This window comes from Zalophus californianus, chromosome 16 (genome assembly GCF_009762305.2).
Source record: "Zalophus californianus isolate mZalCal1 chromosome 16, mZalCal1.pri.v2, whole genome shotgun sequence".
NCBI classification, from domain to species: Eukaryota; Metazoa; Chordata; class Mammalia; order Carnivora; family Otariidae; genus Zalophus; species Zalophus californianus.
The window spans coordinates 36774487-36843170 of record NC_045610.1 but is presented as its reverse complement, the minus strand read 5'-3'; the positions used below and the strand labels follow the sequence as shown (position 1 = coordinate 36843170).

The following is a 68684-nucleotide window of genomic DNA, read 5'->3' as shown; positions in this document are numbered from 1 at the left end:
GGAAAATAGTGAAGACCTTTTGGGGTGTCTTCTTCATTAGGCCTCTTCACTTACCCTTTTCCAGATACAGCCCCTCAATACTTGGTATGACTCCAAATCATATTTGAAAGGGTTTTTTTTAATGTCTAAATGCATAGATTTTAATGTCTTGACTTCTTATTTAATTGCATTGTGGTCTGAGAATGTGGTCTGTGTGACATTGATTCTTTGGTATTTATTGAAGCTTATTTTGTGGCTTAGTAAGTGGTCAATTTTTATAAGTGTTCCATGTGTGCTTGAAAAGAATGCATACTCTCTAATGACTGAATGCAGAGTTCTATGTAAATTCAATAAATGAAGGTAGCTCATTATGCCGTTCAAATCTTCTATACCCTAGTTAATTACTGGTCTGCTAGATCTGTCTATTACAGAGATGTGTTAAATCTCCCACCCTGCTGATGAATTTCTGAATTTCTCCTTATAATTCTGTCAGCATTCACATTACATGCGTATTTTTAGATGTGTACAGTTTAGAACTATTATAGTCTCTTTATGAATTGAACCCTTTATTAATATGTATATGATCCTCTGGTCTATAGTAGTGTTTTTTGCTTTACAGGATACTGTGCCTGATGTTAATATAGTCATCTAAGGCCAGCTCCTCGATCCCAGGACCCTGAGATCATGACCTGAGCTGAAAGCAGATGCTTAACTGACTGAGCCATCCAGGTGCCCCCAAATAACTATGTTCTCAAACTCACTCCAGTCACTTTTCACACCCGGGGATCCACAAAATTTCTCTTATGAAGTTCGCCAATGACCTCTAGGCTTCTACATTCAGAGGTCAAGTCTAGACCTCATCTAGTTAATCACTCCCTCCTTTCTTTTCTTTTTATTTTTTAAGATTTTATCTATTTGAGAGAGAGAAAGAGCGAGAGAGAGAGAGCACAAGCAGGGGGAGCGGCAGAGGGTGAGGGAAAAGCAGACTCCCTGATGAGCAGGGAGCCCAGTATGAGACTTGACCCCAGGACTTCCGGATCATGACCTGAGCCAGAGGCAGACGCTTAACCAACTGAGCCACCCAGGTGCCCTGATCACTCCCTCCTTAAAACACTCTCTCATTTGACTTTCAAGACATCACTCTGCCTCAATTATCCTCCTAATTCACTAACCGTTCCTTCTCAGCCTCCTTTGCTAGTTCTCTTTTCCCTGACCTCTCAATATTGGGGTGCCCAAAGCTCCCTCCTTGAACTTCTCTATCTACACTCATTCTTTTTTTTAACCTTGAAGCAAAAAGTATGTTTCTTTCTGAATCTGTATGCCATTTATTTATTTATTTATTTAATTATTTAATTTTCTTAAAGATTTTATTTACTTATTTGACGCAGAGAGAGTGTGAGCACAAGCAGGGGGAGTGGGAGAGGGAAAAGCAGGCTCCACACTGAGCAGGGAGCCCTACACGGGGTCCTCAACCCTAGGACCCTGGGATCATGGCCTGAGCCAAAGGCAGACACTTAACCAACTGAGCTGCCCAGGCGCCCCTATAAATTTAATTTTTGTTATTTGAGTATAATTGACACACAATGTTACACTAATTTCAGGTGTACAACATAGTGATTCAACATCTCTATACATTATGCTATGTTCACCCAAAAGTTACGTTTCTATCACTAACTTATATATTTGATTTTTCAAAGTAAATGTGTAATATATATTATTCTGTACAACTTAGAAATGCAAAAAAGTAAAAAATAGATTAATTAAAGCATCTGTTACTTTATAACCTAAAAACCCACAGGAAATCATTGTTTTTTTAAAAAGATTTTTATCTATTTATTTATTTATTTGAGAGAGAGAAAGAACATGAGGAGGGGGTGGGCAGAGGGAGAGGGAGAAGCAGACTCCCCACTGAGAAGGGAGTCTGATGTGGGACTCGATCCCAGGACCCTGAGACCACGACCTGAGCCAAAGGCAGATGCTTAATCGACTGAGACACCCAAGCGCCCCAGGAAACCATTGTTAATAGATGTATCTTTCAGATTTTTGTTTTTCTCTCTCTCTGTCTAGGAGTTGTGACATGCCATTAAAAAGTATTTACATATCACTTGGATATATTTTCCTCCATATTGTAGTGTGTGTGTGTTTGTATGTATGTTGGATATACATGTATATATTTTTAATTGTAGTAAAATATACATAACAAATTTACCATTTTAACCATTTTTAAGTGTACAAATTAGTGGAATTAAGTACATTTACATGGTTGTGCGACTTAAAAATATATTTTTAAATCTCTAAAAGTTTTCATAATTCACATAACATATAATTCACCCATTTGAAATTTACAGTTCAAGGGTTTTTAGTATATTCACGGAGTTGTGAAATCAGCACCACAGTCAAGTTTAGAACATTTCATCACTTTAAACAGAAACCCCAGGGATGCCTGGGTGGCTCAGTCAGTTAAGTGTCTCCCTTCGGCTCTGGTCTTGATCCCGGGGTCCTGGGATCAAGCCCCGCATCGGGCTCCCTGCTCGGCAGGAAGCCTGCTTCTCCCTTTCCCACTCCCCCTGCTTGTGTTCCCTCTCTCACTGTCTCTCTCTCTGTCAAATAAATAAATAAAATCTTAAAAAAAAAACAAAAACAGAAACACCAAACCCCTTAGCAGTCACTCCCCCTTCCCCCTCAGCCCCTGGTAACTGCTAATCTCTTTCTGTTTCTATAGATTTGCCTATTCTGGACAAATTCCATGTAAATGGAATCACACAATATGTGACTTTGTATCAGGCTCCTCTCACTAAGCATAATGTTTTCAAGATTCCTCTGGGTTGTAAAATTTATTAGTACTTCATTCTTTTTTATGACCAAACACTATTCCATGGTTTGGATATGCCACATTTTGTTTATTCATTTATCGGTTGATGGAAATTTGTGTTATTTCCATTTTATGGCTATTATAAATACAGCTGTTATGAACATTTGTGTATAAATTTTTCCATAGACAAACACTTTCATTTCTGGGTATATACCTAAAATGGAATTGCTAAGTTATATAGTGATTCTATGTTTAACATTTGCAGATACTGCCAAACTATTTTCCAAAGTGGCTGCACTCTTTTATATTCCTACCAGCAGTGCACGAGTGTTCTGATTTCTCCATGTTTTCACCAACACTGGTTATTATTTGTCCTTTTTTTTTTTTTAAGATTTTATTGATTTGACAGGGAGAGAGAACGCAAGAGAGGGAACACAAGCAGGGGGAGTGGGAGAGGGAGAAGCAGGCTTCCCGCAGAGCAGGGAGCCCAATGTGGGGCTCGATCCCAGGACCCTGGGATCATGACCTGACCCGAAGGCAGATGCCCAATGACTGAGGTACCCGGGTGCCCCATTATTTGTCTTTTTTGAGTATAGCCATCCTAGTGGGTGTGAAGTGGTATCTCATTGCAGGTTTTCTTATTCATTGCAGTTTTTATTTGAATTTCCCCAATTGCTAATAACTGATCATCTTTTCATGTGCTTATTGACCACTTGTATATCTATATTTTTAAAGATTTTTTTAAAGATTTTATTTATTTATTTGAGAGAGAGAATGAGATAGAGAGAGAGAGTATGGGGGGGGGGGGAGAGTCAGAGGGAGAAACAGACTCCCAGCTGAGCAGGGAGCCTGATGCGGGACTCGATCCGGGGACTCCAGGATCATGACCTGAGCTGAAGGCAGTCGCTTAACCAACTGAGCCACCCAGGCGCCCCTGTTTTTAAAGATTTTATTTATTTATTTACTTGAGAGAGAGTGAGAGAGCACAAGTGGAGGGAGGGGCAGAGGCAAAGGGAGAGGGAGAAGCAGACTCCCCGATGAGCAGGGAGCCTGATGTGGGGCTTGATCCCAAGACCCTGAGATCATGACCTGAGCTGAAGGCAGATGCTTAACTGACTGAGCCACCAGGCGCCCCTGGCCATTTGTATGTTTTTGAAAGGGAAATGTCTCTTCAGACGTTTTGCCTATTTTTAAATTGGGTTTGTTTTTGTTTTGTTTTGTTTTGTTTTGTTTTTTTACTGAGTTATAAGAGTTCTTCATATATTTTAGACTTAAGTCCCTTACTATATATATGATTTACAATTCTCTTGTGGGTTGTCTTCTCACTATCTTGATGGGATCCTTTGAAACACAAAAGGGTTTAATTAGGTCCAATTTATCTCTTTTTTTCTTTTGTCACCTGTGCTTTTGGTGTCATACCTAAGGAAATATAGCCTAATCCAAGGTCAGGAGGATTTATACCTGTTTTTCTTCTAAGAGTATTATAGTTTTAGCTCTTATGTTTAGGTCTGTCATGCATCTTAAAGTAGTTTTTGTACCTGATGTGAGGTAGGGATCCAGCTTTATCCTTCTGCGTGTGGATATCCAGTTTCCCCAGCACCATTTGTTGACATTAGTATTCTTTCTTCCATTGAGCTGTCTTAGGACCCCTGTTGCAAATGAGTTGACTATAAACGTAAGGATTCATTTCTGGACTCTTCCTTCTTTTACATTGATCTGTCATCTCTCCTTATGTTAGTACCACACTGTCCTGAGTACTATAGTTTGCAGTAAGTTTTGAAATTGGAAGGTATGAGTTCTCCAACTTTGTCTTTCTTTTTCAAGATGGTTTTTGCTGTTATGGGTGCCTTGAATTTTCATTTGAATTTTAGCATCAGCTCTTCAATTTCTTTTCTTTTTTTAAGATTTTTATTTGAGAGAGAGTGCAGAGCGAGAATGAGAGAGAGAGAGCATGAGCAGGGGGGAGGAGCAGAGGGAGAGGGAGAAGCAGACTCCCCACTGAGCAGGGAGCCCAACACAGGGCTTGATCCCAGGACCGTGGGATCACCACCTGAGCCAAAGGCAGCTGCTTAACTGAATGAGCCACTCAGGTGCCCCATAGCTCTTCAATTTCTGCAAAGAAGCCAGCTGGGATTTTGATAGGGATTGTATTGAATCCTTACTGCAAAAATTCCCTTCTATTCCTGGTTTTTTGAGTGTTTTTATCATGAAAGTATGTGGCATTTTGTCAATGCTTTTTCTGTATTTATGGAGATGGTCGTGGGATTTTTGCTTTTTATTATATTAATATGCTATATTGTATTAATTGTTTTTGTATGTTAAACCAACCTTGCATTCCTGGGATAAATCCCATTCAGTAATGGCATATAATCCTTTTTATATGCTGCTGGATTTGGTTTGCTTGTATTTTGCGTAGGGCCCTTGCATCCATATTCATAAAAGATATTTGGCCTGTAGTTTTCTTGTGATCTTATTATCTGGCTTTGGTAGCAGTGTACTACAGGTTGAATAGAATGAGTTGAGAAGTGCTGTCTCCTATGCTCTTCTATTTTTTTAAGAGTTTGTAAAGAACTGATGTTAGTTCTTCATTAAGTGTTTGGTAGAATTCATGGGTGAAGCCATCTGGACCTGGGCTTTTCTTTTGGGGAGTTTTTTCTATTACTGATTCAGTCTCTTTAGTTTTTTATACATCTGTTGAGATTTTCTATTTCTTCTTTTTTAAAGTTTCTTTTTATTTATTTAAGTAATCTCTACATCCAGTGTGGGACTTGAACTCACAACCCCAAGATCATGAGTCCCATGCTCTTCCAACTGAGCCAGCCAGATGCCCCAAGATTTTCTATTTCTTCTTAAGTCAGTTTCAACAGTTTTTGTCTTTCTAGGAATTTGTCCATGTCATCTAAGTTATCTAATTTGTTGGAATGTAATTGTTCATAGTATTCCCTTATAATCCATTTTATTTCTATAAGGTCCGTTGTAATATTTCCTCTTTCACTCTTAATTTTAGTAATTTGAGTCTTCTGGTTTTCTTGGTTACTCTACCTAACGGTTTGTCAATATAGTTAATCTTGGGGAGGCCTGGGTGGCTCGGTCGGTTAAGCATCTGCTTTTGGCTCAGGTCATGATCCCAGGGTCCTGGGATTGAGTCCCACTTTGGGCTCCTTGCTCAGCAGGGAGCCTGTTCCTCCCTCTGCCTGCTGCTCCCCCTGCTTGTGCCCCCCCAACAAATAAATAAAATCTTTAAAAAAAAACAAAATAAATAAAAAACATAGTTAATCTTGTCAAAGAATCAACTTTTAGTTTTGTTGATTTTCTCTACCATCTATTTTCTATTTCATTTATTTTCATGTTATCTTTATTATTTCCTTCCTTCTGCTTGTTCTGGGTTTAGTTTTCTCCTCTTTTTTCTAGTATATTTTTTAAAGATTTTATTTATTTATTTGACACATAGAGACACAGCGAGAGAGGGGACACAAGCAGGGTGAGTGGGAGAGGGAGAAGCAGGCTCCCCACCGAGCAGGGAGCCCTATGTGAGGCTCAATCCCAGGACCCTGGGATCATGACCTGAGCCAAAGGCAGACGCTTAACGACTGAGCCACCCGGGCGCCCCTTTTTTTCTAGTTTCTTAAGGTAGAAGAGTGGGTTATTCATTTGAGATCATCCCTCTTTTTTAATATAGGTGCTATAAATTTACCCCTAAGCACAACTTTAGCTGCATCTTATAAAGCTTTGTACGTATGTTTTCATTTTCATTTATCTTAAAATATTTTCTAATTTCCCTCATGATTCTCCTTTGACCCATTGGCTATCTAGGAGCATATCATTTAATTTCCACATACTTGTGAATTTTTTCTTTTGTGTCAAATAGATATTTCTAGTATGTCATTTTAATTCCCTTTTTTCTTTTTCTGTATTTTTTTGAGTTATTACTTAATGGCTGCGGTGGGGATTTCAATTAGCAGCTTAACTTAAAACACTCTACTTCAAATTAATGCTAACTTAATTTCTTTCTTTTTTTTAAGATTTTATTTATTCATTCGAGACACAGAGATACAGAGAGAGAGAGAGCATGAGCAGGGGGAGAGGCAGAGAGAGAAGCAGGCTCCCCACTGAGCCAGGAGCCAGATGTGGGGCTCGATCCCAGGACGCTGGGATCATGACCGGAGCTGAAGGCAGATGCTTAACCATCTGAGCCACCCAGGCACCCCTAACTTAATTTCAATAGTATACAAAAACTTTACTCCAATATAGCCTAATTCCCCCACTCTCCTTTGTACTATTATTGTCATACAAATTATGTCTTTAGATATTATAAACCCCATTAACACAGCTTTATAATTATCTCTTTATGTAATTGTCTTTTAAATCAGATAGAAGAAGGGGCACCTGGATGGCTTCTTCATGTGGATTTGTTACTGTCTAGTGTCCTGTCATTTCAGCCTGAAGGACTCCCTTTAATATTTCTTTTAGCTCAGTTCGGCTAGTGATTAATTTCTACTATAGTTTTTGAAGGATAGTTTTGCTAGACATAGATTTCTTGACTAACAGTCCTTTTCTTTCAGCACTTTGAATTTGTCATCCCACTGTTTTCTGGCCTCCATAGTTTCTGGTGAGAAATTCGCTATAAATCTTATTGAGGAGTGCTTGCCCATGATGAGTTGCTTTTCTCTTGCTGCTTTCAAGATTCTCTCTCTGTCTAGGTCTTTTCACAGTTTGGCTATGATGTGTCTATGTGTGATATACTCTTTCTTTGATGATCTCATCCAGTCTCAGAATGTTATATGCCAACTATTTACGGATGACTCCCAGATATATATTTCAAACCCAGACTTCTCCAGGACCCAGACTCATTTATTCAAAAGCCTACTTGTCATTCTCACTTGAACGTCTAACAGTTACTGCAAAGTTAATATGGCAAATTGAAATCCTAATCCCACTTTCAAAATACAAAAACAAAACAAAAAACAATCTGCTCTCGTCACAGTTAAGACTCATCCCATTTTTTTTAAAGATTTTATCTATTTATTTGACAGAGAGAGACACAATGAGAGAGGGAACACAAACAGGGAGAGTGGGAGAGGGAGAAGCAAGCTTCCCGCCGAGCAGGGAGCCTGATGTGGGGCTCAATCCCAGGACCCTGGGATCATGACCTGAGCCGGAGGCAGAGGCTTAATGACTGAGCCCCTCAGGCACCCTAAGACTCATCCCATTTGATGGCAAATCCATCATCCCAGCTATTCAGGTTAGAAGTCACAGAATCTTTAACTTCTCTCATTCTCTCATCCTCATCATCCATTAACAGTTACTACACATTGACTCTACCTTTATTTTTTTTTAATATTTATTTATTTATTTATCTATTTATTTATTTATTTATATTTATTTATCAGAGGGAGAGAGAGCACAAGCAGGGGGAGCGGCAGGGAGAGGGAGAAGCAGGGTCCCCACTGAGCCAACAGAGCTACCAGAAACCCTGTAAACTTGTTCAATTTTAAATAATAGCAAATGTGGGGTGCCTGGGTGGCTCAATCGATTAAGTGTCTGCCTTCAGCTCAGGTCATGATCCCAGGATCCTGGGATGGAGCCCCACATCAGGCTCTCTGCTCAGTGGGGAGCCTGCTTCTTCTTCTCCCTCTGCCACTCCATCTGCTTGTGTTCTCTCACTCTCACTGTCAAATAAATAAAATCTTTAAAAATAATACATAATAACAAATGCATCAGTGACACTACGTGCCAAGCACTGTTCTATATTAATTCATTTAATTTTCATAACAGCCTTGTATAAGGAAATGGAGCACAGAGAAGCTAATCAACTTACCCAAGATCACCTGAATAGTAAGTAGAGCATTTGAACTAGAATCCAGGCAGTGTGACTTTAGAACTTATTTGAACCACTGTACCTTACTGCCTCTTTTATAGTTGAATTGTCATCTGAAAAATTGTGTTATCTGAAATCTTGCTGTTCTCTGTGTTTGCTCATCTTTGCTCATTGTGGATTATTTCTTTATGAAGATCACTTTTTCAGTTATTGTGGGAATCCTGAATGGGTCCAGAGGAGGAGTTTTACGCTGTTTCAGCTCAAGGGCATCCCTAATCCAGAACCACTTTTAATGCCAATTCCTTATCTTGGACATTCCTGAACAACAGGGTATAGATTTTTTTTCTATAATGTGGTTTTATTTATTTATTTATTTATTTATTTATTTATTTATTTATTTATTTATTTATTTATTTAAGTAATCCCTACACCCAATATGTGGCTTGAATTCTCCACCCTGAGGTTAAGAGTTGCATGCTCTACCAACTGAGCCAGCCAGGTGCCCAACAGGGTCTAGATTTGGATTCAGAATCAACATAAAATATTGTCCTGTAGTTACAAATTCTTAGGAAAGTTTTGTGTTTGTGATTTTTTTCACCCAGAGCCAGGAATAGGTAGATAAACTTCTTTGTTGCCTCCCTGTGGATGGATTTTTTTTTTAAGTCCACCCTTCAAAGGGTGTAGCCTTTTGAGGATCTTAGCTTTATTTGGAAATTTCAATTCCAACTACCTTTCTCACACAGGCCCCAAACCCTTCTGTCCTCATGGAGGATTAAAACTCAAGCCACTTAATTCCTGCAACAGATACTTCTTTCTCTATCCCACCATATTCCCAGCCATGGCTGCTTCAGTTTAATATTACATGTTTACTGCTCTGGTTTTATGTTCTTTCTTTGTTTTGGGTCCCTAAGGACTTTCCTTACTTTCTTGTGAGCCCAGCTATGCATTTAAAAGCTAGCATTTATCACCATGAGTCATCTCTCCCCTTCTCCCCCCACCAAAAAAAAAAAAAAAAAAAAAAATCCCTCCTTTTATATTTGTTACTATTGTTGTCCCAGAATATATCATCACCAGCTGGGTCATTTAGTAGAGGAGGTGTTTTTTCGGACTGTGCAAAATTGGTAATTTAATATAATAGAGAACACATTTTATTTTAGTTGTCAAAAACAAGGCCATGCATTTAAAAATATATTTGTTATATTTTATCTTTAGGTAGCATCTTTAGGTGTTGTGGCAGGAGGACTTTCAGAATATTTAATTTAGCCATATTGCCAGAAATGGAAGTCAACAGTCACATTTGTGCTGTGTCCTGGCCATGGCTGACTGGTCTAAGATTGGATATACCACCTCTCCTGTGTTTTTATACATGTTGTTCACTCCGCCTGGAATAGCCTCATCCATTCTCACCCTCTCCCCTGACATATCTAGCTAACTTATATTTATCCTCAAAACTCAGCCCAGAATTTTTTTTTTCAAAAAGAACTTCCTTGGTTCTCTCCAAATGAAGTTAGTCTCTCCCTTCTTTGTATTTTGTAGGCAGTTTTCTTGTGGTGCCCATTAAGATTATTAGTTTTAATGGTTTGTTTGCATAATTATTTTCCTGCCAGTTTTGAGTTTGTCTGGGGTGGAAACTGGTATTATTCATCTATGCTCAAAAATATTTGTTGAATTGAATTTCTAGTGAGGAACTGGGCTTAAAGGAAGAAAGAGAAGATCTTGCGATAAGACTCTAGATGGGAAAGGAGGATTTTGAAGATTCAGAAGAAATGCCTTTGGAAAGAGGGCCCTCCTGGCTTATTATCCACAAGTTTCCTCTTTGCCACCTTCGTCAATAGCATTTCTGCCTACACAGCAATTATCTGAGTTCCCACAGTTTTTTGGCCTCCTCCAAGATAGTTTAGTCTAACCTAAGATGCCAGGTCCAGATTTGAGGTTTCCCAACTACCTTTGACTTCACACCCACTCCTGGTTTACTAGTACTTTTTATTTCAATAATTAAAGACCACCTCCACATACACTATCTCATTTATTCCTTATAACAATCCTGTTGTAAAAGGAATATCTCCCTTTTATAGATGAAGACTGAGTCTTGAAGAGATTAAGAACCTTGCCCAAATCACATACTAGTAAGTGGTAGTGCCAGGATTTGAAACCTGCTAGTTTGACTCCAAAATTCACATTGAACAGCCTGAATTCCAGTAGGTCACAGGATAAACTTGACAACTTCGAGTGTATGCTAGGAGGAGAGCCATATGACAAATCTGTATGTGAAAAAAAATTAATACATGTAGACAAAGAGATAATCCACATGAAAATATAACTTTTTTTTTTAAGATTTTATTTATTTATTTGACAGAGAGATAGAGAGAGCACAAGCAGGGACAGAAGCAGGCAAATGAAGAAGCAGACTTCCCGCTAAGCTGGGAGTCGGTTGTGGGGCTCGATCCCAGGACCCTGGGATCATAACCTGAGCCCAGGGCAGACACTTAACCGACTGAGCCACCCAGGCGTCCCGAAAATATAACTTTTCTTAGAGTAGGAATAGAAAGAGAACATTCACCAACCACCGACCTATGCCTCACATTTATTTTATTTCATATTTTTATAAGGCAAGTAGTATTAACACTGTTTTACATGTTCCTCAGTTTTAGGAGGCCCAAGAACCTCCATAGCCATTAGGTTAAGAGCTTCTGCTTTGGACCCACACACACTTGGGTTCAAATACTGACTTTACCTCTTAACCAAATGTCAAACTGGAGAAAGACGTTCTGTGAAATGAGGTAATCTGTAAAATGGGGATAATAATACCTACTTAAAGGGTTGTTCTAAGATTAAATCATATAAGAGTTGAAGGAACTTAATACAGTGCTTGCCATATGATGAGGCCTCAACCAATGGTAGCTTATAACACTAAATCCAAGAGAGATTTGGTAATCTCAGAGATATGCATATCCAGTTACATGGCAGAGCCAAGATAGGAACTCAAGTCTGTGTTATCTCAAAACTCCACACTCCTTCCATTATACCAGGCTGGCAAGCTATCTTACATCTCCATCTTAAAATATTTTTTCTAAGAGTCCAGAGGTCTAACCTTCCAGATTAGTATAATTTTTAATCTTTTCTACTATTTTAGACCCATAAAAATATAAATCAACCTTACTACACTACCCAGAATTAACTATTAATATTCTATTTTCTTCCAATCCACATTGCTTTCTGGAAAGGTTTCCTAACGCATACTTTCACCAGCAATAGTATAGGATAGTGTCTGGCTAATACTAATAAAAAATATTCTGATCACTTTTAGGCCTTTTAGCTAAGATCAAGTGTAGTATCTGTTTAGTTTAACATCTGATATGTCCTCTATCCGAGGACAATATATTAAATGGATTTTTGGAACTAGGAGATAGAATAGGACCTTGCTCCATCCACTTCACGCATAGACCTGGTATTGCAATACTTCCAGGAACAGTGCACCCCCTCAGTGGAATAGAGGTTGCCCAAAAGGGGGGGAAATGGAAAGGAAAAAAAAAAAAAGAACTCTGCTCTTTTGATAAATGCCAAATGATACAATTAAATTTCTATTCTTTGATCAGCGAAGTTAAATATTATTTCCTTTAATTTCTATTTCTTCTTTAGCGGACTGCCTGTTCCTATCCTTTGCTCGTTATTCTACAGAAGTATTAAGTGTTTTATCCTTAGAATTTGTTTTCTACAATTCAAAAAAAACAAAAATCTGGCTGGTAGTCCAGGGCTGCTGAACTCCGGTTAAGGCCCACAAAGCCGCGCTCGCCCACTGGTTAACTTTTAAGGCTAGCGAGCGGCCTTTATTCGCCAAGGCGGAAGGAAGGCTTTCACGAATCACGAGGGCGCGAATTGCTGCAAAGGCGTTGGCTCTCCCGGCCTCGGGTGGAACGTCTCGCGGGATCTCAGCCGTCCTTGGGGGGGGGGGGGGGGCCTTCGACTCGACTACAAATCCCGACATACAACGCACCTGAAGGCCCAAGCGCCCGAATGAAGGCGCAGGTCCAGGGTCATGTGTCTGTCTGCGTAAGGCGTACGGTCGTCTCTCCTACGCCTTTTTCTGCGGCTTCCACCTTGGCCGCCATTTTGTGCGGGAGGTTCTGGAACCTCTGAGCCCCGCCGACTCTATGGTTGAGCATTTCAGGGATCGACCAATCGGAAGCCAGATCTCCGAGGAAAACCCCGCCTTCACCCGCATGGAGGCGGGAACTGCCACGAAGCTCCTGTGGAGAGAGAGGAAGAAGCTGCGGAAAGCCAATAAGAAAGGAGGACTTGAGGACGTTAGCCAATGAGGGTGCGAGGGGATTGCGGCCAATGAGAGTGGGGTGATCCCGGGACACGTGGGTGGGGGAGCGGAGCGCTGAGACCTAGAGCTAAAGCCGGGAGGTGAGTCAGTCACCTTGAGCGGGGCAAGCGCTGTGGTCCGAGTAGGGGCAGCGGGGCAGTGGGAGTGCAGGTGACTCGGGGCCGGAAGCCAGCAATGGGCAGGGGTGTAGGCTGGGCTGTGTGGAGGGGCGTTTGTCCTCCGGGCCGGGAGAAGCGATGGGTGCCTATATCCTTAACAATTAATGTTAATTACCAACGGTAATGAACGATTAACTGTCCCCACGGAGGCGGGCCGGGGACAGCTGTGTAAAATGGTTAGGACTCTGGCCGGCACTGACCCAGTATCTACCTCCAAAAGTCTTCCCTGGAGACCATACTCTTCAGCAACATTTCCTTCCTAGGGTTTTGGCCTCCTTCCTCTACTGAAGATCTCCGTGACCTTCCTTTGCAGACCCTTTTCGCGCTGTGCCTCTGACCTCTAATGCCCTCCTCAGCTGGGGCACGGTGCAAGGAAGAACGTGGTCCAGGGAGGGCGGGCGGGGTGAAGGGGACGACCGAAGGTCGCCACTATAAGCAAACGACTAGGCTGTGAGTGAATCTTTTTTTTCCTCTGCAGACTGAGAAAATGCAGACCACCGGGGCACTACTCATTTCTCCGGCTCTGGTAAGCTGCGGCTCCGGGGTGATCCGTAGTGCCAGATGTGGGAGCTGTCAATGTTTAATGAATGAACTCAGAGGAGCTTGGCATCCAGATGCTGTTGGCTCTTTGGGGAGGCTGTAGTGATGCAGTTACCCCCTGTTTATTTAGACCTGTAAACCAAGCTTTCTTGGCTTGGAATGTGGTCAGAGTCGGGATAGGATCTTGTTACACGAGTCTGGCTTGGCCGTAGCCAGACAGCCCACTGAAGTAGTCATTCTCAAGCTTGGCTGGAACTCTCCAGGTGATTCCAATGTTCAGCCATGTTTGAGAATCACTGCATTATGTTGACATGTTTCAAGAAAGCCAGGTTACAGGGGGCTCTGCTTAGATGGTTGTTCGAGGAGCCTCACCAGGCTTACTGGCCCAGTCCATTCGGGGTGTGTACCAGTGAGTACATGCTAACAAAAGATTTACCTCTTCTGATTCTTTGGGTGATCTGGGTACAAACCCCTCCTGTACCCGGTTTGATGTTAGTGTGGGTTCTTCCATTCTGGGATACTGATAAGGGCTGTGCCCGTAGAAATGAACTTTGGTACGTGGGTTTAAATGGGAAAGTTGCCACTGCTAACTACGTCTGGGTCTTGGACGGCTGTCTCTTGTGCAGGCCTGTCTGGTAGAAACAGGAATGCATTAATTGACCTTGAAACACGTGGGCTTTTTTTGTTTATAATCTTGTCATTTTTGACAGAAGTTCAGCATCTAGGTTTTCCTGTCCCTTGCTTGATTTGGAGGAATGTATCTTTCTGATTTGACAGATTCGCTGTTGTACCAGGGATCTGATCAGGCCTGTGTCTGCCTCCCTCTTGAGTAGGCCAGAGATCCCAGCTAAACAGGTAAAGGAATGTGGGCCCTCCTATACATTTCCCCAGGGACACCTGGCTGGCTCAGTCCGTAGAGCATGCAACTCTTGATCACGGAGTTGTAAGCTTGAGCCCCACATCAGGTGTAGATTTATTACTTAAAAGTAAAAATCTTAAAAATTAATTAATTCATTTCCCCAGGGAGGGGTTCTTCAAATAGTGACCTGTAGGCCAGAGTGGGAGGACAGTTAGAGAATCTATTATGCTTTAATAGCTCTAAGTACCCCAAGGTGAACATTGTAGGTGAGAAGTCTGCAAAAGTGAGGTTTCCCTAACCCACAAAATTTCCCTGGCCCTGTCAGAAAATGGGCCCGAGGACTAATTCCCAGCCTTCTCTGCAATCTGAGCATTCTCTACCTGCCAGGCAATTTGCCAGTGGTTTGGGAGCCCAGGTGGGTTGGGTGAGGGGATGGGAGTCAGCCACCTGTCCTTATGCCTCACTACCTCCCCATCCCTACTTGCCTTTCCAGCCATCCTACAGCAGCTCCCCGCTCCAGGTGGCCCGGCGGGAGTTCCAGACCAGTGTCGTCTCCCGGGACATTGACACAGCAGCCAAGTTTATTGGCGCTGGGGCTGCCACGGTTGGTGTGGCTGGTTCAGGGGCTGGCATTGGAACAGTGTTTGGCAGCTTGATCATTGGCTATGCCAGGTAAGTTTGGGGGTGGCCTAGAGTATCTCCTACCATAAATTCCACCCCATTTGGGAGAAGCCTCAGCAGGAGGTCCCACTAGCTTGGGGTTGATTTCATCGACCTCTTGATTTCTCCCGTGATCCCTGAATCATTATTTAAGTGTGTTTTCAACCTGGCTCACTTAAACTTAACCATGTTGGTACTCTGCTTACCTGTCGAAATCCCCAGGATATACGTAGGTTAGGCCCTCTCCCAGTTTCAGCACCCCCTCATACCCCCCACTGACAACCTACCTGTGTCCTCCACCACCCATTTCCTCACCCCTTCCTTTCCCCCGGCTGGCATCAATCTCTGTCCCTGGCAGGAACCCGTCTCTCAAGCAGCAGCTCTTCTCCTATGCCATTCTGGGCTTTGCCCTGTCTGAGGCCATGGGGCTCTTCTGTTTGATGGTCGCCTTCCTCATCCTGTTCGCCATGTGAGGTTCCATGAGGGTCACCTACCCGTCCCTGCTGCTTCGACTTCAGGCCATGCCTGGTGCTGGAGTGTGCTAAGCTTTACCATTAAACACAACGTTTCTCTAAACCCATATGCCTGTGCCTCTGTCCTTTGCCCCTGCGGAGGGCCTTGGTGGAAAGGTGGGACAAGGCAAGTGGGAATGGGTCAGCCATGGTTTGGAACTCCTCGGGGCTGGGAAGTAGCACTGAGAACGTGGAGGGCTCCCTTTATTTCCCAGAGGGAGCATGGATTTGTCTAAGTAATGATAATTGGTGCTTTTTTCCCCTTCGAATTTAATATAATAATAATGTGCCATTCTTAAGGGGCTTATATTTCAACAACCTTATGAACTAGGAATACAATGGTTTATACCCATTTTGCAAATGAGGAGACCAAGGCTTAGGGCAGCAAAATAACTTGCCCACCATCACAGAGCTGGGAAGTGGAAGAATTGGGGATTCCACCTCAGGCCAGCCTAACCCGTTAACTGCTGTGATGGCCCCACAAGTAGGGTGGCACAGATAGGGAAACAGTCTCAAAGAAGTGATGTAGCCGGTTGGAAATGGAGGTGGGCTTCCCATCTGCCTGCATTTAGCCCCACTTGTAAGTTTCATTTTCATTCTTAGATGAAGGAATGAAAGGCACTTTTTTAGAGTGTCTAAATGTTCCTGAATAAAGCAGATGAGGTACAGTTCCTGCTCTTGGAGAATTTACAATCTTAGCCTTGCTAGGGATAAAAAGGGTGAGTGTTTTTTGGTTGAACCAACTAGTGAGCTGCGTAGAGAGCCTTGCACAACATCTTCCTTGTGGTCTCGGTCTGTGCCCAGCAGGCTTCCCCAACTTGGCTATCGTGCGACTGGTAACCCAGGGAAGAGAGTGCTAGGCAGATACATCCACAGCCGCTGCCTCTCTAAGCCCTAGCACCAGTAAACCATGACAAAATGAACACAGAGGTGCTGGTTAACACGATCTGTCTCAAATTGGATGGTTTCAAAAGGAGTAAAAGTGGGACCCATTTTGTGAAATCCTTATACCTTGTGAAACTAAGAATATTCCTATCCAGCTGAAGGGCAGCTAGCAAAGAGGGTTAAAACACCAAAAACTGTGAGTTAATAAGAATGGATTGAATTGACATGCAACATAAGGGCAGTCTGCAAGTATTTAGGTGCTAAGAATCCTCCTAGTAGTCTTGGGGAAGGCAAAGAAATCTAGGATCCTGCCCTTAAGGAGTTTGGGGCATTAAGGGAGCGGAAACCTTGAACAGTGTCACAAATTGAATATGTGGGTACAAAAACTATGTGCTGTAGGTGAGGAGAAGCAAGTCAGTGTGGTGATAGCCTCAGCTAACACTTGAGCACTTGTGGGTCAGACACAGTGCTAAGCATTTTCTGTGAATAGCTTCCAACATCCCTATGAAGTAAGTCATTTTATAGTCAAGGAAAAAGAGACTCAGAGAGGTGAGGCAACCTATGAAGGTCACACAGCTGATGAGTAAAGCTGGAATTCAAACTCCAGAACCTGTGTTCTTATCACTGCTGACTCACGTAAGCTTCACACAAGTTCACTGACGTGCCCGATAGCACACAGCAGGCCAACAATTCCAGTCCCCAAGTCCATCTAACATTCATTCAACAATCATGGTCTTGTACCACAGGACTTTTCAACCTTGGCACATCTGGAGCTAGATAGTCCATTGTGGTGGGTTGTCCTGTGCATTGTATGGTGTTAGGCAGCATCCCTGGGCAGCATCTATACTAGATGCCGGTAGCCACCTCCCCACCCCCAAGTTGTGACAACCAATTTCCAAACACCAGATGTCTCCTGGCTGGGGGAAAAAAAAAAATCACTTCCAGTTTAGAACTACTGGTCTACCATAATCTGCTGCTTGTCCTCTTTACCCTAAGTAATTCTCAAAGTTGTCCACAGTAAGGCAGTGGTAGAACCTGAAGCAGAGCCCAGGAACCTTAGGGCCAAAGAGAAAAGAATGGAACTTGGAACTGAGGTATCTCCAAGGGAGCAATGGATTAACAGTAAAGTTATGAAAACGGAATGTGGTACCCTTTGGGATGTCAGGCTGGCATCCTTGCTGGGTCACTCCCCTCTAATGGTAAATCAAGGAGCAGCCTCCAGGGAAGGTGATTCCCTTTATTTCCTGTGAAGCTCCAGGAGCCTAGTTTTTGCCAAGGGGCTGGGAAGAATTTCCCTTGATCATGAGCGCCAAACAGCCTTGGAATTGCTGGACTTAAAATCCAAATCAGCAAGGTTGGGAATGTGGTTGGGCCTAGGGAACCCTAGAGAGTAGGGGAGAATGCTGCCCCACCCCCAACAGGGCTAGGTAGTCCATTACCATTGAGATTCTTTAGGGTCTACAGTAGAGGGTAGAACCATCTTGCTAGTGCAAAATACTTATGACTGGATACAGAGTGTATTATTCTTGGGCGAGGATCCATTGTTTTCATTATATTCTCAGAGGTAGTGACCAAAAAGAATTTGGTAACCACTCCTTAGGAGTTCAGCATGGTAGCAAGGAGCACAGAGGGGAATGTAAACGCCATCCCTGCCACTTAACTACCTGGGTAATTCTCTCCCCTGAGACTCGAGTTTCTCATCTCTAAAATGGGGATAAAAACAAAAGTGGTTGGGACAACAAAATGCCATGATAGGTAAATATATGCAAATAATGATAATACATGTCGTATATGCACTGTGGTATTAATGAGATACATGCAACGTTAGAATGTATTCAGAGAGATGTAATAACACGTATGTTACTAAAATTTTTAAGGGAGTACCTGGCTGGCTCAGTTGGAAGAGCATGCAACTTGAATCTTGGGTTGTGAGTTTGAGCCCCACGTTGGGTGTGGAGATTAAAGAAATTCAATCTTTTTAAAAATTTTCTTTAATATAGCTATTATTACTTGCAATCAGAAGCCGCAAAACCCCAGTCCAAGTTCTGATTTTTCCCTTCAGTCCAGGAGTTATGACCTGGATGGGAACTCTTCATCTATCCCTGGCATTGAGCCCAGGACAAAAGGCTGGGCCTTGTAGGGGAAGGACTGCTCCTGAGGGACACAGAACTTTGGGGAAGGGGGAAAAAGATCTTCGTGATTTCTCTTTTTAGAGTTGAGGCACAGCAGTGACCTGAACTCTAGGACACTTGCTGGCCTCTGTCCTTGGGGGAGGACACTTGCCTAGTTGCCATGAGCAAGGTGCTACCAAACTTGGTTGCACTAAGAGATGGCTCAATGCAGGGCAGTCCAGTGCTGTGGAGGAGAGAGAGGCTTGGATCCAAATTCCTGTAGGAAGACTGCCTAGTTGTGTCATCCATCCCCAGAGGACATGGGAGAGGCTCCAGAAGGCACACTCTTGCCCTCTAGCCAAGCGGCCAGAAAAGCAGCCAGGTGTTGCCTTGAAAAAGTCAGTAAACACTGGACTAAGTAATGCCAGCTTATAACACTCCGCTGCTAGCCTCTCCTTGGCCCTTCCTCTTTCCGGCTTAGAGGCTTCCTGGAGCTCCCTTGGAAGGTGGTGAGCTGGTCCTTTCAGCAGCTGCCGTGCTCTACGGCCCTTCGGGCCTTGACTTGCAGATTCCTTGTGCAAGCCTGGCCCAGCCCTTTGGAAAGAAAAACAGGCATATCTGAGGAGGAGGAGGAGCTGAAATTCTAGAGATCCATGGCCAGGGGAAGGACAACTGGCTACCACGTCCTCATTTCCGCTCTGTTCACCATGTCTGCAGCACTCACTGAATGTCAGTTCCTAGAGATACAAGATTGGTGCTCCAGGTTTTCTGCCCTAGAGTATATCGCACGTAGTAGCTAGACAGATGAGTAACCAAACCAGTAAAATAAAAAGTAGTATGTGCTACAATAAAGGTATGAATTATTCGAGGATGGAGTAAATTAAATGACTAATTAATAGTAATAATAATACACCTGGAGGTGCTACGACTTGGCAGAGAAGGTAGTATTTCAGCCTGCCTTGAAGATGAGTAGGAATAATAAGAGTTAATAATTATTGAACATTTACTCTGACCAGGTATTGTACACATTCATTATCACATTATCTCTCTTTTTAAAAAAGATTCATTTATTTAGATCTCTCTTTAGAGAGAGCACGTGAGTTGGGGGGAGGGGCAGAGGGAAAGGGAGGAAGAATGCCGAAGAAGACTTCCTGCTGAGTGTGGAGCCCAACGTGGGGCTCGATCCAGGACCCCAAGAGCATGACCTGAGCCGAAATCAAGAGCTGGCCGCTTAACCGACAGCCACCCAGGCGCCCCACGTTAGCTCTTCTTTATAGCTACTTTTGTTTTACCAATATTACTGATGAGGAATAGAGGCTCAGAGTTTCGGTAATTAGGATTTCCCCTGGTAGAGTAGAGGGAAAGAGTATTCCAGGTAGAGAAAGAGCAAAGGCCTGGAGGAGAGACAGTACATGGGCAAGTGGGATGCCAATTATTTGGACAGTGCTTGCCACTCTACAAAGCACTTGTGGAATTGTCACACTTAATCCTCAGAAAAACCCTAAGAGGTAAGAATTAGCACCATTCTAGGGTGCCTGGGTGGCTCAGTTGGTTAAGCAACTGCCTTCGGCTCAGGTCATGATCCCGGAGTCCCGGGATCGAGTCCCACATCGGGCTCCCTGCTCAGCGGGGAGTCTGCTTCTCCCTCTGACCCTCTTCCCTCTCATGCTCTCTGTCTCTCATTCTCTCTCTCAAATAAATAAATAAATAAAATCTTTAAAAAAAAAAAAAAAGAATTAGCACCATTCTATGGATGCAGAAATAGGCTCAAAGAGGCTATTTGTAGAGTGGTCCAGATCAAAAGCTGGAAACTCTTCTGGATCCAAGGTAAGTGTTTTATGTCCACTGAAAACAATAGCCCAGTAGTAAGGGGAGGACCACACGGAGAATTCCTCTCCCCCATGGGCCATCTTTGGGCCTCTGCAGACTAGAGCCGTGGAGGAGCAATGGAACAGTGTTCTTTGTGTGAGGTTATCAGTGAATTGACTTTTGACCACCTTACTAAATAAATAATACCCAAACAAAATTCCAGAATCCTTTAAAAATGAATAAAACCTAGTCTGAATAGGCAATAGATGCACAGTACAATATTAAAAAGGTACACATACATACACACCCTTTGGCCCACCTTGTCAGCGATCAAACCATCCAGAGGCAACCACTATTACCAGTTTTTTGTGTATCCTTTCATAGATATTCTGGTGTCCTTATTATAGAGTAGTAGAACGCTATACCAACAAAACATGAAATCTATATAAAACATTGTGTTGATTCATTTTACTTCATGTTAAGCACCTCAACTGTACCAGGCCCTCTGCTGGATTCACAGACAGTACATGCTCAAGAGCCCCAACAGTGTGTGTGTGTGTCTGTGTGTCTGTGTGTTGTGGGATAGGGGTTGGGAGCAACAGGTAACGAAGGACTACATGAAGTAAAATTCAGTAAGTATGGGCGAGCTCCAGGCTGCGACAGTATCACACAGTGGTCAGAACTTTTTCTCTGGAGTCAAGACAGATTTGGCTTACAGCCCCAAATCTGTTGCTTGCTCTCAGTGTGACCCGGGTTAAGTGACATAACCTCTGTAAGCTTCTGTTTTTCCATCTGTCAGAATGGACTAATAATAGTACTTACTTCATAGTGTCATTGAAAGGAATAAATAAGACAAAGTATACAAAGTGGCACATATTAAGCACTCAATAAATGACAGCTAAAGAAACAAATTTTTAGCCTCAATAAGTGTTGGCTATTACCCATTCAAGTCCACGGTCCCTTATTGAAAAATTCAGGAAGCAGTGTAAACTGGACTTTTCTTCTAAAAACCAGTTTGGGCAGCAAAATATAACACAGAGTGAGGTTATTTGTTTGATGTGGTTTGAATATTCATAAATGTACCCAAATTAACATGAATATTCATACACTTTGCTGTCGAAATATCAATGTTGGGTTACTGGGAGCTGCCCCAGACCTTATTGGGAGTGTTACTCTCAATTCTGAAATGCATCTGGTCAAGAGTTTCCGGACAAGATTATGAGCCTGTGTTCTTGCTAGAAAGAAAAGAGAAAGCCTTTTTTAGAGGAGGCTTCTGTTTTTCTTAGTCCATAGTATGCTATATCACCTTACAAATCCCAGGAAAGCCCTGAGGAATCCTCCCAGGATTTAAAACTCACAGCCCCTTGATTCCTGTATATTCAAGGACTTGTGGGAAGAAAAAACTGAGGTTGGAGTCAGGAGGCCTGATTTTCTTCCTTTTACTAAGCTTCCCTAGGTCTGTTTCATTATCCCTATGGCAACGCCTAGCAACAGTGCCTGGCATTTAGTAGCCCCTTCATAAATGTGTATTGAATAAACTCTAAAATGAGGTCGTTTTTCACTCGCGGGTTCTGATTCCTTCCTCTTGGTCCTGTTGCAGGCAGGGGGCAATGGCAGCCTGCCCTCCGTGGGTGACGGTGCGGGGAACAAAAATAAATTACAGAGGTTTTCAGACAGGAAAGAGTCCTGAGCAAGTCGACTCATCTATCGGAACCTCCCCCAAGTGGGAAGCTCGATCCCCAATCCTATCCCTTGGACATGACTGAAGAGGGTCTCTCTCGTTAAGGGTGGGGATATAATCCTTCCTTCCTCTCCTTGCCACACTTGAAAATAAAATATTGCACGGCTCTGGGCTCTCAGCCGCACCTCGGCTAGCCGGCACGCTTCAGAGCCTCCTCCGGCAAAGCGGGGGCCAACGCGGGCCCAGGGCCCTGGCTCCGCCGGCTAGTTCCCGCCCCCTCTCGCCCTGGAGGACCGTGGGTGGACGCTCTTGCAAGAACGCCTCTCGCTGGTCGGGCGGGGGTGGGCGGAGCCAGCGCCGCCCGGGCTGTGGAAGCCGAGGGTGGGGACACTCTGGCCCGGCTCTCGGTGGTGCGGGAGCAGGAGGGAGCAGCGGCCGCTCTGGTCGGCGGACGTGCTGCCGAGCAGTCCCGGAAGCGAAGCAGCGATGGCGGAGAGTCCAACTGAGGAGGCGGCGACGGCGACGGCGGGCGCCGGGGCGGCGGGCCCCGGGGCGAGCGGTGTCACCGGTGTTGTTGGCGTTAGCGGCAGCGGGTTCGGGCCGCCTTTCCTGCCGGATGTGTGGGCGGCGGCGGCGGCGGCGGGCGGGGCCGGGGGGCCGGGGAGCGGCCTGGCTCCGCTGCCCGGGCTCCCGCCCTCGGCCGCTGCCCACGGGGCCGCGCTGCTTAGCCACTGGGACCCCACACTCAGCTCCGACTGGGACGGCGAACGAACCGCGCCGCAGTGTCTACTTCGGATCAAGCGGTGAGCCGGGGTTTTTCCTCCCCCAGCCCCGAGCTCCAGGGCTCGACCTTCCCCGCCCCCCCTTTCCCACTACACCCCCTCCCGCCCGCTGCCTCCGCGCTTCCCTCGCGGAGGCCCAGCTCCAAGGCCCACGTCTTGCCAGCCCGAAGCGTCGCGATCCGAGTCCCCTGTTCCCCACCCCCCCCCCCCGCCCGCAGCTCCACACGCACCAAAGCCCTCCTCGCGTGCCCAGGTCCGACCCCGCCCCTCGGCTACCTCCCTTGAGCCCTCCGTCTCGGTGCCCGACACCCTCCCCCATACCTCCCGCCCGAAACCCGACCCTTTCGCGCTTCAGCAACACCCCCTCCCGCCTTCCGCGCCGCCTCTCTTCCCCCCTTCCCCACCCCAGCCTTGCGAGATGCTGCCCGGAGGCCCCACCCATCGCCCCCCCCCCCGCGTCGTCTCCTCCAGGGCCCCGTTTGTAACACACATAGAGCTTGCTTTTCGTCGCTTCAGAGTCGAGGCCAACCTTTCTTTTTATTCCCCATATCCTCAAGCCTTCTCCCCAAGTCTAGATCGCTTCCCTCACATACCCGCAATCTCCCCTTGAACCACTTCTTCAGAACCCTAAAGCTCTCCACTCTCACACCTGTTCCAGGAATGCAGGCTTTCTCCCCCCAGTCTCACTCTGGTTTGTATTATCCCACTCAACACTTTTGTATTCTTTTCTCTCGGTCATTTGGTTTAGTTTTCTGAAGTAAATATACCTAATTCAAATATAGGAACAAAGGCCCAAGTCCTTTCTGTGCTTATTTCTTGGGCGACTGATCTTAGATCCTATCATTTAATAGATAATGTTTCTGCAAAAATGCTTAGCGCAGTACCTATTGCATAGGAAGAGTAATGCTTTTTAGCTGCTATTAATCCTGAAAACGGTTTCCTGATGACCAGTCTCTGCCTCTCCCTATGTCCCTCTGCTGCAGCCACCCTCATCTAGGTAATCTCACCCTCCCCCCCACCCAGACTCCAAGTCCCTTCACGTGTCTCTACCTACCTTTCAAGATTGTAGTAGCAATTAAACCGCTCATTGAATTAAACAGCTCATTGTATGTAAATTACGCGGCCCAGTGCCTGACACAGACACCAGCTCCATTAGGGTCCATCAGGGTCGCCACCTCTAACTTCAGTACCTCAGCGCTCCCCTCTACTCCTGTCCTCCATCCCCTTCAGTCTGTCAATCCTGGCTTTTACCTTTGAGTTCTGCCAATCACTTGTTTGCACTTTACATCTCTGTGTACCCTACCAGGTCTTTTTCTACCTAGAATGTTCTTTAGACCCTCGTTCACAATGGATGCATTCTAGATTGTGCGATACAACCTACAAATCCTTTCATTTGTAGTAGCCGCTGCATGTCATCTTTCAAATGTGAGACTCTTCAGCAATGTCAGAGGGTACCCTCTCCAATCTGAAGAGATCTCTATCCTGTTGGTGCCATGGGCAGGAAGACCCTGATTGCTCCTTGCTAGCTCACTTGCTTCATAGAATCCCCTTGCCAACAACGGTCCACTGTTTATGGGATTCGCTTTTTTAGTGGAGGCGATTATGTCTTCCCAGTTACTGAACAGTCTTCATTTAGCATTCAGTCGTAGTACCTGGGAATCTCGGAGGTGGGGAGTGAATGAATTGCCCTGTGGGAGGAAGAGAGAGTAAATGGGATGTGGCTTTTCCAGGGTGACATCTGATGCCATTGGGATCTCTGATTTTTTCCCCCTCCCCCTGAGGAAACAATGCCCTTTTGATAATAATTTGCTCTCTGCTTGCCTGACAAGTACTCAGCTGAGATTTCTCAGCCAACAAGATAGTGAAGACATTTGTGGTACCAAGCACCACTTTCTCAAACCCTGGCCTCACTGAGGTGATAACAACTGTCCTGCTCAAGGGATTTCCCTTTTTTCTCCTCTCCCTCACTCCCTTCCCCACCTCCTCTTGGTGTTATACAGGGATATCATGTCCATTTATAAGGAGCCTCCTCCAGGAATGTTCGTTGTACCTGATACTGTTGACATGACTAAGGTATGTAACTTGGAGTGGGGTGGGGGCTATTGGGAGATTGGGCCCAGAAAGTTGGAAGATCCTAAAAGATTATCCAGCTCACATCTCTGATAATATAAATGGATAAATCAAGATCCCAAGAGAATAAGTGGCTTGCCCAAGGTCACACGGTGAGGTGGAGCAGAGCGTTGAACAGGTGTCTTTTATTCTGGTGCCAGTAGGTCTGGTTGACTTGGAAAATCCCCGTTTATGCGTCTTGTCCCAGCTTAACTAGTACCAGGCCACTCTTTCACTCTTAAAACTGTTCCAGTTAGGCCGATAAATGATAGTCATCCTATTCACTTTACTACCCAATTCTTCCCTCATCCTGTCACTCTGGACTCTTAAGTATGGTGCTGTAAATCAAATGCAGCGAAGATTGGGGATGGGGCAGACCTGAATGAACAGAGTTTATACTCAAAGGGCCTTGTTCAGGCTCCTGTCTTTACTGGTTGCTTTTGAATATCCTTTCCACCCCCAAAACCATTCCTGTCTTGTCCTCCACACACAAACACAGAGAAGTTGAAATTCCCCTGGCTTAGATACCTAGGCTTCTCTGTCATTGAGTGCTCTACCCATGGAAGTGAATTTTCACTTAAACTGATGTTGGGAAGAAATCAGATTTCCTAAATCTAATATTGTTTAAATGAAAACTCTCCATAGTTTAAAGTTTCTTACAGTAAAAGTTCAGACATTGTATTGTTGGTATATCTATTTTGCTTCAAATAAGTTTCCCTGTAAATTGATTTTTTTTCTTTTTATGTGGTTGGAAATGTTTTTCCTGGGACATTTTGTCCTCAATCAAGCATCAGTGTTAATATGCTAGTTCCGAGGGTCCCAGAATTGATGTCCTGTGATGCCATTTGAGCTTGCTGTTCCAGAAGACTGAGGGCTAAAAGATAGTCCGGGGTGCCACCAGGGCAAAGTAGGGACTGAGGCATTGGATTGAAGGTCCTTTTTCGTCTTGCTGTTTAAATTCTGAGCAGACTGGAGTGCCTCGCAGCCTTTGTAGGAGAAGAAATACAACAGTTCAGGTTTTCCTCCTTTCAGGAAGGGAAAGCTTGCTCAGTAATTAATCGTGGCTGGAGGAAAAGAGTTTAGCGTTCTGTTTTCAATGCTGCCGTTTTTTGTTTTGTTTTTTTTTTAAGTTAACCAACAGTGTTGGGGAAATTTCTGAGGATGGTTTAAGGGCCTCAAATGGACCCTGAGTTTTCCCGTTTTTCTTTATATCTTTGATACAGCAGTAGGTTTGATCCTCTGCGGAGGCAGCAGACACCCAGGGCCTCCATCAGGCCCCTCAGCTCTGCACTTTTCCTGGCACTGCTGGGGTGGCCTCCAATCCCTTTGCTCTTTTCCGTTCATCTTAGTTCCCCTTTGTGCCACATACACATCATAGGCGTGTGTGACCTAGGTACATCCAAACAGACGTGCTCAGTAAAAATATGTATTCGTTTCTTCAAATTAAACATGCTAGGATAATATTTTACAGGTGCATATTTTAATTTGCGCAGTGGTGTTCCATGTAGATTTGTTATGTGTGTGTGTGTGTGTGTGTGTGTGTGTGTATGTATGTATATATGTATATATATATATATATAAAACATGGATGAGGGAAATCTAAAGAAAAAACCATGGATGAGGGAAATCTAAAGAAAAAAACATGCTGTCGGGGAGTTTTAAGGGACACTCAAGGGTGATTTTTGATTAGATTCAATTTTCACCTTGGGCTCTAACTTTAGAATGTAACCCCCAAGTAAGATGCCACTCCACCGTAATGGGATTTCTTAAAATTCCAAGCATATGTATCAGTATGAGTGCGTGCAGGCTTTTTATCCTGCATGGTGAAGATCTGGACTATGAATGCCGGCTGAAAGTCCTGCTTCTGGTGTGGGTAACCCGTGGAAGCCAGGAGGGGTTGGGATGGGACATCACCTCACAATTTTGAGATGGGGTTTTATTTTGCAGATTCATGCATTGATCACAGGCCCATTTGACACTCCTTATGAAGGGGGTTTCTTCCTGTTCGTGTTTCGGTGTCCGCCCGACTATCCCATCCACCCACCTCGGGTCAAACTGATGACAACGGGCAATAACACAGTGAGGTTTAACCCCAACTTCTACCGCAATGGGAAAGTCTGCTTGAGTATTCTAGGGTAAGAGGAGACTCTTCTAAGGGGCCACGTTGGTTGTTAGCAAATACCTCTGCTCCAGGCCAGCCTTTGTCAACCAGCGTTCATCATCAGAAGCACAGAAAACGGTCGGGGTGACTGTTTCCTCAGTTCTCCCCAGGGTGGTACGCGACTGGTACCATTCTAGGTGCAGAAGAGAGAAGTTCATTTATGACCTACAATGGATGCCTTAGTGAAGTGATTCTTTCTCCCTGAGCAGCAGCAGCAGCCAGGAGCTTGTAGCCCTGCAGATTCTGGGGTTCCACCCTAGACTTCCTGTATCAGAAACTCTAGGGGTAGGCCCCAGCAATCTGTGTCTTACAAACCCTCCAGGTGCTGCTGGCGCACACTCCAGCTTGAGAACCCCTTCCTCAGGGCATCAGGGCTTAATTCTCTCCCGAACAGGTTGAGAAAGGCTGCGGATCTGTGCCATTTAAGATTGTGGGTGTCTTGTTTCTGTGTCTCTCAATGAGTAGCTTTGGAGGCGGTGGTGGTGATGAAGATGATTATGATATTTTAACAACTGAATGAAAAATGTCTAAGGTTGGAAATCACATCAGATAAGAAACATGGGTTTCAAGTACATTTTGTATCTGGGTGCTACTGAAGATTTTGCTTCATGTGGTTCTCATTCGTTCCCTTTTAATTTCCTTTGGGGGTTAAAAATTCAGAATGGAAATGTCTTCTTACGTTTTCTGGATCGGTCTTGTTCGTGTGGTCTGAATTGCCCCGGAGCAGAGAACAAGTGCAGGTTGAAGTTGGGAAAGTCGCCCAAACTGGTGGTGCTGTTTTCTTTCTCGTCCAGCATGTTTCCGAGTATGTGGGGGGGGAAAGGCAGCAGACCCAACTGGAGGCATGATTTATTTTATTTATTTATTTTCTTAATCTCTCTGACCCAGGGATATGTTCTGCGATGGTGGCAGTGAGGAAGTCCTTCGAAGGAGGTTGTTCTTAAAGAGGTCCTTTATGTTGTTAGGGTATTTGTCTCTGCTGGTAGGACAGCAGTATATGTAGCCCACAGCGGTGAGGATACTCACTTGTTTCTGTAGTAGGACACCCCTGCGCGATGGTGTTTTTGTTCTAGGTTCCCATTAGGCCAGGATAAAACTATTTCGAACAAACATCAGCTCACAGTAGAACCAGGGGAAGTAAGATGGTGGGGTAAAAGTGGCAGAAGCGTGTTGGGTGGAAAAGGAGAAGCTACCCTCAAGTTGAATTTTGACCATGAGGAATCACAGGGTAGAAGATTCCCGTGTGTTCTTAGTTGACTGTTTGCTCTGTCAGCCTCAGTCCTTTCCTCCCTACCTAGAAAAAAAGATTGGGGCTGCCTTACTGACAAAAGAAATGTAGTAAAAATGTACCTTGTCTTGCTGGCTTGCCTCCCCGAATATGTGAAGTCTTAGCGCAGAGTCTGGCGTTCCTGGAGGAGCAGAGCTGAGGGGAGCAGGCGGAGAGGCTCGGAAGAGCAAGCCTTGTTGATGATGGTGATGATGATGATGAGCTTGCTTAACTGAACTCTCCTCGAGTGTAGCAGGGAAAGGGAATTGGCCAGTGAACTTGAGCAAGTCAGTCTTGGCCTAGGTTGTGTTCAGCTTCCAGATCAGGTGCCATCTCTTCAATTAATTGAGCTAAAATGTCTTTAATGTCCAAGCTGCACTCCTCCTCCCAGGACTCGGTCGGCTATATGGAAGAGAGGAGCAATTCTGGTGCTTCTCTTTTATTCAGGATGGTTTCTATATATTATTTCCATATACTCCCTTCCTGTCCTTTGGCAGAGTTCTGTAGTCTTCAGAGAATCTGACACTCTTTGGGGGCGGGATACAGAGCAGGATCCCTGAACGTCAGCCCCGCCACATGGCCTCTAACCAGATGGCTTCAGGCTCCCTTGCACCTCTGTGCTCAGCTTCTGTCCCCCCACTAACTCCTTCACCACCTGTAAATAAGCAAGCTCCGGGATCCGCTGAGGTTAACACTTAGACTGCCTTTGGTGTGGTTTTCTTACCTTATTTCTTCCATTTTGATGAATGGAACCTTCCCTAGCTACTGTTTCTTTCCTAGGCCAATGAAAATCCCTTCAAAGTTATCTTGCTTGCTTTACCCTCCTTTCTTTTGTCCCACTTGATGAGAGGATTAGGCAGTTGACTGATTTCTGGTGAATGAGGGTGAGACAGGCTGGGAAATTCCAGAGCATTAATAGTGAAAGAGAAAGTTGACTCATTGACGGGGGTGCTGCTAGGCCCCAGGGTGCTGGTGCACTGTGGCGGCCTTCACCATCGCTCTGGGCCTCACCCTCTGCCCTTCTCTGCTGTGTTTTGCAGTACGTGGACTGGCCCCGCCTGGAGCCCAGCCCAGAGCATCTCTTCCGTGCTCATCTCCATCCAGTCCCTAATGACTGAGAACCCCTATCACAATGAGCCTGGCTTTGAGCAGGTAAGGCCGGGGGGCCAGCTGGGGAGTGGAATACTGAGTTTGAAAAGCTCTGATAGGTCTGCTTAAGGGTCCTGTTTGTTTGGTTGGTTGTTTAATGTCACCATAGGAGAAAAAAGGAGCTGGTATGTGTGTTCCTTAAAAATGACTTTTTCCTCGTAAGTTACAATAACACTGTCAGGTTGTTTCCATTTGACTTGGGTTAATCTACAAGGTGGGAATCAGTGGAGTCATCTGGAAATTAATTCTAAGCCTGATTTTGGGGGCTGTCGCAACCAGTGGGTTCTTCTGTATGTGTCCATTCTCCCAGTAATCCCCTAAGGTACTTCCTAAAGTGACTGCTGCCCAGCCGGGGCTTCTTCCAGAGTCACAAAGTACTGTTAACTCGAACAGCCAGAGGAGCTGGTCATTAGCTAGTAGGGCAAGAATATTTTAGTCAACGCTGCCAAAGAGAAGGGAGAGGAAAGTTGTATTTTCCAGGGGTTATGCTGTATGCCAGCCACTGCCAAATTTTCATATATATAATATCTCATTTAACCTTTACACTAACTTGGGTAGGGGCGCCTGGCTGGCTCAGTCTGAAGAGCAGGCAACTCTTGATCTTGGGGTCGTGAGTTCGAGCCCCATGTTGGGTGCAGAGATTACCAACTTGGGGTAAATATTATCCCCATTTTCAGATGAGGTAATGGTGACATGGAGAGGTTAATTAACTTTCACAAAGATACATAGATAATGGTGGAATCCAATATTTGCCCTGGAGCGGAGAGTTTTTCCATTGTTCCAAAATGCCTTCCAGGATTACTCAGAAGTACAGGGAAAGAGTTCCACTGATAATCCCCAAAGGTAACAATTCTGTCTAGGTGATTAAAACAGTTTAACTCATTTTTAAACTTTTTGAGATAATGCTAACGTTGATGGTTCATTTATAGACGGGAACAATGGGAAATACCCTTTGAGAGTGAACAGAAGTTATTCCCAAAACCACCTTTCCAAACAAACAGTATATTTGATTTTAGGATTAGGTAGAAATGGAAAAGGGCCTCATTGGCTAACCAAGGAGCTGATTTTAAGGTCTTTCCTTTGTTTGGCAATTCAAGAGATGTGATTTTTATTCTTAATACTCCCAAACATTATCGGTTCAAAGTCCCTGGTATGTCGGTGGCTTTTTCACAGCTCCCCAGGCAGAAGGAAGTGCCCAGCTGTTCGTTTCTTAAGCAGTTAGGTCCAGACAACTCACTTCTTCCTTAAATAACTAAAATGGCTTAATGACAGAAAGAGTACACTTGTCGGGCACCACACAACTTTGAAGATCTTGGAATCCGATTGGATCCACCACCCTCATTTCTCTGCCCCACTGTTTTCATATGCTGCTTGCTATTTATCAAAGTAGTGATTGACAGTCCGGCTTCACAAAGATAATGTGTCATCGAACGGACTATAATGCAGTTTAACGTCAGAACTGACCCACTGAGCTCAAGCTTGTTAGTTTGCGTGATGTTTGACAGGTGGTGAATACTGTGGTTTTCTTCAAAACGTTTAACGTATCCCACAGCACCCCTGTGATCTCACGGTGGTGCATTTTGGAGACCATGGTAGTAGACTGAGGGTATGTATGTCTTTTCTGTTCATGATGTGTTTTAATCAGAGGCCAAGGTTCTGGTTGCCGGGTTGGTGGTAGGAGGAGCATTGAAGAGTAAAGGAGGGCTTAAAGGATGGAAGTCTGTACTCCCTTCCGTCTGTACCCCACTTTCATATTGGCTTTCTCAATCAGCATGGGAGTTTTCTTTTGGAAACTTCAAGTTCTACTTCTGATAGATTCATAGTAATTTCTTTCAGTGATGGTGGAACCCTGCAGACATAAAAAGGAGTTAGCTGGGAAGCATCCAGATATTTATAGGGTTTTTAAGTGAGACTCCTAATGTGATGTGTACCGTTTTGTCCCACCACCATTCTTAACATTTGGCTCTTTGCCATCCAATCTTTACCTCAGAGGCCTCTCAGTTCAGCCTTAGGAAAAAAATTTCTAGTTTGCTGCTTACAATATGGGTGACCTGACTTGTAACAGAGGATGGGTATTGGCTTGCGTGGGAGGAGGTGAATGATCTCAAAAAGAAAAACTCAGTTGCACTTCATGGATCTGCGGTAGTTGGATAGGTATCTTCCCGGTTTGTTTACTTGGGTCATGTGCCCCATATTAATCCTGAGGTCTCCTCCTGTTGACTTTTCTCTTTGCCTAAATTTTGTACTTGGACACTCTGGTGTCTGTTATATTACAGGAGAGACATCCAGGAGACAGCAAAAATTACAATGAATGTATCCGGCATGAGACCATCAGAGTGGCGGTCTGTGACATGATGGAAGGAAAGTGTCCCTGCCCTGAGCCCTTACGGTATGTGTGTGCCAAGAGCACCCACTTGGCACTTGGTGTTGCTGTTGGAGACTTAGCTGGTTCATACCTTTGAGAACCTTTGGGGCAAAATCCACTGTTGGGCGCCAGGGGAGTTACAGAAAAATGAAAGCTGTGGTTCGTGCTTTCCAAGAGTGGTGGCTGAGGGTCTCTCGAAGTTCAGAGAGCTGCTGTTCTAGGAGAGTGCCAAGCCTAGTGGGAAAGACATAGTCCATACCCTTAGGGAGCCCTAGTTTGGTAAGAGCCTGGACCTATTGAAGATCCTTATTTGTTCTATAGCCAAATGAGGTGTAGAGCCCTTCATAATGAATCCACTTCTCAGTGTTCGAGTTTATTTGTAAGTGTTCAAACTAGATGAACAAAGTCAGAGTTATTGAACCAAACTTCTGGAAGAATTTTGAGTAAGGTCTGGGATTAGGGATGGCTTATGGAAAACAAATGAGATTGAGTCATGAGTTGAAGTTGGGATTCGAATGATCTGTATTAACAGTCACCCTCCTTTAATAATCCCTAAGGTGTAAGAGAAATCAGCCTTGGGCTGTCAGCTGTTCTTTTTTACATTTTCCATTGAAAGATCTTTGTGAGGGGGGCACATGGGTGACCCAGTCAGTAGAGCGTCCGACTCTTGGTTTCAGCTCAGGTCGTGAGGTCGAGCCCCGAGTCGGGCTCCGCACTCAGCATAGAGTCTGCTTGAGATTTGCTCTCCCTTTGCCCCTCGTGCTCTTTCGCTCTATCTGAAATCATTAAAAAAAAAAAAGTCTTTGTGAGATACCAAATCTGGGCTTGGGAACTCTAATTGGGCAGAAAGGTTAGATGGTGAAGGGTTGATCCCTTCCCCACCACATTCCTAACTTAAGCTTCGCTGCTTGTTTTCCAGAGGGGTGATGGAGAAGTCCTTCCTGGAGTATTACGACTTCTATGAGGTGGCTTGCAAAGATCGCCTGCACCTTCAAGGCCAGACTATGCAGGTAATGCAGCCCCTGCCACTGACTCAGAGGCCTCACAGCAGATCACGTAAAATCCCCCGAAGGGAGAGCATCTGCATCTCTCAGAGAATTCAGAGCCAAAAGGAACTTGGTTCATTTAAGTCACGGCAGCCCAGAGAGGAGACCGACTTGCCTAACTCATGTGGAGTTGCTTCTCAGTCTTGCCATAAACTTAGATGCTCATGAGTAGAGTCTGAACCGTCCTGCTTTCTAACCTGGAATGCCTTCCCTTCTTAGTAGTCTTTTTGAACCAAGAACATTCAGCCCTCTCAGAATCTTAGTGACGATAAGGGTGAGTCCTCTATTGAGTTCGGTCCCTAGCTCCGAGGGGTAGGTGCTCAGAGAACGAGGCTAGGGAAACACTGGGTGTGTGGTGGTATATGTTGAAAGATTCCTGTCACAAAGACAGTAAGCAGTTGTTTACTCTCTGCCTCCACTGGAGAAATGTGCTTCCACTCTCAGTAGGAATGCAGGATTTAGGCTTTATTTCTTTTTTATTTTTAAAGATTTTATTTATTTGAGAGAGAATGAGAAAGAGAGAAAGCCCATGGCGGGGGGAGGGTCAGAGGGAGAAGCAGACTCCCTGCCGAGCAGGGAGCCCGATGTGGGACTCGATCCAGGGACTCCAGGATCATGACCTGAGCCGAAGGCAGTCGCCCAACCAGCTGAGCTACCCAGGCACCCTAGGCTTGTTTTAAAGAGGAGATTCTTGGGGTACCTGGCTGGCTCAGTCAGTAGAGCGTGTGACTCTTGATCTCAGGGTCGTGAGTTCAAGCCCCACGTTGGGCATGGAGCCTACTTAAAAAAAAAAAAAAAAAGATTTTTACTAAACCAAATTGTAAATGGGCTTAAATATAAAAGACCTGGTTGGTAAGAGGGTGAGACTCCCCCTGTCCTGAAGGACCAGTTGTTGTGTCTTTTGGATCATTTACTGGTGGTCTTGCTTAGAATCGTGCTGGCTTGGATGAACGACTAAGGAAGGTTCTCTCCAGCTCTTCCTGAGCCGCTTCCCCCACCCAGGCCCCAGTAGCAGCAGTAGGCATAAATGTCTTCTTTCCTCAGCTGCTGCTTAGAAATGGTAGTTTCCCTGTCCTCCCTTCAAGGACTTCCCACCCATCTGCCACATTAAAACTCAAAGGGCAGGGGCGCCTGGCTGGCTCCGTTGGAAGAGCATGTGACTGTTGATCCCAGGGTTGGAAGTTTGAGCCCCATGTTGGGTCTGGAGATTGCTTTAAAAAAAATAAAAACAAAACCTCAAAGGGCAAGGCCGGCTCAGCATTAACTTGTTCCTGACCCCTTTTGCAGAGTCCGTGATGCCTGCCATGGTTCATTCCCCAGGAATTCTCATTGCTGGTATTCAAAAGCGTTTCCAATATTCACTCTGTGGAGGAAAAATGACTCGTGATGAGAGAAAGAAAGGGAAGAGCAGCGTCTGGGGAGGAGGGAAGTGGGTGGAAATGGAGCCAAGGATGAGAAAAGGAAGATTTGAAAAATTGACAGCTCCAGAGTAAGTGTGGAGTTCAGCCGGTGGGGAACATAACCCTCGGAAGCGAAAAGCGTGGGCTGTAGTCACAGTGACTGACTTGTGTTCACTGGTCCCTGATCGTGAGGCTGATGTGTGGGCAGAAGCGTGGCAGGAGTTTATGTGGGAGGGCGCCTGGGTGGCTCAGTCGTTAAGCGTCTGCCTTCGGCCCAGGTCATGGTCCCAGGGTCCTGGGATCGAGCCCCGCATCGGGCTCCCTGCTCCGCGGGAGGCCTGCTTCTCCCTCTCCCACTGCCCCTGCTCGTGTTCCCTCTCTCTGTTGAAAAATAAATAAAATCTTAAAAAAAAAAAAAAAAAAAAAGGAGTTTATGTGGGAGAAGCAGAATATGAGAGGGCAAAGTCGTGTACCTTTTTGTGACTCAAGAGGTCTTCACTTGTCCAAACCCTGGCCGTGTGCCCCTTTGCTGCCATGTCCTCTGTATAGCATTGTTACGTTCCTTGTGTTTATGCCCTCCACTCCAGCCCTGGTTATTCTTGAGATTTTGAGGACAGTTAGCACAAAACGTTTGGAGACGTTTGCTGTAGGGTGACAAGGACTGGGACCAAGGCTGGTGGCCCCGGAGTGACAGCTACAAACCGGACAGGAAGGTGGTGGCAGGTCTCTTGGGAAGAGCGTACGGGTGCTTATTGGGAAGTCAGAACTCCTGAGTTCCTACACGCCTGTCAGGTTGGAAAAGCAAATTTTCCTTTTTGAATATAGGGGAAGAAGGGTGATACTTCCCTTATGTGGTTTTTATGAAGTTAATTGAAGATACAGGCACAGTTCTGGTCTTGGATTTCTGCTTCTTGCCTGCCTCGCCTTTACCGTGACCCTCACCTGCATAGTGGCCCTGCTCGCAGGGAACAAAAACACATTTTAATGTTGGCCCAAGCCAGACCCGCCGGGGTGGTTGACGCGCCACACTACTCCTGAGCGGAGGGTGTGCTGTCTGCCGCAGGGATCTGTCAGCGCTCTCCTCTCTACTCCCGCGGCTCAGAAGTGGAGCGTGCGTCCAACATGGGCCCGAAGCTGCTCTCTCTAGGGTGAGCCACCCAGACTCGAATCTTCCATCCCGCTTGTCTCCTTTCCCCCACAGGACCCTTTTGGAGAGAAGCGTGGCCACTTTGACTACCAGTCCCTCTTGATGCGCCTGGGACTGATTCGTCAGAAAGTGCTGGAGAGGCTCCATAATGAGAACGCCGAAATGGACTCTGATAGCAGTTCGTCTGGGACAGAGACAGACCTGCACGGGAGCCTGAGGGTTTAGACCCTGCTCCCTTCTCCCCTCCCCCCACTCAAGGGTCCCAGCAAAGTCCCTTCCCCCCCACCCCAGGGACGGAGAGGCACTGTGTATCTCCCTCCAAACGTGACGTCATCCTGCAAGATGGCAAGAACCAAGCAAGCTCGGATCCCAGGGTGTGGGAGTGGGGAGGCTGTTCCTGATCCGACCTCCCTGGCTCTCGAGCATCTGGGGCTGTGTTCATCCCATAGCAGGGGCCAAGGTACCTATGCAGGAGCACCTAGGGCAAGGGGCCTCTGGCAAAAACCAACCAACCGACACACCTCTCCACAGGGTCAGCCCCTTAGGGGTAGGTGGGAGACAAACTGTAATTCCAAGAGGGAGTGTGCCCAAATGACTGATGGGGATATCTGGAAGGGAGCTTTGGGTGGGGGGCTCTCTGTGACACTTAAGCAGTCTGGGTGGTTGTCTGTCTGTCTTCAGTCTTGAAGCAGGGCTTCCCAATGCCCTTTTCCTCCCTGCCTCTTCTCCCATTACTTCCCATGGGCCAGCATAATTTTGTTTTTCCTAATTTATAGTCACTGTTCTAGACAGACCAAAGAGAAGGAACAGTGGTGGAGTCTGGGCTGCTGATCAGTAAGCTTTACCTAGCACCTGAGCACCTTTCTCCTCTGCCCCCCCATTCCCTCGCCCATTTCTAGATTTAAGACAGAAGGTAAACGTGACTGGGACTGAACCAAGGTCCTGGTAAAGCCGCACAGGCACCATGAGAAGCCGATTTTGTTCCCACAATCACTGATTTGAAAAGTTCCCACTGCAGCCAGCTGCTGTGTGTGGGGGATAAGAGCCACTACATAGAATAGTCTCTTACAGATGTTCCTGAATGCCAGCCACGATGAGGGTATTTCTCCTGGGGGCGGGGTGCAGTGGGAGACTGATGCTAGTGCTGTTGTGTTTTGTTTGGCTGTCCTTGTGTATTTTCACCCCGGCCTCTAGTCACTCCCACCCCTCCCCCTCACTTCAATGCCCAGGAACTTGTGGGGAGCAAGGGTTGGCCAGTGGCAGAGGGGCCGGGGCTGGGACTCTGGGCTCCTCCGCTTCTCTTGCCTCTCCCCCTCCCTGCCCTCCCAGCTGCTCTGTCACCGGCTCGGATGGGCGCTTGCCTGGCTGTGTTGCTTCTCTCTCTGTATCTAGCTGCAGTGATCCTTTAGCTGGTTGGCTCAGAAAAAATGTGCTTTAGGCAAAGCCCTGTGGTCCTGGGCACTGAGGGAATCCAGCCTTCCCCTTTCTGGTGTGTTCTCCCCATACTTTCCAGATTCTTATTGTTGTGGCTCCCAGTGGGGTGTTGGCGATCCATGTGCCGCAGGGCCTCAGTCAGTATCGGGCCAGTGTCTGGGAGAGGAGGACTTGGGCCTGCCCTGCCCGCTGCTATGGAGGCCTCTGCCTGTGGGTCGTGGGACTTCCCGGGGGGAGTTCGGAAGGGGTTGGGCACAAAGGAGAATGTCCGACTTGGGAGGGCAGGAAGCAAACAAACTGGACAGGAAGTAGGCTTGGGGAACGGAAGTTTATCTCAGATACCTAAGGCTGGGCCTCCTAACAAGGAGACTCAAAAAGGGACCCTGCTTCCAATTTCCCTCTTCCATTCCCAGAGCAAGCACAGGGCTTAGGAGAATGCCCTTGGTCTGTTGGTCCAGTGGTTGTCTGTCATCCATTTAAGTGTTCCCACTTTCAAGTGACAATCCTCTCCTTGGCCCTGCCATGGGCAGAGCATGTCTGGCATACCTGCCTGACTTTTATGCCCTAATCTTGAGTTGAGGAAATATATGCACAGGAGTCAAAAGAGATGTCTTTATATCTGACTGTACATAAATGAAGTTTTTTTTTTTTCTTTTTGGTGCAATAAAGTTTGTTTTGGCAGAAGGAGGAAGCGCCTGTGGGTGTGGGAGGGTTTGTGTCAAGGGAGACTGGGATTCTCAACAACCACACCTCTCACCTAGGTCTGAAACTGTCAGGGAGAAAGTGTTCGATGCATTGTCTGGAGGCTGGAAACTCCGGTTACAGGACACGGGTGGAAGCAGGGCTGCTGGGGCCGAGTCTCCCGCCAACCAGAAGTAGAAGGGCCTTTTTTGAGACCACCTCTGGCAGTCAAGGAGAGGAATGCCATCTTGGTCTTAGTTGCTTCCAAAGAGCGCCTTCTTCACAAACTGGGAAGGGAGCATGTCCTCCAAGGACAGGCAGATCTAGACTGTATCTCTGGGTAAGGAAAGGGCGTCTTTAAGTCCTGGATAATCCAAACCCTACTGGGTTTTCAGATTTCTGCTTCTAAACCAGCTCTTAGGAATTCAGCACTCAGACCACGAAGACAGCTTCATACAGCCACCTTCCTTCCCTACTTGCTAAAGAAGGGCTCTGGCTTTCAGGCGCCGAGGCTTTTCTTTTCCTCTTGGCTGACCCCGCGGCTAGGAAGACAGTCCGAGATACCCGGCCAGCCTGTGCTGGGCCAGCCGGGATGTAGGAAAGTGAAGGCCCACGCGGCAGTGGACTTAGGCTCTGGCTCTTCGCTTTGCTTCCGAAGCTGGTGGCCCCCGGTGAACTACTTCAGTTCCTCACCCGAGACAGTAAGAACCTACTCCCTGAACCAGTGAAAGTGGCCATGAGGATTAAGGGTCGAGAAGATGGTCCAGGGTAGGTGTTCAGTAAATGATGCCCTTCCCGCCGCTAAGGCCAGGGGCACCTAGCGATCAGCACGGGAGGGGAGCTGGTGCGGAACTCGACGACTCTGTCTACTGCTGGGCCACTCCCCCAGGTTCCATAGATTCTTTCCTCTAACCACCACCTAATTTTGACCTCTATTTCCTTCACACTCGGCCAAGTCTGTCAGAACCTGGAAGTTCTAGAGGAAGCTGGAGGAGACTGAACGAGTGGCTATTACTGGTCCATCAGGGTCTGCTCGTTTGAGATAAACATTTTTATAAGGACAAGGTTTGAATTAGCGGGCTATAATGTACATCCCAGGGCTACAGAGAAACTAGACTGTCTAGCCAGGAGACAGACCACCTTCGTTGTAGACCCAGCTCTACCATGAACTTGTAGATGACCTGTGCAGGTCATTTCGTCATTTCGTACACGCTCACTGTTCTCTGTTACTCAGGTTATCCTTACTGGATAAAATGAGGTTTTCTCCAATAAAGATGCAATGTGAAGGCACTTTAAAATAAAATCATGGGTGAAGAGTCTTGAGGAGAGAAAAAACTTGGAACTTTTTCTTTCTTTTCAAAAAAGAAAAAAGTGATTCAGGTTTTATTCACCAGCAGCTCCACCCTGTCCCTGCCTGCCGTGGGGGCCCCTTCTGCACTCGTGGAGTCAGGGGAGGGCTTCTCTGGCCTCCTCGGCTGTAATCTCCTGGGAGTAGAGGTCAGTGAAGAGAGCCGGCAGCCAGTAGTGGGCCTCCCCTGGGGCCTGCAGGTCCAGCCAGGCCAGCCCTTCCTTCAGCAGGTGTTCCTGGAGGGAAAAGGAGGCAGTCATTTATGAAGACGGAGTTCCTGTGGGGCGGACAAACCATTTTGGCTTCAGTGGGGTTTTCAGACTAAATCTACACGAGTGCCTTCACGTAGTTACACAACCCAACTGGAATTCCGGGTTCTCCTTGGCCCTGAGCTTGGCCTGAGGTGTAAAAAATGCCACCGAATCACTTAACCTATACCGCTAGGAAAGAGGGTAAAGACAAGGCATGGGGGACATCGCAGGAGGGACGTGGGGCTGCAGAGATGTCCACCCCATGGCCCGAAGCAAGGCCCCGGTCCCATTTCCCTGAAGCAAAATGGAGACTACTGTTGTCATTAGGTTTCCCGTTAACTTGTGGGTGAACCTTTATGGAGAAATTACCGGAAGGACTCTATTAGTCTAGAAGGGACTCGCAATTCCTGCAGCTGGAAACATGCTCACGATGGGCTGCTTGTGCCCAGTAGCATTAAAGAGACGTTTACGTGACCCTGCTATACACCTAAGTGTATAGTTTAATTGCCCGGATAAGGAAGAAGGTATTGAAAGCCAGGATTACATTCTCCTGCTACTCCTTCTTCACATCAACCTTTCCTTCGTACCATGACATCTGTATATATAAAACGCTCACTATCTCATATACAGTATAATAGCATATAATTATGGATATGTAATTAAGCAGGTAACAGTTCCCTTCACTCTGTGTTAACAGTGTTACTTCCGATACAAACTGTAGGAACTGTCTGACCAGGCTCCACAGGTCGGGGGAGAGAAGGGGTTTTGGTGACTTGCCTACAGCAGAGTTGGAAGCCTGCCTCTGAGTTGGGACCTCAGTGGCACCTTCAGGGGAATGCGGGGCTTGCTTCTCTGTGGTGACAGCAGCCTTCAAGGCAAGAGGCCAGCAGAGCAAGGCTGAAGTTTCTGCCGGAGTGCTATCTACCCACCCACCTCCAACCATCTTGGGGCCATCTCTTCTGGGCCATTCCAAAATTCACATACCAGCACTTGCCGCGCTCGCTCGGTCTCCCATTTAAGGCTGGCTTTGATATCACTGACGGTCACGTAGCCATTTTTCTGAAGGAAGGAGGAAGTGGGGTGGTCAGTTAACAGTGGACTTTCCCTGAGAACCCAGCACCTGCCCGGCAACAACGGACTGACCCCAGACAGGAGGAAGAACTTTTCTATGCTTTTACGCTTCAAGCGTAAAAGCATAGAAAAAGAATGTTTAGAAGTCCCAGCAAAGACAGAGAAGCGACTTTAGGGTGACAGAAGTGGGGGGGGGGAGGGCGGGTTCAGTCTTAAAAAGTGGGGTCCCTGGTACTAAAATATTAAGTTAGACCTTCTCAGAGAACTTCAGAATATGACAAGATTCAGAATAATTAACTGACAGGAAGAAACGGTGGCAGTTCCCTGCCTCACCTTACTCAGCCCCCAATGAGAAAAGCCCCTCCTTATTTAGTTTTGTTCTACATTATCGAATTAAGAAAACCGAACGTCTTCCCTACACCCAGGATATGGACTTGGGGGAAGAGGGGATATGCTTAAGGCACGCTGAGTAATGGGAATGGCAAACAGGAGGGAACCTTTGTATTGAAGAGCCCATACAGAAAGTAGTATTCCGAAGACCTCAAAGAATCTGTCTACCCAAGAAAATGCGGTTCGCTGTGTGCATGTCCGTCTGCCCCTCTAGACTGTAAGCTCCCCGAGAGCAGGGGCTGTACAGTGCCCGTCATTCCACCCCCACAGCCCGGGCGCTGCTTCGTGCTGTAGCTGCTCAATAAACGGCTTCTAAACAAGCACAGGTCTGAGTCGTGCATCCGCTGGACAGTCTCAGCGAAAGACTGGAGTCACTCCGACTGTCCCCCCTGCCCCCAGAAGGCAGACCAGTACCTCGGCCAGCTGCAGCACCACCGTGTGATCCATGTTGAGCTCAGCCGGAACAGACTGAATGAGGTAGGTGCCGCCCACAGGGATGATGCCGAAGCCCGTGCCCAGCGCCTTCAGTTTCTTGATGGCCCTGATCAGGTCGTCTCTGCGGTGAGGGAGAGCTGCTTACAGACCTCTGGCACACCAGACCCAGCCACGACGCAGTATCTCAGCTCTGCCCCGGGCCAGGACACCCTGACAGAAGACTCAAAAGGCTGCACACCAGTCGGTGACATCAGTAAAAAGGTAGGGCCAAGGGGCACCAGATGGTGCTGGGACGCTCACGGCAGAAGGTACAGGTACGGGGCTCTCCGCTCAGCAAACCTTTCTGACCCCGGACAGAGGTCAAAAATCTGCTCACGGGAGCCTGTCGGGGAATGTGAATGAATGAGCTTAAATGCAAGAGACAGGGAGCAGTGTGAACTATGGCAAAACAGAAAATGCTTATCCATGTTACAGAGGGCAACCCAGCTGATTATTGCCATTTGGAAATTCAGGCCCAGTCCTGCTGGATTATCTGGTTTCCGGTTAACAACTATCTCGAATTAGGGAAAAAGAAAACCCACAAGACAGTGTGTAGACCCTATACCCAGCCCACATACTGACAGCCTTTGTTTTTAACCTTTTCTCAAATTGAAGTCACACAAAGAGGCTGGTGAACCAGATCAATTTGTACCCCATCTTCTGGCCCCCTACCCTGTTCCCCAGCCTTTCTCAGTGCCTGCGCTAATCTCCTTGACCTCAAATAATCTGAAGATTAAGCCCCAAGTATGTTTAAAAAAAAAAAAATAGTAACAATACATGCGTACACATGAAAAAAAAATGCTTAGAAGAAAATACACCAAAATGTCAACAGTTGTAATCTCTCAGCTGAGAAATAACGGGTGGCTTCTGGTTCTTTATATCTCTGTATTTTCAGTTTTCTAAAAAACATGTTTTCTGATCATAAAGAGAAACGAAAATGATCCCGAAAGTAGCCTAGACATGCGAGCAGTAAAGAGAAAAGATTTCCATCTGATGTTTAAAGACCTTTCTATACTCCTTCCAAGGGGTTGGAAGGCAAGACCTACTGGCTGACGTCCTGCGCGAACTTGCCCCTTCCTCTTAACACCTGTTGATGCAGTTCCTCCAGAGTTATCAGACCTGGGGGGGGCGGGGAGGAAAACAGACGGAGGATTACCTTCATGGCTAAGCCAAACCAACCCAAAACAAAAATATAAAAAACGGGCAGCATCATCTCTGAAAAACTATAAAGGTGCTCTTAACATCAAGGCCATATCTATTTACGACCAATGATTTATAACTGGTTTTAAGTTTTCTTTCTAACTTCAACACAGACCATTCGAAGTGCTTTATTAAGATGACACCACTGGATGACCATTTTTAGGTCACGTTTTGGGGAGCCTAGAAACGTGGCACCACCCCACCTTGGAGCGCCAGGATACATAGTTACTAATGATAAAATCATAACCTGGACGTGTTGTATATCAGGGGAAAAGGCCTATTTCCTACCTCCCTATTATTTTCTGTAATAACCAGGGGCTAAGACCTTCCTGGGCGAAGATCTCTAGGGAATAGAGACAATCATTCAGGTAATTCCATTTTTCAACCACATGAAGCCGCTAAGACGTTTCTGAAGACCTAACAGGTTCTCAAGATCTTATTGGCCCGCAGACTGCAGGACGGAAAAGATCACCTTTCAAGGTTTTCTCCCTCTGAGAAGTCCAAAGCCCAGTGTGCAGGACTTAGCCAGCCTCACCTCCATTCCGGTGCTTCAGGGCCAGGCACACTTCGATAATCTGGACACCCAGCTCATAATAGAAATCCCCCACACCTAGCATCTCAGACCAAAAGCCTTTTCCAGCTGAAAGAAAAACAAAAGCAGGTTATAGGTTATTTTCTATCCTTTCTTTTCTTTCAAAGCTAAATAAAACATCTATCCTGTGGGAAGCCTTCCCTGCCTAGCCTAAGTCCTGGGGCTCCATTTACTACTCAGGATCCTCAAGACAGTTGAAGTCTTGGAAATTCCTCCTAAAAACCAGGCTCGGACAGGTGGGCAATCTAAAAGGCATTTCTATTTGGCGAATTCTGGCTCAGGACACTATAAAAATGAGCCTTCCTTTCCCAAATTATACAGTGAAATATAATGGGATACAGGATCTAGACAAGGCTGAGAGAAACAATATGCAGACCGGGCATTCAAAAATCAACTGAAGACAACAGCTGCCTGGGTAAAAAAAATGCAGGTTATAGAGTAGTAATTATAGCATAATCCGATATGTTAAAAAAAAAAAAAAAAGTTTATAAATAGGATGAAGGTGTCCAGAAAGCTATCTTAGACTGTTAATATTTATGTCTGCCACTATGGGACAGGGTCAGGAGATTTGTACTTTCTCTTTTTCCTCCTTTATTGACTGACTCCATGATTACATGCTACTTTCATTAAAACTAAATTATCTTTTTAATAAAGGGAGAAATATCCGTTCAGAAACTCCACTGGAGGTCCCTCACGGGAAGGCCCGTACCCACCCTGGCTACTAGCCCAAGGCCTGTGTCTCCAGCTTCCCCATCCCCGGGCGCACTCAGCCATCCTGCTGGGCACTCCCTGGCAACAACAGCCACTGGTTCTCCCTGCAGGCCCTTCTAGAAGGGCCTTCTGGAAGGGGCCCTAGCCACAGTGATGACGGCCAGATGAGCTTCCGCCCCTCTGGAGCCCTACGAGAACACCACAGCCCTGCGGACAGCTCCTTACAGGCCAGAGGGTCCACCCCAATGGTGGCACACATGTCCTGGAACTGCACCCGGAACTCGGGATTCTTCCGGATCTCCTGCTTGTGCTTGCTGGCAAATTCCTCCAGGTTGCTCTTGAACATGTCCAACTGCTTCGACATCTGTAAGGTGGACCAGGGGGAGATTAGGGGCAGCCCGGCCAAGTGATAATCCGATGCCAAAAATTAAGTTCCTGGCCCAGTGGCAGGGCAAGGGCTGAAATAACCTATCTCCTCCAGGCCTACCATGATGCTCTTTCTTGTTCCCTTTAGTTTAGGTTTTTTTGTGTTTTTTTTTTTTTGTTTTTTAAGATTTATTTATCTATTAGAGAGAAAGAGAGAACGCACATGCACGAGTGGGGGGAGGAGCAGAGGGAGAGATCTTCAAGAAGACCCTCCGCTGAGCACCAAACCCGACTGGGGGCGTGATGAGATCACAACCTGAGCCAAAACCAAGAGTCGGACACCCAAACAACTGAACCACCCGGGCACCCTATTGTTCCCTCTCTTTTTATCCCTAACTTTTCTTCATGGTTCTGTTGTCAGCTGGGCTGGGATGCCATAATGTTTCCTCAATTCTAAAACACACATTTTGGGGGGCGCCTGGGTGGCTCAGTTGGTTAAGCGACTGCCTTCGGCTCAGGTCATGATCCTGGAGTCCCGGGATCGAGTCCTGCGTCGGGCTCCCTGCTCAGCGGGGGGTCTGCTTCTCCCTCTGACCCTCTTCCCTCTTGTGCTCTCTCTCTCAAATAAATAAATAAAATCTTAAAAAAAAAAAACCACACACATTTTTGGGGGCACTTGGCTTGTTCAGTCGGTGGTAGAGCATGCAACTCTTGATCTCAGGGTTTTGAGTTTGAGCCCCATGTTGGGTATAGAGATTACTTAAAAATAAAATCTTTGGGGGCGCGTGGGTGGCTCAGTCGTTAAGCATCTGCCTTTGGCTCAGGTCACGGTCCCAGGGTCCTGGGATCGAGCCCCACGTCGGGCTCCCTGCTCCACGGGAAGCCTGCTTCTCCCTCTCCCACTCCCCCTGCTTGTGGTCCCTCTCTCACTGTGTCTCTCTCTGTCAAAAAATAAATACAATCTTTAAAATAAACAAACAAATAAATAAATAAATAAAAATCTTTGGGGGCACTTGAGTGGCTCAGTAGGTTAAGCGTCCTCTTGGTTTCAGCTCAGGTCATGCTCTCGGGCTTGTGAGATTGAGCCCCACCTCAGGCTCTGCACTCACCTTGGAGTCCACTTCAGACTCTCTCTCCCTCTCTCTCTACCCTTTCCCACCTGCACACTCTCTCTCTCTAAAATAAATAAATCTTTAAAACATAAATAAAATCTTTTAAAGATAATAAAAAATAAAGCACACATTTTTTTTTTCCTCACATGTTCCTGTTCTAAAGTCAGGATGCATCTAACAATCAGCATGCATATCTAATGTGATACTTTTTTTTTCCCCCAGAGAAACTGTTACTAGATTGAAGGTGCACCCCAGAATCCATTTGGTCTTAAAAAAAATGAGAAAATGCAGCATTCAGAAAAAAATCTTCAGCCACTGACAGAAAGGTTACATAGGAGAAAAAGGAAGCCTGGTATGAATTAGGTATGCAGTGACTGTTGAATCTTGCAGTCATGGACCTTCTTGGGAATTAGCTCCAAATAAAGAATCCCAAAGGTAGGGGTGGATCTACCAGATTATATTCCAAAGCTAAATACAAATAGTTTGGGGATTTTCTGACTTACTTGTAGTATTCCTTCTCCTTCCCTAATTAACAAAGCCTATGTTCCACCCACCAAGAGTAACCACTCCTGGCCCAACATCTCCTCTTCTGCTACATATTATAAACTTAAACATTATAATCACCATTTCCAGATGATTCCTGTATGTCACCTCCCCTACGAATGGGAGATTTTTTTTTAAATAAATAAATATATATTTTTTTAAGATTTTATTTCTTTGACAGAGAGAGACACAGCGAGAGAGGGAACACAAGCAGGGGGAGTGGGAGAGGGAGAAGCAGGCTTCCCGCGGAGCAGGGAGCCCGATGCGGGGCTCGATCCCAGGACCCCGGGATCATGACCTGACCCGAAGGCAGATGCTTAACGACTGAGCCACCCAGGCGCCCCAATATTTATTTATTTTAGAGAGGAGTAGGGAGAGAGAGAGAGAGCACAAGCAGGAAGGGCACAGAGAATCTCAAGCACACTTCCCGCTGATCGAGAAGCCCAACACCGGGCTCAATCCCACCACCGTGAGATCACGACCTGAGCCGAAACCACGACTCAGACACCCCTGAGTGGGAGCTTTTGAAGAGCACTGCCTGTGTCTACTATCTTTCCTCAGTACAAGGCTCCATTTCCTTGCTTGTTTCCTCCTCTTCTTTACCAGTCCCAGTAACTGCGTAAACTCAGGGCACGTACAGAAAAGGAAACCGCAGGCCCGGCATCCCATCACTGACACACACTTCTGGTACACACCTGGATGTACCGGTGGTGGTGATGGGCCACACAGGTTAAGCAGTATTTTCATCTTATTCTTAGGCACTTCAAGTGAAAGCCCCCAAAGACGTAAATCAAACCGCACTACCACCTACTACCCACGTAATTATGGATAAACCACCTGAATGTCCTCACTTCTAAACTGGGAAGAATAGAGTTCCCTCCTGGTAGGATCGTCAAGATGAACAAGATAGTGCATGTAAAGAAAATGGACACGTGCCTGGTACGATATAAGCATGGAATGACTCAAAAGATGTTAGCTATCACTGTTATTAGCAAGTCCCCATAAAAGATCTGAGCAGCCCAGAAATCGAGATTTGCCAAATACCCTATTTTTAGTTCAATCCAAACAATCTAGTTTACATCAAAGGTGTCTGTCCAGCCTCGTCGTGTCTCCCTTCCTGCCTGGAGCCCTCCAACCGACTCACCTGGGCCAGCTGGTCCTCAGCCAAGACAGTGCCTCGCTCCTTATACTTGGCCTGTCAGACAAAGAGACCAGCGTGAGTTGAGGGTGGGCGCTGGGGGCTCCCACTTGTACTGCCTCCGACGAAGTATGAAAAGAGGAGGGTCTCTCTTAAATGGTTTTTCTTAGGGAGAGGGATGAGGAAGTAAAACAGAAGGCTCGTCTGCAGTCATATTTGGGGACGCGGGGGAAAGGGCTGGTGGATCTGGGGATCCTTACATCCCAATCCACCGGAAGCTGAAGAAACTCCGTTCCCCGGGACCCGAGGAGCCCGTGTCAGATTCTGATGGGGCGCGATTTGCGGGTACAGAGCTCTGCTCCGAGACTTTCGGTCTCTCTCGGGTCGGGGATGACTGTGGGTCGGCCTTCTTCCCCTCACCTCGGCAAGCTTCTTCTTGGCGATGGCGCCGGCTCCCACCCCGCGGCGATGCATCCCCGCCCTGGGCCCAGGGGCCGCCCCGCTGCCGGGACCCCGGGTCTCCGCGTCCCGGGATCCGCCGCCGGGTCCCAACGCGGAAGCGCCAGTCGCGCGTCATCTCCGCGCGCCGGAAGCTACGCGCCGACTTCCTGCCGCGGGGCAGAGCAGCCCCGCCTTCCTCTGGTGGCCGGGTGTGGAGAAGCTCGGCGAAGCCCTGCGGCCAGGAGGACGGGCGAGCGCGGACGCGGAGCCGCGCCCTCGTTGTCGGCGGCGCGCTCCCCACCCACGTGGGCGCCTCGGACCCTCGCGTGTTAGCGCGGCTGCCGCCCGCCGGCACCCAAACTCCGGCTCCCAGCCAGTGCTCACGGCCGCGTGCTCTGGGCCAGGCGCTGAGTCGGCCCCAAAGCTTCCAAATTGAGCATGAAACACAACCCATCAGCTCTAATGGAGCCTACCTGTTGGAGTCACACGCTGAGATTCTGACTAGGCCAGACCTTACTTTAAGAACCTGGACTTTGGAATTAGATAGCCTGGCTCCATAGCTCACTTCCACTGCATCTGGTCCAGTAACTTCAGGCAAAATCCTGAATCTCTTGTGTTCTAGTGTCCACAGTTGGTATAGAGTAATACCTACTCATGAAGTTGTTGTGGGGATGAAGTGAGAAAATCTATAACGTAGCATCTAGTGCAGTGCCTGACATAGAAGTAAACGTCACCTATGATTGTTACTCATCAGATTTGGAGTGGGATCAGCCATCTGTGTGTTTAGAAAGCTCCATAGGTGCTTTCTATAGCATTGAGCCTAACAAAGGAGCTGATGAAGGATTCTTAAGTCAGGAAGTTGTTACTTGACTTGTTAGATCAAATTCTTGTTTTAGAAAAGTTAGTGACAAATGGGGCGCCTGGATGGCACATTCCGTTAAGCGTCTGCTCTCAGCTCAGATCATGATCTCAGCGTCCTGGGATGGAGCCAGGATTAGGGCTCCCTGCTCAGCAGGGCGGGTGCTTCTCCCTCTCCCTCTGCTGCTCCCCCTACTTGTGCTCTCTCGCTCTCTCTCTCCCCCTCTCTCTTTGTCAAATAAATAAAATCTTTAAAAAAAAAAAGTGACAACCTAGACTTAAGTCAGTCATAGCAAAGCAACCTAGAAATGATGCAAGCTAGAACTAAGATAGTGGCCATGAGGTAGAGAGAAATTGACAGTTTCAGAAGATACTTGGAGTGCAGAATGGTAAAACTGATAAGATGGAGACAGAGTGGGTAGGAAAAAGTGCTTGGTTTTCTGTCTTGGGAAACAGGACGGTGCCATTTGGAGAAGGGGGTGGGGGAACAGGGACTGAGACCACAAGATGAAGCTGGGGAAATAATTAACAGTGATTTTGAACATGTTGAAATTGAGGTCTCTGTGACATCACAAGAGAGATGACCACCGGTCATTTGGATGTATTAGTATAACGATCTACATAAAGAGCTGGGCAGAGCTACAGATCCAGAATCGTCAGCAAGGTGAAAGCACGAATGTGAATAATGTTACCAGAGGTTTCAAGTAAAAGGATTAGAAGAAGATATGATCAGAGATTGGTGACAGGGATATTTAGCCACCATTTTGGACCTTGAGGGATTATCGAGCCATGATCCAGGTCCCTGACCTGAGGATTTCATGGAGCAGAGCTGTACACCAGCCTTGAGCTACCTGCCTCTGGATGCTTATAAGAAAGAAATAATGTTGTCTTACCAAAGCCACTGTTGGCTTACCAAAACACAGGTGTTTTTCTGTTATTTGAAGCAGAATCTAATGTTAGCGGATGCAAGGACCAAGGCTAAAATAATCATTCCTCTTTTTGTAGTCTTATTTCAGATTCACCCTCAGATACACCCTTAGACACACTGAGTTCAGATAGTCTAAGTCCCCTTAGAAACAAACTTCCCCAGACACAAATTTGCTCCTCCAACTCATACTAGCCTTTTCAGACACCCTCTCCTAAAACACTGACCTTCAATATACCTACCCACGCCTTTCTGCAAAACAACAAGTAGCCCCTTATATACACATTTACTTCCTATTCTCATATTCTTACTACACCACTCCCTAACACAAAAATCTGGTCTTTTCCTGACTGACACACATAGACACACCTGCCTCATTTCTCACTCTTTGACTCACATGCACTGATCCCTCACACTCATGGCTTCAAATTTATTCATACCCTCAAATGCACACACACTCACTCTTATAGGTGCAAACATTGGCCGGAGACACACCTGGTTACCACACTCAAGCAGACACGCTCATTCCCTTATTCAGACACATTTGTTCTCTTTCATAATTTTAGAGAAAGTATGTTGACCAGTAATGAGCTGGTAAATGTTTAACAACCCCCCTCTCTGGGCTGGGAAGGAGGAGCTCTGATTTATAGCATTTGTCAGTTTCCATGGTGTACTCTGGCCATGGCCAATTTCAAGCTAACAATGATTTTATGACCTTCTCACAAAATTCCTGACAATTTCACAATGGCTCTCAGAAGCGCTCAGCTCCAGGATACCCTGAATGCAGACCATCACACATGCTGTCACTTGCTTTAAGTGACTCACTGGCCTTAGGCACAGGGTGGCTAAGAGCATAGGACTTTAATTCTCTACCTCATGGAGGCAGTGTAGTGCGTGGTTAACAGCTAGTATGTTAAAATGCTGTGATGAGGCTTTAGATGAGCTTTATAAAGAGCTGAGCATAATGCCTGGCCCGTAATAAGAACATTGTACAAATTTAATCTAAATAACCCTTTCTGATTCGCTCACCCCCAGAGACACCCAAGACTCCAGAAATAGAGAGCCAACTATCCCTGAGACAACTGGTCCCACCATAGAGAATCGCCAAACTCTATCTTCTGAGCAAAGGCATGGTCTAAATTGTGTGGTACACACTCTCCAAACGCAAGGAGTTTAGAGGAGAGGAAACCTAAAATGTCAGAGCTGGAAGAGATTGCACACGGTCAGCCTTTGCGCAAATTCAGTTCTCAAAAGTGTTTTGTTCGGTCAGCAGAAAGCATGTCTCTTCCATTTTCACAGTCCCTGATCCTGCCCATTGTCTTACACCCTCCCCACTCTGCTCAGTTATGCCCCCGGCCCAGCCCTTCAGCCAATCCAGCTTGCCACTCCCCGATTGAACACGAATACCCTTGTATTTTTAAATTGAGGTTTAGGTGGGTAAATGATAAGCAAAGTTAACTTTTATTGACCATTTACTTTGTGCCAGGCACTATCTTAATTAATACTTCCTTCAACCCTATGAGTCAGGTACTTCCAAATCTTTTCATAGACAGGAAACCCACTCAGAGAGAGGAACTAACTTGCCAAGTCACAGACCTAGTAAGTGATTTGAGTCTTTGAATCGAGGTGTGTTTGACTCGTGTCACCTAAAGTATGACCAGATCAAGGAGAGAGAGGACATTCTAGGCAAGGTAGCCCACATGAAGGGGGAGGAGACATAGCCTTCTATGGATACCAGGCATTGGGAGAGGCAGTGGACTGAGGGGAGAGGGAGAGCTTTGAACACTGGAAGATAAAGGTGTTGACTTTTGGACAAACTGAGTTGGCCCCTTTCCCTTCACTCCCACACCCACCACCCTAGGGTAAGCCTGGAATCCTGCAGGAGGATTCTCTTAACTGGTCTTCCTTTTCCATTGTCATCGCTGTTCATCTCGGGATATAACCCTCACTCATGATGGTTTGGGAACGAAATAGCTCTTCAAACCTGCCCCTGTTCTGAGGATAAAATCCGAAAAGTTTTAACACGGCCTTTAAGATCCTTTCTCTGCCCACCTGTCCAGCCTCTGTTTGTTCTGATCTCCCCATTGCCTGCTTCCTTCGTAAGAATAGCACCGAGGTAATACTCATGGAGGCTCCCCGATCCCTTGGCTGTCTTGTCCTCGCCATCTCACTCCGCTTGGATGGCACTTTCTCCAAGAGGCGCTGAGACCCCCCCACTCCATCTCACTGAGGCTGCTCTGTTCTCCTAGCTCTCTAGGCTTTCTTCACATGGCTTAGCATGTGATGTGATTCTTCTTTTGTAGGGGGGGGGAAGCAGAGGGAGAGGGAGAGAATCTTAAGCAGGCTCCATGCCCAATGCAGAGCCAGAGGCAGGGCTTGATCTCATGACCCTGAGATCTTGACCTGAGCGGAAATCAAGATTTGGAGGCTTAACGGACTGAGCCATCCAGGTGCCCCAGCATGTTACATGATTATTAATGTGTATGTGTGTGTGTGTGTGTGTGTGTGTGTGTCTAAGTTAAGGTCTGTCTCTATCATGGGACTATGAATTCCTCGGGGACAGGGACTGTGCCCATTTCCTTGACCGCCGTATTCCCAGTAGTTAGCACAGCCCCTGCCTATGTTAACTTTCCAATAAGTGTTTGTAAATAGATGAATTACAGATGCAGGTAGGAGCCATATCTCGTTTTCATTGGGTGGCATGCAAACACACAGACACACGTACATTAACAGTGCTCAAATAGACATTTGAGCAAGTTTTGACAATGGGCACAAGGATTTATTTCAGCTTAAACTTGATTGGTTTGGCTTCTCTTAGGTACCCTGGAATGGAGCTGAGTCCTGAGTGAGCGAAGGGCAGAGTCCAGGCCCCAGCTGGGTTTGGTCTGAGTCACTGAAATCTGGGGAGAGTGGAAAGAGGAGGGGAAGTGGTTGGAGAGGAGAGTCATTATCTACTTGGAATCAGCAAAGTAAACTCATCCTGGCGCCCAGCCATGGTTCAGCTGCTCCTACCTCCCAATTACCTTTTTAATTATAAGTAAGCAAAATAATTCTGAAAAGCACCCATCTGTCTATGGAGAATTTCTCATACTCTCCTCCATGGTTCTGGCCACGTTCCTCTTTCCCTTCCCGCTCTCTGCAGGAAGCTGTCCCAGATCTGCTCCCTCCATCCCTCCCTAGCTCGCCTGCAGCAAAGTCTGAAAATGTGTTTTGGTTTCCAAGCCTCGGTGCCTGCATCTTGAATGAGTGTTCTGTTTCCCCCTTTAGGTAGATGGACCCCTTCGTGGTATTTAGTCATCCCTTGTTTCTGGGACATAATAGATTAAAGGGCTTCCTGGCTGGTGAGATCGATTCCAGGACCAATGAGACCAATGATGGCTATAGACGGGCAACATACCTCCAGCTCCAGGGGCCATGGGACAAGGGTACAGAGGGAGAGCTGAGACCAAGATGGGCAGCTTAGCTCAGGTGGGCAGGGGAGGTGAGTACAGCCTCCCACCCGGCTGAGGAGACCCAAGTGCAAGCAGTAATGACAACGGCCGACATTACTGAACTCACTCCTCCCGGGTTGCTCTCAGCTCTTTCCTCGGATTATCTTATTTAAACCTGACAATAATCCCACGAAGTGGTCTGAATAAGCCTTGTTTTCATGACAACACTGAGGTTCAGAGAGGCTTATTAGTTTGCTAGCACGTGCTGGGGTGCCAATCCGAACCCATGTCCAGCCCCAAAGCTCAAGCTTGTAAGCACTACGCAAGACACCCAAAGCCACCAGACAGCCCCACCTGAGCCTGCTGACTTCCATCTGATCCACCATCCAGGCCAGCAGCTCTCGAATCAGTAAATCCTTGAGCAAATCTTCATCACTGGCCTTCCTGGGTAGAGAGCTGCCAAGGAGAAAGCCTCAGGCCGGCTGTTTGAGCCTGGGCCCCACCCGGAGTGAGTAAATACAGGGCCTGGGACTCCACAGGGCAGCTGGGTTGGGGGGAGGGAGTCAACACAGCTGCCTCTCCTTATCTCAGCTTGCAGAGCTCCACCCCGATCTGTGGGCCAGGGGAACAGGGGCTCTTCAGCACAGGCAACGCGGAACAGAATTCAGGTGGGAGAACGCCCACCCGTCCACCTCTGCAAGCATCCCCGAATGCATCCCCCCAAACCCAGGAGATTACTTTGCGGACATTCACTCTTTAGAATGGTCCACAGATTCCTCAGCTATCTCAGATAGGGGGTAACTGATGTCAAGGGACTGGCCTTCAAAGGGTCCCTGTTCCTCAAACATCCTTCCTGAGGTGTGTCGGGGAGAAGTGGGGAAGCCAGTTCCTGAGGTCTCCCTGACGTCTCTTTCGCTGCCCCTCTCCCTGACTCTGTGATTCTTCACGCTAAAGTCATCAATCTTAGGGACTCTGGTCCCAAACCCCTCCTAGGACCCCAGCCCCTGTTCCTCCTCGGCTTCTCCCTTCAGCCTGGGCTGGCCTCCAGGAGTTTCTCAAAGACCCCTCTCTGAACTGGGAGTGGAGGGGGATGCTTATCTGGGGCCTTGCCCTGCTCTGGGGTCTGGGAGAGGGAACAATGAGGCCCTGCCCCCACCCCTTCCCTTGTGGGCTGACTCACCCCTGCTGCTCCCTCGCCTCCTCCTTCCTGTTAGATTGATGGGCCAGCTCCAGGGCCCCAGCGGCCTCCCTCTGGGTGATGTTGTGTTTCCAGCTGGTAAGGTAAAGACGCGGGAGTAGGTGGGACTGGGGAGGTTCCAGATGTTCTCCAGTCCAAAGGCTCTGATCTTTCGGGACCTTAACCCAAGCTGCAGAGCGAACCTCTTTCTCCATTCAACCGCCCCACTGCTTGTCCTCAGCTGCCACCGTCCGCCTTTCCAGCATCTACCACCATGCCGACCGAGCAGCCAGCACGAGGTAAGAGACTTGGCCGAGAGAAGGAAGAAGGACCAAGTCCGCAGTGGCCACCACTGCCAGCAGCATCTCAGTTCCCTCTGCCTTCGTCTCCAGCCCCGTGGGGCCCCTCTGGGAGCCCCTACCTCTTCCCTGATCCCTCTCCTTAGAAGAAAAGGAGTGGAAAATTGCCTTGCCCCCCCCCAACCGAGCAGTTGCCTGAGCCCCAGTCAGGGCCACCGTGTCGCCCAGCTCACCATCAGTGCCTCAGTGAAAGGCACCATGTGGGGCTGGGAGGCGCCGGCCCGCGTGGCCTGCGTCGCATCCAGTGTGCACGGAGGTACAGCCAGCCCCGGGCTCAGGAGGGAGCGTGTGCTTCAACTCACTTGTTCTTCTTCCCCTTCTGCGCCAGCAGCCAGTTCACAAAGTCTTGTTGGCGGACCTTGTCCATGGCGATACTGTAGTCACTGATGAAGGTCCCCTCAGCATACCTGGGGCCTCGAGGTCGGGAGCCACTGACCTTAGCGTGGCCTCTGAGGGGCAGGGAGAGGAGAGAGAGAGAGAAGCCAGGACAATGCAGGAGGGGCAGAGGGTGATGGGAATCACAGTGCAGGGGCAAATGATTGTCACCGACAGGAGGCCAGTGTCAGAGAAAAACGCCCCTGTTTCTTGGGAGTCCGTTTTTATGCAGACCCCTCTTGTCTATCCATCAAGGCCCTGGGACTTTATCCTCAGCTCTAGAACCCACTTCCTGCATCCTTGGTGTGTGTGACTCTGGCTTCGGGGCAAAGAGGGATCAGGGGTCCCCCTCATCCCGAAGGACTGATCTCAGTTCCCTCCTTTGCTCCTCTTGCCTGGCCCACCCCGATTCAAGGCTTTGTTCCCAGTCGATAGGAACAAGAGTGAGCTCCTCTGGAGACAAACCATTAGAGACGATGGACTCTGAAAAACAGAGGGTTCTAGAGGGGAGGGGGGTGGGGGGATGGGTTAGCCTGGTGATGGGTATTAAAGAGGGCATGTACTGAATGGAGCACTGGGTGTTATGCACAGACAATGAATCATGGAACACTACATCAAAAACTAATGATGTAATGTATGGTGATTAACATAACAATAAAAAATTATTAAAAAAAAAAAAGAGTGAACTCCTCCGTAATGGCCCTCACTGTGTGGCAGGTCCTCTGTAAGCCCTTTACTAGACAGACAGACTCATTTGACCCTCGTCACCCCTAGGAAGTAGACACTATTTCTACACCCTTTTTGTGATCGAGGAAACTAAGGGGCAGAGAGATTCATCTAGCACATCTCTTAGGTGGCAGATCCAGAATTTAGCCTCAGGCGGTCCGGGCCCAGGTCTAAGTTCGCAACCTCTACAAGATGTTGCCCTTCTTCGTACCTGTCTGACGGCCGTGCCTCCCATCTACAGGATGCAAGGGATGGACCACATGGCTGGTTCCTGCATCCAACAGGGCAGCTCTTTACTCAGAGAAGTCTCTCTCGGCCCTCCAGAGCACAGAGCCCCCTGCTCCATGTGTTCATGATACTCTGCTCGCTCCCCCCCAAACCCGAAGTGCTCAGGACAGTTTGCAACTCGCCTAGGTGGTTCTTTGTTTCCCCCTGGGGCCCATGTGTTCCACGAGGAACAGGTGGACCACTCAGCACTAATGTATCTCCTGTGGCTGGCGCGCAGGGGGCCCTCTCCACAATTTGATCGAATGCACACAGGAATGAATGGTTAAGGCTTTCCTTAGGAAGGGAGATACTGTCATCTACTTCAGACACTTAGCCACTGAGAAGTCCTTCCAGAGATCTAACCACAGTCTCTCCTGTGGCAACAGTAGCTCATAATAAATGCTCTCGGGTTCGGCCCTCACTCTGCACACAGGCGCTGGCCGGTTTTCCCCTCCGCCTTCTTTCCCCTTGGCCTGGGACCCCTCCCTTTCCCACCTCTCCCCTGGAGAACCAGAACCAGGTCATCCTCCCTTGTGCCCGACCCCTCTCCTGCAGCCCTACCTGGAGTGACCCTCCGCCTTCTCTCCTAGCACCACTGCCAGTAGCAGGGACGCCAGCAGGAGACCGAAGATCTTCACGGCCACCATCTTCCAAGGGTGATTTCCTGAGCAAAGAGAGAAAAGGGACCGGGCTGAGGGAAGCACCGTTCTCATGGATAGTCAGCATGGCCGGCCGTGTCCCGCTGACGCCTCAGAGCATGTGTGGGTTCTGCAAGCTGGGGGCCCTGAGCTCTGGACGAGGGCAGTGGGGGGAAGGGCCCAGGCAGAAGAAAGCCGCCAAGACCCGTGGGCCTGCCAGCCCCCTTCCCGGCTCCGGTGGCTGGACCTCACCGGCATGTGGTTTGGCGAGTCTCCCCTTAGAGCCTCCAGGGTCCATAGCAGCCCGCCTTCCAGCTGTCGGACTGGAGGTCGCCTAAACCATCACAGTCCTCTTGCCCCAAGTGAAAGCCACAAGTAAGACCATTCCATCCTCTCCTTCTCGGGCCTCACTCTCTCTACTCAGGGAGGCTCTTTCCAGGGTGCCCCTGCGGGAAGACGAGGTCCGGCAGCCCAAACATGTCTAGGTCTAGCTTTGGTTTTCAGGGCTTGGGAGGAGGGTTCCTTACTGCTCTTCACCCCTACTGAAGACCCCCTGGATGAAACGGGCCCAGACCTCGTTTGTCCTCCTGCCTTTGTCACCCGGGTGTTACAGGAATGCTGAGAGCTGCCTTCTTATTTCTCACGCAGATTGGCTCTCCAGTATCCCCTCCAGCCGTCCTCTGTCCCAGCCTCTCCCTTACCCGGCTTCCTTTCCGGCTCTTCCAGAAGGACAGGGCAGGGGTTTCTTCCTCCTACCTTCTGGTCCTTTGGAGCCTGTCTCAAGAAAGTCTGCTGTAGCTCCTTTATATCCAGGCATCACAGGCCTGCTGATTAGCCTAAAAGCACCTTATCTCAAGAAATTAGGTCCACAGCTCCCGCCACGTTAAGTCCATTTTACGCGTAATAAAGTTGCCCTTTCCACCTGAACTGTGCTAATCGATGATTAACATTTGGGTATCTCCAGTTGCCCGGGGGGTAGGCCACTTTAAGTGTCCCCTTTCTTCTCCCCCCCTCCTCCCTTCTGAGCATGGGGCCCCGGATTCTTCTAGCCCTACTTCCTTTATAGGTGTCCTCAGTTAGAAAGGGTGCCTTAGATCGGGTGGCCCTAGCTGGGGTAGGACTGCTCCCACAGGCAAGGGGCTGCCCCTGGGTCCGAAGAGTGGGGCACAGTCATTGGAAACCCAGCTCGGGATAGTGGCCCACAGCTTTGGTAATGAGGCGATGTCCCCACTGCGAAATCTGGGGGGGGGGGTGGTATCCCAGCCGGCTGGGGAAAGGGCTGGAGAGTGAGAGGGTTGAGGGACCATGAAGGATGGGTGTTTCCTGGGGTAGCTGGGAACTGAGAACTTGCAGTCAAGCTGCCTTTCTGCATAGGGGCAGGATAGAGTGGGGGGAAGAAGTACTTACCCCTTGGGAACTCGAAGGAAGGTGGGCAGCTACAATTCTATCTGTAAAGGTTTATGACACCCAATGTGGACTTGCCTGTGCCAACGGACTGGGGGACCCTGAGGTCATGCTGTGCCTGTCAGGCTGGGGGCTCTCCAGCGTGGGGGCTTTGTCTCCCGGATCAGACTGGGGGCTCTCTGAGATCAAGAGTGTGAACCAGGGGGGCTATCGTTCCCCATCCTACGTAAGCTTCTGGAGGCTAAGAGCCATGTCTGTCCCTTAGACTGGAGACTCCTCAAAGTACTGCGTCTGCCTTTGTCCAAGCGCTTAGTGCACGCCTCTGTCCTCAGGGCTCCGTCTAGAAGGGGCAGGGCGGAAGCTGCATTTTGGGCTGACCCCCAAGGCCGCCTTCCCAGGCTCTTCGTTCTCCACTCACCGGAGAACTCTGAACCAGCAACAACCAAGCTCATGCTCTGCTTATTAGCTCCAGGGTCTAATAAAGTCCACTTACCAGGTGAACTCTGGGGCCAGGAAGCAGCTCCAGCATGAAATTAAGTGTTTGTGTGGGATGAGAGGTCGCTGGATCAGGGGGGCAATTCACCTCTGCTTCCTAGAAACCTCGCCCGCCCACCACCCATTTTTCACCGTCTAGAAAAACTTCTCTCCGGGCAAGCTCTCCAAATTCCATCTCCTGGCTATCCACGGGCAGTGATTAGACGTCATTTCAGATTTGGCCTCCAAACGGGATGCGGGGGTGTTTGTGATCCTGCTTCCTGTTGAGCAACAGTTAATGGGCTTAGAAGTGTTTGTGTCAAGACCTGGGCACCCCTGCCTGGAGGCACAAGGTTATCCAAGAAGGGTGTACATCATTCCCTGGAAACCCTAGGTCTGATGCCAGACCAGAGTCAAGAAGGTTCTTGGAATGGGTCCCTGAGTGCCTGTCTGGTGCTCTGGGGATTTGTTTTGGGGGCAGGCTGCTCTGAAGGCCAGTTTTGTTGCTTCAAATTCTCAGCCCACCCCCTCTTGGAGCGGACCTTTCAGCAGCCCCCCAACCTGTTTCCCTCTGATCTTTGGCTCTCAGGCCCTGCGGTGGACACACCAGGGAAAATGTAGCCTGGGCCCGGGGAGAGGAAGGAATGTGGGGAGGGTCAGGGGAGGAGATCAGAGAAGATGCCAGATGCTCAGGGGAGCCCACAGCCCCCACCCCCAGAGCATCTCAGGAGGCTGGGGAATGGAAAAGACGGCCTTCTGAAGTTTCTAGGGATCGGAAGGGCCTGCTGGACTTGATCAAAATAGTTCAGTAAATCCACTGGCAACTCCACCAGCCTGTCTGCACCATGAGAAGTGCCCTAGTGTGCAGGGGTGGGGACAGGGAGGGGGCTCTGGTAGACCCTCAGTCCACTGGGGCGGATTTCCAGGATGTGAAGGGTCAGAGAGGTCACAGGGGGTGGGAAACCAAGAGGAAGCCTAGATACAAAGGCCAGTGGCCCAGACAGGTGGAGAGAGTGGGGGTGCACGAGGGGCGTCGAGGACACGTGGAAGGCAGCCCAGGAAGGGACGATGGCAGTATTGTTGCCCGAGAACCCCGGGGTCCTGCTTCCCAGACCCTCCTGACTTCTGCCCGGGGCTCCAGGATGAGAACGGGCGCAGCAGAAGAGCCTGTGGGGCTTGCTGACTCTGCCAGCTCCCAGCGGTGACTCACCAGCCCCGCCACAGCCCGAGGGCCACCGCAGACATTCCAGGCCCAGCGGCTTCACCGCCAGGCAAGGGTGACTCAGAGGGCCGGCTGCAGCGGGGGGGGGGGGGGGACACTCTGCTTCGGAGGTTCACTTGGTCTTCAAGCTCCCCGGCTGACTCAGATGGCAGACATCCCTCTCTGGGCTCTCCTACACCAGGTGGCAGATTTATACTCTTCTGCAGGGGAGACAGAGGGACAACCTTTGCTGAGTCATCGGGTCTATCCTGGATTCCTAGAAGGGTCACCTCCAGCTTTCCCCCCAGTCACGTCGCAAACCCAGTCGTGGTCCCAAACATTTTTGCCCACATCAGCCCCAACACCCCTCAGACCAAGGTACTGTTCAGAGGGATCTTTAAGAAAGAATATACTTAGTCATTAAGATTATACTAACTTTGTATGGTGACAGATGGTAACTACATTTATGGTGGCGAGCATTTTGCAACGTATATAATTGTCAAATCACTATGTGACTTACCCCCAATGAATATAATATGTCAACTACACTTCAATTAAAATAAAGAAATAAAACTCTCCACTAAAAACCGGGAAGGTACTACCTACAACCTCACTTGGCCATCTGCTATAAGGAATCAGTTTGGAAGTCCCCTCTCAGTTCTAACCCCAAACCCTCTTGCTGTGTTCAAAGTCCATATTTTGTCCACTTTTGTTCGTCAAGAAAAGAGCTCAGCAGTTAGTAAATGCGACCTAATCCATGGGAAGAGAACTGTGGGCAATGTCAGAACTGGGAGGGGTGGCCGCACGGCTCTCACTTCCAGAGAGGGCAAGAGCTAGTGGTGCATTTAGGGTGAAAGGCCAAAGGGCCGGGCGTCCCAGAGAAAGTAGCGTTCCTGACCCCTTCTTTGTCCTGTGGGAGCACCTCCTAGGGGAACGAGGGGTGGGGTGAGAAGAGAGGGTTTCCCCTTCCTTTTCCCTGCATGGGGACAGCTTCCAGGGTCCCCAGTGAGGCCCCCCACCACACACCCCTTCCTGTAATGGGTATGGGGAGGACCTTCTGCAACCTCAGCAACCACACCCTTCTTTAAGGAGACTAGGCAGTAGCCTGTGGGGTGGAGGAGGAGGAGGTGTTCAAGCCCCAGCTCCTCCCGCCAGCCACTGCCAGGTGAGGTTTGGATTTGGGCAAAGCCCTTATCCACTCTGAGCTTTGAGTTTGCCCATCTCTGAATTGGAGATAAGAAAACAGAATCTGGGGGCATCTGGCTGGCTCATGCGATGCTTGATCTCAAGGTGGTGAGTTCAAGCCCCACATAGGGTATGGAGCCTATTTAAAAAACAAACAAACAGCCTCCCCCTCCCCCCCCCCCAAAAAAAACAGAATCAGTCCTCCCTACCTCATAGGTAAGTGTGACATAATGTCATGTTAACTTGAAGGCATCCTACCAGTGTTGGCGGGGGGTATTCTCTACAATGATCTCCTCCACCTCACTCTATGGTGAGCATTCGGTAAGATGAAAAAACAAAGCCAGGCTAGGACACCTGGGTGGCTCAGTCGGTTAAGCGTCTGCCTTAAGCTCAGGTCATGATTTTGGGGTCCTGGGGCCAAGCCCCGCGAGCCAGCTACCTGCTCAGCCGGGAGTCTGCTTCTCCCTTGCCCTTCCCTCTCCCCCTACTCATGCTCATGTGCTCTCTCTCTCTCTCTCTCTTTAAAAAAAAAACCCAGGCTGACTCTGCCCCTCACCTGGTACAGGGAAGGCTCGTGAAATTCCCTGTTAGGGCTGAGGGCTGTGCAGACAGACCCGCTGATGCTACCAGCGGGGCAGGTGATTTAGAGCAACCTGCTCTTTCTGTGCTGCGGTTCCCATTTCTGTAAAATGGGAGTGCAAAGTTCCTACAACAAAGAATTGATTTGGGGGGCACCTGGGTGGCTCAGTCAGTTAAGTGGCTGCCTTTGGCTCAGGTCATGATCTCAGGGTCCTGGGATCGAGCCCTGAGTCAGGTTCCCTGCTCAGCGGGGACTCTACTTCTCCCTCTCCTTCTTACCCTCCCCCTATTCATGCTCATGCCCCCCCCCCCCAAAGAGAAACAGAATTGGTTTGGGAAACAAGTATACTGAGCAGATACATTGTGTTACATTGTATCTTGATACATTAGTGATCTTTCCCTGGGTAACAAATCACTCCAAACTTTAGCAGTGTAAAGCAACAGAGCATTCACTCTCTCACACAGTTTCTGAGGATTGGGAATCTGGCCAGTGGCTTAGTTGGATGCTTCTAGCTCAGGGTCTTCATGAAGCTGAAGTCAGCTGTTGGCCGAGTTGCAATCTCAGAAGCCTGGGGCTATAGATCACCTTCCAACCTTGTTCCCACGACTGTAGGCTGAAGGCTTCAGTTCCTCACCATGTGGACCTCTCCACACTTCTTCCCTCAGAGCAAAGTCATGCACCTAAGATGAAAGTGTAAATGAAATTCAGGAATGACATACCACCCCTTCAGCTTTATGCTATTGGTCACATAGACCAACCCTGGTATGATGTGGGAGGGACTGTACAAGGCTGTGAATACCAGGAGGTAGGGATCATTGGGGGCCACCTTAGAGGTTGGCTACCATATACATAATCCGCCCTAAAAAATATTGACCATTATTGTTATTATTACAGAGGGTGCTAGATTCATGAGACATTTCTGTTCATCGCCATGAACTCTGGTCATTTAATATCTACTTATATTTATTTCAGTCCCCTTCTCTCTGCACGAGTGAGAATTGAGACGATTTTGTATACAGAAGACAGATAAAGCAAGAAATTTCTCTAATATTCTACAAAGACCAGCAGAGTACAGATATCAAAATGAGTTGTATTCTAAGACAGTCCTTGCTAGTTAGGCAGAAAATACTACATGCGACATACTTATACTAAAAAAAAAAAAAAAATGTTTTTAGGGGCACCTGGGTGGCTCAGTCAGTTAAGCATCTGACTCAAGTCATGACCTGGAGGTACTAGGACCCAGCCCCCCCACTCCTGTTGTCAGACTACACTCAGTGGAGTCTGCTTTTCCCCCTCCCTTGCCCCTCCTCTGGTCATTCTCTCTCTCTCTCTCATAAATAAAATCTTTAAAAAAATGTTTTTAACTTGTTGTTTATCTGAAATTCAAATTTAACTGCACATCTTGTACTGTTACTTGCCATATCTGGCACCCTGGCCTGGAAAGCTTTTTAAAATCCCCAATGGTTTGGGGTACCTGACTGGCTCAGTAAGTAGAGCATGCGACTCTTGATCTCAGGGTTGTGAGTTTGAGCCCCACATTGGGAGTGGTGCCTACTTAAAAATAAAATAAAATAAAATAAAACAAAATAAAATAAAATAAAATAAAATAAAATCCCAGTGCCTCAGCACCATTCCCAGAGACTCTGATGTCATTAGCCTGGAGATTTTTTAAAGCTTTCATTTTAAAATAATTTAAAACTGGGCGCCTGGGTGACTCAGTTGGTTAAGCGACGGCCTTCGGCTCAGGTCATGATCCCAGGGTCCCGGGATCGAGTCCCGCATCGGGCTCCCTGCTCAGCAGGGAGTCTGCTTCTCCCTCTGACCCTCTTCCCTCTCGTGCTCTCTATCTCTCATTCTCTCTCTCTCAAATAAATAAAAAATCTTTAAAAAAATAAATAAAATAAAATAATTTAAAACTTACAGGGAACTTGCAAAAGTAATACAGATACACCAATTACCCACAGATACACCGATTTTTAGCATTTTGCCACTTTGTTCTATCATTCCATTATCTTATAAACACATGCAAGTCAATTATATGCATTATGTTCCTTTACCACCTCATATTTTCATGTATATTTCCTTTTGTGTGTGTGTGTGTGTGCAGAAAGGTGATTTTATTAAAGCACAGGGACGGGACCAATGGGCAGAAAGAGCTGCTGCCCCATGTATATTTCCTAAGAACAGGGAGATTCACACACATAACCGCAATAAGTACAATGATGAAATTCAAGAAGTTTAACATTGATATAAAGCATATAGTCCATATTACAAGTTTTTCAATTGTCCCAATAATGTCTTTTGGGGTATTTCCCCTTCTTTATCAGATTCAGTCCAGGATCACGTATTGCATTTGTCATGTCTCTTATTTTCCTTTAACAGTTTCTCTCTCAGCCTTTCTTTGTCTTGCATGATACTGACTTAAAAAAATAAAAGACTATTTATTTGAGAGAGAGGGAGAGAGAGAGCATGAGCAGAGGGGCAGGGAGGGGCAGAGGAAGAAGGAGAAGCAGACTCCCCACCAAGCAGGGAGCCCAGTGCAGGATCCCAAGACCCTGAGATCATGACCTGAGTCAAAGGCAGATGCTTAGCTGACCGAGCCACCCAGGGGCCCCTACACTGACATTTTTGAGGGTACAGGCCAGTTATGTTATCGAATGTTTCTTAATTTGGCTTGGTCTGCTCTTTCTTCCCTATTACATTCAGGTTTTGCCTGGTGGCCAGAATACCATATAAAAATTAGTGTGTCCTTTTCAAGGTATTGCACCTGGAGGCACAAGATGTCTACCTGCCCATGATTGATGATAATTTTGGCCACCCAAAGTTTTGTTGGATTTTTCTACTGTATAGTTACTATTTTTCTCCTTTAATTAATAAGCAATTGACAGGGAGACACTTTAAGACAATGTAAATACCCCCTTCCTCATCAGACTTCCCCATCCTCAGATTTATTTAATAACCATTGATCCTTTTTTTTTTTAAAGATTTTGTTTATTTATTTGAGGGAGAGAGAGAGAGCATGAGCAGGGGAGTAGGGGGAGAGGCAGAGGGAGAGGGAGAAGCAGACTCCCGGCAGAGCAGGGAGGCCAACGGGCTGAATCCCAGGACCCCGATATCAAGACCTGGGCTGAAGGCAGACACTTAACTGACTGAGCCACCCAGGCTCCTCACGACCATTGATTCTTGCTTGAAGAAGTGAACCCATCTTCACTACGATGATGGAAAATGGTTATTTTCCAATTCACCACTCCCTCCACAGTATAAAGGTTTTTATTTTATTTTATTTTTTAAAGATTTATTTATTTATTTATTTGACAGAGAGAGAGACAGCGAGAGAGGGAACATAAGCAGGAGTGGGAGAGGGAGAGGGAGAAGCAGACTTCCTGCTGAGCAGGGAGCCCGATGTGGGGCTCGATCCCAGGACCCTGGGATCATGACCTGAGCCGAAGGCAGACGCTTAACGACTGAGCCACCCAGGTGCCCCTAGAGTTTTTTAAAAACAGCATTATCAAGGTATAACTGACACATAATTAACTGCACATATTTAATGTAAAGTGTATAATTGATGTTTTAACATATGTTTTCTCCCATGAAACCATCATTACAATCAAAGTAGCGAATATTGAGACACCTGACTAGCTCAGCAGGTAGAGCATGCACCTCCTGATCTTGGGGTAGTGAGTTCAAACCCCATGTTGGGCAGAGAGCTTACTTAAAAAAATTGGGGCACCTGGGTTATGCAGTCATTGAGTGACCGAGTCTTGCTCTCTGCTCAGGTCTTGATCTTAGGGCTGTGATTTCAAGCTCTGTGCCTACTTAAAAAAAAAAAATTAAAAAATAAAGTAGTGAACATATCTACCATCCCCCGAAATTTCCTTGAGCCCTTTCTCTCCTGCTCACCTCTTCCAACCGCTGACCTGCTTTCTGTTACTATAGATTAGTTTGTATTTTCTAAACTTTTATACAAATGGAATCATACAGTATGTATTCTTTTTTGTCTGGTTTCTTTCATTCAGCATACTGATTTTGAGATTCAGTTGTAGCATGAGCAATAGTCTGTTCTTTTTTTATTGCTGAGAAAGATTCTTCTATCATATGAATATATTACAGTTTGCTTATCAATTTACCTGTTGATGGACATTTAGGTTGTTCAAGTTTTTGCTATTACAAATAAAGCTGCTGTGAACATTTGTGGACAAGTTGTTTTATGGACATATGCTTTCCTTTTTCTTGAGTAAATACTGAGGATTGGGATATGTTTAACTTCTTAAGAAACTGCCAAACTGTTTTCTTTTCTTTTTCTCCCAGGGGCTCAATAAAAACTTTTAATTATACTTCAGGGATTTTGTACAATGTGACAGTCGACGTCCACTGTTAATGTTCACAAGTCCACGTTATCACACATCAACTGCATCAAAAATAGGGAACGCTTCACGAATTTGTGTGTCACCTTCATGCAGGAGCCGTACTAATCTCTTCTGCATCATTCCAATTTTTAAAAAATATTTTATTTATTTATTTGACAGAGAGAGACACAGCGAGAGAGGGAACACAAGCAGGGGGAGTGGGAGAGGGAGAAGCAGGCTTCCCGCCGAGCAGGGAGCCCGATGCGGGGCTCGATCCCAGGACCGTGGGACCATGGCCTGAGCCGAAGGCAGACGCTGAACGACTGAGCCCCCCAGGCGCCCCAGTATCATTCCAATTTTAATGTATGCACAGCTGCAGTGAACACTGCCAAACTGTTTTCTGAAGTGGTTATAACATTTGACGTGTGAAATGTTTGTTCACATTTTTCACCCATTTCGGGGGTAGAGGCTTGTTTGTGTTCTTGATATTGAATTTTTTTTTAAGATTTTTAAAATTTATTTATTAGAGAGAGAGCAAGAGAGAAACAGCATGAGAGGGGAGAGAGTCAGAGGGAGAAGCAGGCTCCCCACTGAGCTGGGAGCCTGATGTGGGACTCGATCCCAGGACTCTGGGATCATGACCTGAGCCGAAGGCAGTCGCTTAACCAACTGAGCCACCCAGGCGCCCTTGACATTGAATTTTGAGAGTTCTTTACATATTTTGGATAAAAGTCCTTTATGGGATGCATGATTTACAAAATACTTTTCTCCCAGTCTGTGGCTCATCTTTTCATTCTCTTAATGGTTACCTTCTAGAGGCAAGAGGGTTTTTTTTTTTTCTTTTTGAAATTTTGATAAAGTCCTATTAATCAATTTGGCTTTTTGAATTTTGCTTTTGGTGGCATATCTAAGATATCTTTGCCTAACTCAAGGTCACAAAGGTTTTCTCCTAGAAGCCTTATAGCTTTTGGCTTTACAGTTAGTTATATGACTCAAATGATTAAAGTACAGGATTGAGTTAATTTTTGTATATAGGATGGGATGTGGAAGGAAATTTATTTTTTGCATTTAAATATCCAATTGTTTCAGCAGTGTTTGTTGAAAAGAGTATCCTTTCTCTGTTGAGTTGTCTTTACACCTCTGCATAAAATAAATTGTGATAGGGGCGCCTGGGTGGCTCAGGCGGTTAAGTGTCTGACTCTTGATTTGCTCAGGTCATGATCTCAGGGTCCTGGGATTGAGCCCTATGTTGGGCTCTGCACTCAGCGAGGAGTCTGCTTGAGATTCTCTCTCTCCCTCTGCACCTCCCCCCGCTATCTCTCTCTCAAATAAATAAATAAATCTTAAAAAAATTAAATTGTGGGGCTCCTGGGTGGCTCAGTAGGTTAAGCATCTGCCTTCGGCTCAGGTCATGATCCCAAGGTCCTGGGATTGAGCCCCATGTCGGGCTCCCTGCTCAGCTGGAAGCCTGCTTCTCCCTCTCCCTCTGTTGCTCCCCCTGCTTGTGCTTGCTCTCTCTCTCTGTCAAATAAATAAAAAAAAAAAATAAAAAGTCTAAATAAATAAATAGATTGTGATATATGTGTGGGTTGTACTAGAATTTTTATTTATTTATGTTTTAAGAAGATCAAGAGTTGCATGATCCATGGACCAAGCCAGCCAGGCGCTCCATGCACTAGGATTTTTAAATGCTGCACTTATATAAGGGCAGGAACAAGGACTTGGGATCCAGGACAATCAGGCTGGAATCCTGGTTTTGCTGCTTATCCGTGGCATAGTTGACTACAAAGTAGAAACCATGAAGCTACCCACCTTAGGTGTTTACCACATTTTACAACATCCTCTCTCTTTTCTTTTCTTTTCTTTTCTGCTCTTCTCCTGGGCATAGCGCTGGAACCGGGAAAGCTGGTCCTAAGGAATGTTTCTCTAACCCTAGGCTCCCCAGATCCGGGATCTAAGAAGGAAGGAAAGAAGGTGTAATGGGCACAGTAGTATCCATAAACTATTTTCAGTCAGTTAGGATATCTCATGCAAATCAGACACCTGCTCCAGGCAAGGCTGTATGGACAAATTCCAATTCCAAGTCCCTTTACTTTTGGTGGGAATAGTATAACTTCTTGCCACTTATGTAGAAGCTCTGCTTAGCCGCTCACTCTGAGAACAATTTATTACTTGGTCATTGGAATTTTTTGATAGGCAACATTTTTCAAAACACTGGGCTCATGGAAAAATAATAAAGGAGATCTGAGTTGATGAACATAATGGAAACGGCTCACTTCGAGAAAGGAAACAAGATGGATTCTGCCCTGAGGTTTCCAGTGTGCTGAAAGGCGTGATCTCACAAGAAACTCCCAGACTGATGAGGCAGAAATGGGCTGCAGCCTTAGAGTTTCCAGTGAATGTGCATGAAAACAAAAATGCTCATGCATGGGAGTTGAAAGGAGCAGAATATCTGCAAGATCCTGGACAGACTGGGCAGGTGTGAATCTGAGTGCTTGGTTCCTGTTTACCATGCTGGTCCTGAGTTTCAGTACACACCATCTCAGTTTATTATGAATACATGTATAATTAATCAGACCTTTAGCTAAAGTCAAGCCACATCCGTGATTGATCAGGGTGAGTTGCAGTTAACCCTCAACCCTGGTCACTAATGGAAGGAGATTTCTGGCTGCCTCAAATCTTGGAAGAATGGATGATCCAAAACTATTCCCTATGTGGTTTGTAAAGGTATTCCAGGGTGACTCATTTGAATATCCATTTGACTTTTTTTAAGTGTTATAAAAACATAATAGTCTAGAAATCTTGAAAAATATAGTAGAGTCAAGAGAGAGAGAAATGGGGAGAGAGAAAGGGAGAGAGAAACAGACAGGAATAGAGGGAAATCCACTAATCTTCTCAAAACCAGAGAGTTATTATTAACAGTGTTTTCCAGACTTTTTATTATTTCAATTAATTTTTGTTATGAAATATGTACATTTAAGAAAGATAATGTAAACCATACATGTACAGTTTAAAAGAATAAATAATAAAACACTTGTGTAGCTACTGCTCAGATTGAGAACTAGAACATCCAACCCCAGTGTCTTTGAAGTGCCCTGTGAGCCCCTCCACAATCATCCCTATGCTACTTCCCAGAATTAACCACATTCTGGAATTTTGTTTATCATACTTGTCCTTTCCTTTCCTTTCCTTTTTTCTGCGGAAAGCTTTATTGTTTCCATTTGGTCCATGGTTTGGGATAGGGCTCCAAGGTGGTTAAAAAGCTGCCTAGCAGTTGCAGGGCTCTTTTCTTTAAAGTTCAACTTCTGGATGCGTCCCTAAACAACACAATGTTACTTTTGCATATTCTTTTTTTTTTTAAGATTTTATTTATTTATTCATGAGAGACAGAGGGAGAGAGAGAGGG

The 68684-nt window shown here is 46.9% G+C and overlaps 4 protein-coding genes, 1 non-coding gene and 1 pseudogene across 10 annotated transcripts; 3 read left to right on the top strand and 3 right to left on the bottom strand.

The window, feature by feature from the left end:
* The first annotated feature begins 11905 nt into the window (after positions 1 to 11905).
* LOC113908400 lies at positions 11906 to 12091 on the top strand. The gene has a single exon (XR_003515473.1). It is a non-coding gene; the product is annotated as a U2 spliceosomal RNA (small nuclear RNA).
* Positions 12092 to 12906: 815 nt separating this feature from the next.
* On the top strand, positions 12907 to 15736 carry ATP5MC1 (ATP synthase membrane subunit c locus 1). Of its 3 annotated transcripts, none has more exons than XM_027625848.2 (5): positions 12907 to 12927; positions 13576 to 13623; positions 14415 to 14492; positions 14990 to 15168; positions 15515 to 15736. In XM_027625848.2, exons 1-5 carry the CDS (start codon positions 12922 to 12924, stop codon positions 15627 to 15629), a joined length of 426 nt encoding a protein of 141 aa, XP_027481649.1. In that variant the 5' UTR covers positions 12907 to 12921; the 3' UTR covers positions 15630 to 15736. The 3 variants fall into 3 exon arrangements, with proteins under 3 accessions (XP_027481649.1, XP_027481652.1, XP_027481650.1); XM_027625851.2 differs by having other exon boundaries at positions 12926 to 13019; XM_027625849.1 differs by lacking the exon at positions 12907 to 12927 and adding an exon at positions 12982 to 13089 and having other exon boundaries at positions 15515 to 15732.
* A 6904-nt stretch (positions 15737 to 22640) lies between these two features.
* Positions 22641 to 37701, top strand: UBE2Z (ubiquitin conjugating enzyme E2 Z). The gene is made up of 7 exons (XM_027625282.2): positions 22641 to 22957; positions 24937 to 25009; positions 26993 to 27180; positions 29514 to 29625; positions 31899 to 32011; positions 32907 to 32997; positions 35635 to 37701. The coding sequence occupies exons 1-7, from the start codon at positions 22641 to 22643 to the stop codon at positions 35803 to 35805; spliced, it is 1065 nt and encodes a 354-aa protein (XP_027481083.1). The 3' UTR covers positions 35806 to 37701.
* On the bottom strand, positions 37613 to 47461 carry SNF8 (SNF8 subunit of ESCRT-II). The gene is made up of 8 exons (XM_027625283.2): positions 47312 to 47461; positions 46898 to 46948; positions 43958 to 44096; positions 42965 to 43069; positions 42276 to 42348; positions 41170 to 41311; positions 40279 to 40353; positions 37613 to 39279 (listed from the first exon to the last, which is right to left on the bottom strand). The coding sequence occupies exons 1-8, from the start codon at positions 47363 to 47365 to the stop codon at positions 39142 to 39144; spliced, it is 777 nt and encodes a 258-aa protein (XP_027481084.1). The 5' UTR covers positions 47366 to 47461; the 3' UTR covers positions 37613 to 39141.
* A 4333-nt stretch (positions 47462 to 51794) lies between these two features.
* LOC113908130 (gastric inhibitory polypeptide) lies at positions 51795 to 56857 on the bottom strand. Of its 4 annotated transcripts, none has more exons than XM_027568149.1 (7): positions 56790 to 56857; positions 56012 to 56114; positions 55395 to 55454; positions 54385 to 54531; positions 53727 to 53819; positions 52901 to 53002; positions 51795 to 52015 (listed from the first exon to the last, which is right to left on the bottom strand). In XM_027568149.1, the coding sequence occupies exons 2-7, from the start codon at positions 56095 to 56097 to the stop codon at positions 52006 to 52008; spliced, it is 498 nt and encodes a 165-aa protein (XP_027423950.1). In that variant the 5' UTR covers positions 56098 to 56114; positions 56790 to 56857; the 3' UTR covers positions 51795 to 52005. The 4 variants fall into 4 exon arrangements, with proteins under 4 accessions (XP_027423950.1, XP_027423951.1, XP_027423952.1 ...); XM_027568150.1 differs by lacking the exon at positions 56790 to 56857 and adding an exon at positions 56663 to 56785; XM_027568151.1 differs by lacking the exon at positions 55395 to 55454.
* An 8490-nt stretch (positions 56858 to 65347) lies between these two features.
* On the bottom strand, positions 65348 to 65448 carry LOC113908341 (annotated as a pseudogene).
* Positions 65449 to 68684: the final 3236 nt, after the last annotated feature.

What these genes read in the sequence shown, in the direction of transcription:
- ATP5MC1 (XM_027625848.2), top strand. An exon ending in CAGAGATCCCAGCTAAACAG is followed by an intron (nt 14,493 to 14,989) that starts GTAAAGGAATGT and finishes TTGCCTTTCCAG; the next exon opens with CCATCCTACAGCAGCTCCCC. An exon ending in TTGATCATTGGCTATGCCAG is followed by an intron (nt 15,169 to 15,514) that starts GTAAGTTTGGGG and finishes TGTCCCTGGCAG; the next exon opens with GAACCCGTCTCTCAAGCAGC.
- UBE2Z (XM_027625282.2), top strand. Translation starts at nt 22,641, where the DNA reads ATGGCGGAGAGTCCAACTGAGGAGGCGGCGACGGCGACGGCGGGCGCC. An exon ending in TGTCTACTTCGGATCAAGCG is followed by an intron (nt 22,958 to 24,936) that starts GTGAGCCGGGGT and finishes GGTGTTATACAG; the next exon opens with GGATATCATGTCCATTTATA. An exon ending in GTCTGCTTGAGTATTCTAGG is followed by an intron (nt 27,181 to 29,513) that starts GTAAGAGGAGAC and finishes TGTGTTTTGCAG; the next exon opens with TACGTGGACTGGCCCCGCCT.
- SNF8 (XM_027625283.2), bottom strand. Translation starts at nt 47,365, where the DNA reads ATGCATCGCCGCGGGGTGGGAGCCGGCGCCATCGCCAAGAAGAAGCTT. An exon ending in CCTGAAGCACCGGAATGGAG is followed by an intron (nt 42,349 to 42,964) that starts GTGAGGCTGGCT and finishes CGCCCCCCCCAG; the next exon opens with GTCTGATAACTCTGGAGGAA. An exon ending in AGCGAGCGCGGCAAGTGCTG is followed by an intron (nt 39,280 to 40,278) that starts GTATGTGAATTT and finishes TTTTCCCTCCAG; the next exon opens with GAACACCTGCTGAAGGAAGG.
- LOC113908130 (XM_027568149.1), bottom strand. Translation starts at nt 56,097, where the DNA reads ATGGTGGCCGTGAAGATCTTCGGTCTCCTGCTGGCGTCCCTGCTACTG. An exon ending in CAGAAGGGGAAGAAGAACAA is followed by an intron (nt 53,820 to 54,384) that starts GTGAGTTGAAGC and finishes TTACCTTACCAG; the next exon opens with CTGGAAACACAACATCACCC. An exon ending in GAGGCGAGGGAGCAGCAGGG is followed by an intron (nt 53,003 to 53,726) that starts GTGAGTCAGCCC and finishes TCTCCTTGGCAG; the next exon opens with CTCTCTACCCAGGAAGGCCA.